Source organism: Ambystoma mexicanum, chromosome 8 (assembly GCF_040938575.1).
Source record: "Ambystoma mexicanum isolate Mex_15411 chromosome 8, UKY_AmexF1_1, whole genome shotgun sequence".
Classification (NCBI taxonomy): domain Eukaryota; kingdom Metazoa; phylum Chordata; class Amphibia; order Caudata; family Ambystomatidae; genus Ambystoma; species Ambystoma mexicanum.
In genome coordinates, this window is record NC_090929.1 from 264,686,664 (window position 1) to 264,758,752 (window position 72,089).

Below are 72,089 nucleotides of genomic sequence, written 5' to 3' on the forward strand. Positions count from 1 at the left end.
CATTGCACCACAACAATGAACACCCGTCAAGACCACTAGGGGTGGTTACACTTTCACTTCTGTCCATTTTCTAAGCAGCACAAGGTGCAGGTGTGCAAAGCCCTTCTAGCGAAGTTCAGTCAAGATCAATACAGCAGGAGGTGATTCAAAAACCCAGCTATCTATCTCCATCAGCCAATCCACTGTGTCACACTGTAATGAGATGAATTAACAAAGATGTTGTTCCATCAGATACCAGAAGAGAGAAAGCAGTGATACTGAGGAGGCAGAGGATAATTACATCACAGATGAGGAGGTTGCAGTATTAATAGAATTGTAACCCCCAATGACATACAGGCCCTCATTACGACCCAGGCGGTAAGTTACCGCCTGGGTCGTACCCTTACTACCATGGCGTAAACTATGTTTACGCCATGGTGGTTGGCGGATTTACCGCCCCATTCCAAGGTGAGTGGGGCGGTAAATCCCCATTTCCCATTTTACCCTTCCCCATTCCCATTTTTGCCCCATAGGGCATAATGGGAATGGGGAAAGGCGCTAATTACGCCACCGTAAATTACGGTGGCGTAATTAGCACCAAGGTCCCTTTGCGGCATGGGTTTTAACGCCTGCAAAAAGCAGGCGTTAAAATCACCATCCCGCAAAGGGACCTTGGAATCAGGCGTTAAGGGTCGGCGCCGTTTACGGCGCCGTAAACCCCTTAACGCCTGGGTCCTAATGAGGGCCACAGTGTCTTTGTGAAACAGCATTAATGTCCGAAAACAAAAAGCACATAACATCCTTAGGTCGTAATGAAAACACCGCCACAAACACCATCAGTATCAGCATGTCCAAATGACACCAACCTGTGTCCTACACCGCACCGTAAGTCAAAAGAGTGTCAGGACTTTGCAGAAAATAAACAGCAAACAAATCTACTTGTACACTCCGCAAGAAAATTAAGTGCTGAGGAATGCAAGCGTCATCTTTGTTGCAACTATTATGCAGCGCCATATATGCAGTGGCACCATGCATAGACAAAGGAAGAAGAAAAGAGATCTGAGGTCCATCCCTCCCTGTTCCATTAGATAAGTAGCATACTTCCACTATTGCTAACAATTACCCCAAAAAATATTTCAACTTTATCAACATGTGTGAGCAGGACACCAAGCTCTGCGCTGTGTGCACTAGTGGCACATAACAGTGGTCGCGCCGTGCATGAGGGTGATGTCATGGAAGCGTTTGCACATTCTAAAAAATATCACAAGTCCCATGGCAGGCAGTGCCTGCCCAATGCTAACCTGGCTATATGTGTTTTCTCTTGCTAGGCAATACCAGAATTGTATGATAAGGTTATGGCTAGAGTAATCTGCGAACTAAAGCAGTCAGTGGGGCAAATGTTCCACCTCACAATGGACATATGGAGCAGTGGTCAGAGCATTGACTACATGGCCATCACATCACAATGGGTGGCACTTACTTCCTCCAACAACCAAGAGGGGTCACAAAGCTCCTGATAAGATTTTGAAGTGGGAGTATTTTACTCCCTATTTTTTTAAAGTTGAGAGTAACATTTTGTTTAGGGAGTACACAAGTTTGTCCCATTCCCAATTGGAGTATTTTATAAGCAAGTAAAAATATGTTTTTAAGTGTAAAACACAAATGGTTTTGTAATAAATATTTCTTTGCACTAGCTATTCATGTGCGTTTGTACCTCTTTGGATAAGGATGTAATAATAGTAGTTTCTACCGGTGGCACAATGTGCACTACTTTTCCAAACGTATTCATCGAGGTGTGTGGGTCACAGCACGGGGGCTCTAAAATGCCTGTTTCCTATTTATTCTTGGGAGTATGTGTACTACCTATTTATATGCTTTCATTGATTTGCTTATTTTAAGGGTGCAAAAGGGGCTGATATACCCTTTATCTGTAGGCCTGTGCCACATAGTATTTCCATGAGACAGCAGGTTTGGACAAATTGGCACAATGCAACCTGGAGCATGCAAGGATTTCAGGGTAGAAGTCATAGGGGAGTTACATCTGGAAAAGGTGAAGGTGGTGGAACCACAGAGGTAAACGCCTTATATTGATATTGTTTTTGTATAGCGCTTGTACACAAGTGTTTCAGAGCGCGACGAGGCAAGGGAGGGGAACAAGGGAGAACAAAAACAACTATTTTACTAGGCTCAGTGACATCGAGAACGTGCAAGTGCATGAGTAAGGGAAAGGGGGAAATTGCGAGGGAGGAGGGGAGAAGTGGAAAGTGCTGAGCAAAAGGAATAAAATGAATAAAACATGAATATATAAATAATAAAACACAACAAACAGTGGTATTGAAGCCAGCAAGTGGCAAGTGCTAGGTTTAAGGCAAAAGACAGGTGTGTCTGATAAGTGCAGAAAAAAGACGGGGGACTGTAGGGTTACAGATGCAGACCCCAGTGCAAGGTATTGCCAGGAGGCAGTGAGGGTGGGTGGCAAGGTGAGCAGGTACCTGAGCCCGAAACTCAGAGGGTGACCAGGTGCACAAGGCCATAGACAGAACAGATCAGCAGGGGAGAGGGGGAGAGGAGGAGAGAAGGCAGAAGCAAAGAGGAAGGTCTTGAGGTGCTACCGGAATCGGAGATGGGCTCGGAAGGGAAGTTATTTACGTAGGGACAGCTGAAGGTATTTTGGACCCAGGCCCCAGAAAGCCTTGTAGACAATGCAAGGGGTCTTGAATTGAATCCTTGCAGCCACTTAGACCCAGTGGAGAGATTTCAGGGCCAGAGAGACATGATCCCGGGCTTGAGGCCAAGGACAAGTCTCGGAGTCCGGTTCTGGATAAGTTGCAAAGGGCAGAGAGTAGATGCAGGTAGCTTCAATGTATTCATTGCTGCAGCAGACAACGATCAAATATCCCTGCTGCCTTACAACTTGGCAGGAAATTGCACAACACCTGCTTTGTGCATGTCAATCATCCCATGGTCACATGCGTTATCAGCATTTGTGAGCCTGTGATAAAATAATGGTTATTGTGTCTGAGATGATCAGCTCCCATTTCAGGTTGGCTTTCCATGCAAAAAAATGCACTGCACCAACTTAAAATTGTATGACAAGTTGCCCATACACAACCCGAAGGCCCCAATGGCCACCCTTTGGTATTCTGATTTGCACATGCTTGATAGGTTATGTCAGCAGTGCTATGCTGAGATCACTGTAATAGACATATCGGAGCTTTAGATAGGACATTTTCCAGACTGTTTCAAAGGTACCTGCTGTCTAATGTCTGTTCTACAACCTTTCAAGGAGAGCACTAATAGGTTAGAGGTCACAAACAGGCCTAAGTGTATTTCTTACTCTGTTCTACCCGAGTTCAACCTGAACAACATTTTGAGGGCCCATGCCTTGGTAGGGTTGGCAGATGTGGCACTGCTGGCAAGGGACAGGCTTTCAACTGTGGTAATCCAGGGGTAGTTGGTTGCCTATTGGATTCCTTTGCGGAAGCACCATTCAAAGAAAAAGTGGCTGCTTTTCATTCACATGTCATAGCAGAGAACTGGACACAGTGCTTGCAACATCAATTGAAGACAGAACACAGGAAACAGGAAGAACACCAACCAATCTCAAAAAGACAGCCTCATCTATGGGCAATACATCTTTCCACCTGTGAAACATTTTGTGAGCATTGTGGTCCACGCCAACAAGAAGGAGAGTATGTGGACACCCCTCTTGATGACTTAGCTATCTTGAATACAGGTGAGTCATCAATAGGAACAGAGAGTGAGCCACCAGCCACACAAATGCGTAATGCCTATTTAGTGGATTTTTCACCCGTGGGTAGGAATGATAACCGGTTGTAGCATCAGTACAGAAAGTTGTCCATCTGGCCAGCAGGACTTGTGCAAGTTGCTGAAGAATCTCTAAGTTGCTATCACCACCAGTTTACACTCAGACAAGGGAAGGTTTGCAAAGCCACATTTTGAAGAGTTGACATTTATCAAAATGAATGAACACTACATTGCATAAGACTATGCAACATCTAACTATCCCCATCACACCAGCTCTGATGATGATAATGACAATGGGCCTCATTCCGAGTATGGAGGTAGTCATGGAGCTATTTGCGCCATGACTACCTCCCATACCGGTTCTGTGTCCGGCTTGGTGAGATGGGGACTTACCGGTCCAGTCCGACCTTGGCGGGACCGGTAAGTCCCCGTTCACCAAACCATTCCCCATTCCCATTTTAGCCCCCATATTGCTCAATGGGAAGTCGGAAGTAGCTAATAACGGTACCACAATTTGCGTACCCTTATTGGCTCTGATTTCCCTTAGCGGGTCCCGTCCTTAGGGAAGGGATCCGCTAAGGGAACTCGTAGTAGGGCGCAAAGGGATTACCGGCACCGATGTCCTTAACGGTGCCCGGTATCCCTTTGCGCCCTACTCGGTATGAGGCCCAATGATTTGTTACCCATTACCTGTCAGGCACATAGGAGTGCAACGGGATAGTTTCATAGAGTGTGTAGTTGGAAAAAAGAACTGTAGCAGTGACTGTGACTGAAAGGCCCCGACCAGCTCCTGTCGTGCATGTGCCATTGCGTAAAATGTAGTGTAAGTAATGTTTTCAAATCCTGAATACATGCATGTGAAACGTTTCAAGTTCTCCCACAAGAGAAGCCCTCCGCTGAATGTTCTCATAGGGCACAACCACCCACTAAGGTTTTCATTTTTTTTATTTATTGTTTTACAAAGCTTAGACAACCCTTATTTTTCTCAGATTCTCCCACGAGGTACAGGCACCACTTACGTGTCTGAGGTTTTCACATGGAACAGCATCCACTACGTTTTTCAAATTACGCATTGGGCACAGCCTACCTCTAACATGTATCGAGCTCTTTTATGGGTCAAATCTCTTTCACAGCCCACAGCCACCCAGTAAAAACTCTCAGGAAATCCCACAGCACACTTTGCGAAGTTTCCAGCTCACCCACAAACCAATGTGTCATGGTGAGTCTCCTTGGGAGGAAAATCCATACAAGATTACTGCCTCATTCCTTATCTCCCTGCGCAACAACCTACATGAAAGAATAGTGAGGTCCCATATGTCTCAACATATTGTCCACCACCACAACATGGTCCAGTGCACCCTAAAAACATAGCACCCACAATAGAGACAGTGAGTCCACCCATGCCACATGATGTAGTCATGGGGATCCTATTCAAAGATGTGTCTGCCTGTGGTGCACCACTCCCAATGGCTTGGTGGGGTGCCACGGGGAACAGGGGTCTGCATAATCCCCATTGTTCGCTGATGCCGATTGGTCAGGCAGGGTGGTTGTGGGGATTTGGGCATAGAATGTGCAATGTTGGCACCATGCTGCATCCAAGCCCTGTGATGTGCAATTACTTCCTCCTTCCATTCCACCACTCTAAGGATGAGTGGTGGCAGCTAGGCTCTGTGAACATGTGCATCTAGTCCAACTTCCTGTGCGACTGGTGCATGCAGTTCGTTTTGCCAATCATCCCTGTGACAAATCAAATTCCGGGCACCAGCGGTGCAGGGATGAATATCAGTTTCTAAACAATGAATCAGCCCCACAACTCTGGAACACCAAAAGGGATCCGAACAGATTGGAAACACAAGTGAATTATAAACTTCCATGTCCAATTTTGGTAATGTGGACGGAACAGCAGGCTTATCTCAGCAAGGCCGTAGACTGCTGGTTAGTTGCAACACAGAAGAAAAATACAATTATTACCCAATGATAAAAGGGACTGCCCAGTCAAGGTTGTATACAAATCTCAACTTTATTAATATCACAACAGACAGTTCTAGCAAACTACAAAATACAACCCACCCTGTAAAGGAATGCAGAGGACAGACAGATTCAAGAAGGAAAGGTGATGCACTCTGGATACCGACAGGAGGCTAGTCAGTAAAGTAAGTAATCACAATAGTTCAATGATACTTGGTTTCAGCACAAAGGGAGCAATGGGTAGTAAAATGTCCTTCGAAGAAGGTCCAGGGGGACAGAACCACAAAGTAACTTGTGCTTGTAGAAGTTCTTGGTGCTTGACAGCGTCAAGTCTGTTTCAGGGTGCTTTGCAGCTTCTGTGACAGCGTTCAAGACTGGGGACAGATGCGGGCATCAGGCAGCAGGCAATTTGGTCAAGCGAGTCTGGACGGATGGCTGCAGGCTGGAAGACACAGCGGCTCAGGGTTAGGAATTGTTGTCTCAGTGCTGGTTGGGGAGTCTGAAGCACTGGTCCAGACGTCTTGAATTTTGTGAGCGATTGCAGCATTACAGCAGTCATATTATGAATATGGGCCTCATTCCGAGTTGGGTGCAAAGGGATTACCGGCACCGGTAAGGACACCGGTGCCGGTAAACCCTTTGCGCCCTATTCCGAGGTCCCTTAGCGGGTCCCTCCCTTAACGCCTGGTCTGACCAGGTGTTAAGGACTGGACCCATTAAGGGACTTTAGAGCTAATAACGGTACCGCAAGTTGCGGTACCGTTATTAGCTACTTCCCCATTCCCATTGAGCCCCATGGGGGCTTAAATGGGAATGGGGAATGTTTTTTTCAATGGGGACTTACCGGTCCCTCCAAGGTCGGAATGGACCGGTAAGTCCCCATTGACCAGGTTGGACTCGGTACTCGTATGGGAGTTAGTCATGGCGCGAATAGAGCCATGATTACCTCCATACTCGGAATGAGGCCCTATGTGTTTGTTGTGCTGCGAGCATAGGAAAATGTGTGTGGATAACCCCACACATTTTTCGGAGGTTGATCTCCCAACATTCCATTTCATTACAAAATTTCATAAAATCCCAGCAAGTGCACACTCCACATGCAGATGTATGAATTCCTCACAATCCTTGAGGCTCAACCCTTGCCCTTCCCACTCTGTCCCCTCTTGACCCTCTTTCCAAAGCCCCCACCTCACATAAGACCATATGATCATCCCCCTGATGCTGGTGGCAGGGCAATATAGTCCCATACTCCCAGGCATGATATGATATGATGTGACATTTATAACGTGCCTGTATACAAGTGTTTCTAGGCGCGACAAGACAAGAAGTGGGAAACAAAGGGAGGACAAAATAACGATCTTAATAGGCCTTGTGTCATTCAGATTGTGCAAGTGCAGGTAGAAAGAAAGGGGAGAAGTGCCAGGGGGGAGGGGAATGGGGGAAGTTCAGTTAACTCACAAGTGCAGCCAGCGAGTGGCTCATAAGTGCAGAGAGAAGGGACTGTAGGGTTGCAGAAACAAACCCTTACGTGCTGGGAGCCCAGAGGCAGTACGAGGGCAACTAGACATGGAGGAGCCTGGGCCCGAGTTCAGAGGGTGACCAGTGCACTGACATGGCATGCACATCCATTGCATTGGGAGGAAGAGTCTCCTACTCCACCACGTTCTTTACCTGTTCCTCCACCTAGTTCCATCACCTGCAGTGACACAATTGTAGCCTGGTTCTCTCCTTGGACTCCCCTCATTTGAAGCTGCACCCCCTGCATGGTATGTGGAGACCGCACCAAAACTAGAGCTAACACAAATTACTCCAGTTGGGTGCTTGCTACAGCCACTCCTCCTACCACATGAAGAATATGTCCCCATGCACCTACAATGCCTATTTGGCGTCATCCACATGAGCCCCAGCCCCCCATCCCTGCAGACGAATCCACATATACTTTGCCTTCCCTGACAATGTGCATGTTATCATCACTAGGGACTCCTCCAATTGACCTGTCTCCTCTCCCACTTCTGGGGCTTCCCAAATACTTCAGACTCCCCCGCAGACTGGATTGGAAATACTCTGTGGCCAAGGCCCTCTGCCCAGCACCCTTAAAGAGCAACATTAATGTACATGTCCACCAGCCTTGATCAGCTTAAGTGCACAGCTTCCAGCATCAGCCCTTTTATGGCAGTCTGCTTCCATGAATGATTCACACATCCACATGACCACCATCTCTGACCGTTCACAGGCAAGCGGCTGCCCTGCATATATCAACCAGTCTCTGCTCTACTGGGTCCTAGCCATAATAGCAACTACAGATGATCCCTCTGAGCTCTAGAACAAGACCAGTTTCTCACTCTGCAACATTTGTCAATGATGGCAGTAGCATTTGAGCCTTGTCCGCATTCGAACTAAGCAACCACAGCACAAAGGTAGCACTGACCACTAGTCAAATAATGGTGGCCACCCTGAATGGCCAAAAGACAACGGGCCTCATTTCACGGTAGGAGGTAACCATGGCACTATTAGCGGCATGGCTACTCCCTTACCGCATACCGGGTCTGGGTAGGCGGTATGGGGACTTAACAGGTCATTCCGACCCTGGAGGACCCGGTAAATCCCCATTCCAAATACCATTCCCCAATGGGAATGGGGAAGGAGCTAATAACGGTACTGCAATTTGCGGTACCGTTATTAGCTCTGAAGTCCCTTAGCGGGTCCCGTCCTTAACACCTGGTCAGACCAGGCGTTAAGGACGGGACCCGCTGAGAGACCTCGTAGTAGGGCGCTAAGGGATTACCGGCACCGGTGCGCCTACCGTGTAATGAGGCCCAAGCACTCTATGCCCCTGTGCCCACCCTGAAAATGCAGTTCCATACAATGACTAGATGACTACGAGGACTAGAACCCTGATCCTTCATCCATCATACATAACACCTCAGTGCCCTACCACAACAACCAAAAAGCAGTTGGTCCCCCTGAATGGCATGCAAAGCTGTTCCACCCACCAGTAACAGGCATGCCCAGACACACCGACAGGTCCACAAGAGATATAGGGCCTCATTACGAGTTTGGAGGCATCCATGGAGCTGTTAAAACCAGTGGTCTTTTCCGGGTCCCGCGAGGGGAAGAGGGAGGTAATAACGGGCCATTCGTAATGTGCACGTTATTACCTCCCTCCCCATTCCCATTGAGCCCTATGGGGGCTCAAATGGGAATGGGGAATGGTTCCTTCAAGGAAGAATTACCGGGTCCTCCAATGTTGGAATGACCCGGTTATTCCTCATTGAAGGAACCCAGTAATAGAGCCCGGTTTGGAGGCAGCACCATGGCTACCATCCAACCTCGTAATGAGGCTAGTATCTCTTCATAGTACTCAAGCCTGGCTATTTGCATGCAAGCAAAGAGCATTTTGGGAACATAAGCATGCCTACAATTTTAAACATGCTTGATAGTGATTCAGCAAGAAACCCTTTTGAGGGAGTAAAGGAAGTTGTACAACACTCAATCTAACAAACGAATGGGCCTCATTACGAGGTGGGCTGTAAGGGTTAACGGGCACGGTAAGGAGACCGGTGCCGGTAAACCCTTACCGCCCTATTCCGAGGTCCCTTAGCGGGTCCCGCTATGGGCGCCTGGTTTCACCAGGCGCCCTTAGCAGAAGCCGCTAAGGGACCAGGGAGCTAATAACGGGCCCGCTATTAGCGGGCCCGTTATTAGCTCCATCCCCATTCCCATTGAGCCCTATGGGGGCTCAAATGGGGAATGGTTCTCGGAATGGGGACTTACCGGGTTGTCCAAGGTTGGAATGATCCGGTAAGCCCCTATTTCGAGAACCCGGACCCGGAATGCGGTAAGCGGGTAGCCATGTGTCTGCAAATTGCAAGTTATATACCGATTTGGACAGCTGCTAAACAGTATATGGCCCTCATTCCGAGGTTGGTTCTAGTTATAGCGCTATTAGCACCATGGCCCTCATTAGGACCCTGGCGTTAAGGGGTTAACGGCGCCGTAAAAGGCTGCGGCGCCGTTAACCCCTTAACGCCTTACTACGAGGTCCCTTTGCGGCTCCTGACCTGAACGGCTGGTCTGGACCAGCCGTTAAAGTAGGGACCCGCAAAGGGACCTTGATGGCAATTACGGTACCGCAATTTGCGGTACAGTAATTGCCGCCTTCCCCATTCCCATTGAGCCCTATTGGGCAAAAATGGGAATGGGGAAGGGCCATGGAGAAAGGGGGAATTTCCGCCCCACCAACCTTGGAATGGGGTGGTAATTCCCCCTTTCTCCATGGCGGACTCCGGCATGGACCATGGTGCTAATAGCACCATGGTTTAGCGCCGGAGTCCTAATGAGGGCCATCATGACTAGCACCAATACCGGTACCGCCACCGACTTGGTGGTATGGGGATTTACCAGTCTATTCTGACCTTTGCGGGACTGGTAAATCCCCATTTGAAAAGCCATCTCATTCCCATTTGAGCCCCCATAGGGCTCAATGGGAAGGCGTCAATAACGGTACCGCAAATTGCATTACCGTTATTGACAGGCGGTAAGGGAGGGACCCGCAAAGGGACCTCGGAATAGGGCGCAAAGGGATTAACGGCACCAGTGTCATTACCGGTGCCCGGTATCCCTTTGCGCCCAGGTCATAATGACCCCCTTTGAGAGGCTTTGGATGTGTATGCATTTAGTCTGCCACAGTTTTAGAATATATCATTGAGTTTCCAGGGTCTCGGGACAGCAGCAGAGCTCAGACAAACATTTGAGGAGTTGCAATCGTTCGTGGTTCTGCCCATTTCCTACCCTTCACTCTATGGTGGTCGAAAAGCACAGATAGATTCCTGCTAAGTATATCAGGTATTAGTGGTACATACTGGCCCTCATTACGACCCTGGCGGTAAGTATCGGCCATTACCGGCATGGCCCAAATAATGTGTCCGTGCTGGCCAGAGACCGCTAAAAGCGGCACATTACGAGTTCTCGGGCATGAGCATTTCGCCATGCCGGTAATGGAATCACTGCCATGCCGCTAAAGGGTGTAAAATCCCACTTACCGGCATTGTATGCCGTGTAAATAGCACCTCCGCCACCCTAGCCATTGACATTAGCGGTTACCTCTAATAGCGGTAACCGAAATTAGCGGGAACCGCTATTAGCGGTGACCGTAAATAAGCGGATCCGGAAGTAGCGTCACCGCACAGGAACGGGAAACAGCACGGCAGCCATCTTTAAAAACACAATCCATTGCCATCCTCTGTTACCAGCAGACACCTGATCCCCACAACTTCCACAAACCTCCTACACCACCCCTTCGACATCACAATGCCTAAAGTTTTGAAAAAGAGCAGAGATCGGCTGCGCCAGGAGCGCTTTTCAAGGGAGGAGCTAACAATGTTGGCCGAAACACTCCAAGAGCATGCTGATGTTGTTTTCGCCACGGAGATGACCAGACCGGCGCTGCAGAGGAAAAACACAATATGGGCCATGGTCGCCCAGAGGGTCAGTGCTGTCGGAACAACACCCCGCACTGCCAAACAATGCTGCAAGCGGTGGGATGATCTACGTCTCCGCGTCAGGAGCATACTGGAGGCAAATCAGAATCTCGGCATGGCGACTGGTGGAGGTGCTGAATAGCCCCTAAAACGACAGCCGTGGGAGGAGATATGTGCCGCCACCATAGGCACGGAGAGCATTGAGGGAGTTGGGGACCTGGAGAGAGGAGCCCCGACATCAGGCGATGCAGGTAGGTGCCTCAGGTCCAACTATGCCAATCTCACCACGATGATGTCCAGATGATTGGGAAGTGCAATGATGCATACCAGGGTCCACCGGACACATTAGCATAAGACTGCCTACAGGTAGTGCTGACCTCCACCTTGTATTAACACAAGGTACTAGTACATATGTAGGTTGGCCTATAGGAAGGTGTGAATGAATTAAGGTCCTACCCCTGGTCCAAACCTAAGTACCCCTTTGGGGTAATAGCATCTACATATAATTAGTATCCATCATAGTACAACACATCAAGGATAGTCATGCAAATTATTGTAAGTTAAAGACAAAACTTTATGTGCAAACATCCGTACAAATACAATCAATAAAACATTTACAAGGTTACATACATATGAAAAACAATCCTTCTTAGTATGAATCAGAATGCAAAATTGCTAAACAGAAATCATGAATGTTAGATAAAAAAGAAAGAAGGAAAAATGGAAAAATCAATGAGACATAAACCAAAATAAGGAAATATTTCTCCCAATGTAGAAACATCAACACTGGAAAAAGGTAACAAATACTTTTTTCAACATTATATGATCATAGTAAGTATCAGTAACACCCCAGTGGGAATATTTGTTCATACACCAATGGGGTGGGGACCTCCACCTTGTACACATGCATAATGCTCCCCGTTTCTGTAGTTACCCACATGCCTCCATGCATCAACCACCTAAGAGTGAGACTACCTGTACGTCACTGCCTCCAATGTGAACCATCCAGCAATCAAAATGAATGCAGCCATCACAATGCCTGCTCAATGCCCGCAGACCCATCACTAACCCTCTCCCTCCTTTGGTCCACCACAGGCTCACATTCGGACAGCGCCGATGATGACACAGGTGCAACCCCTGCTAAGAAGGCCAGGGCTGAAGAGGCACAACACCGTCCCTCCACCTCAGGGGGAACAAGGAAACCCCAACAACAGGAAATGTCCCACAGCACAGGCCACGGCACCGATGTCTACCAAGTCCACCACTTCGGCGCCACCGACATCCACCATCTGCCCAGTGTTGTCCGCCGAAGGCACTGGATCCGCAGAAAGCAGCACCATCGGTGAAACTGCTGCCACCGCAGCAATCTCGGACAACGAGGAAGGGGATGTTGATATTGTTGTGAGTCCCCCCACTGGCCCCCTGAATTGCCCCTACCTGTCCCCGTGCAGCCAGCATGACAACATCATACACGGGCTATCTCCTGGAAACTCTTTGCCGGTCACTCCCAGCCCAACCGCACATGTGCAGGAGGGCAGCAGTATAATGGCCACGCCACAACCATCAGCCACAGGCCACAACACCCAAGAGGCAATGCAGGAAATCATTACGCGCCAACAGCAACTTACAGCCCTGTTGACACAGCATGTCACAGAATGTGGCAGCACTAAGGGGGAAATGCGTGATTGTGCTGCTACTCTTAGGTCTGCTATCGAATCCAGTTCTAAGGACATATGTGCTGAACTGGCCGCAGTGCGGCACGTACTTTCCGAGTTAGTACAAACAATGCGGGACATGCGTCCAAGTGAGCAACCCAGTTCTTCCTCGGCTGCCAGTTCAACCAGAACCAGCCCCGTGCGCAGATCGGGCAGGAACCTGCGGCGTTCCGACAGGGGTACACCGGGTGCTGGGAGCGGGGGATGCCAATAGGCGCAGTCTTGTGTACTGGTGCCACATGATGCACTTGTGCACAGTCATCCACACCATGTTTTGGGGAGTAGAGGGGGGAGGGGGGAGTGGATGTGTTGGGGAGTAGAGGGGGGGAGTGGGTGTGTGGGGTGGTGGGTGTGTTCACTTAGATTTACCTTTTCAATACACTTTTGTTTATGCAGAAATCACATGTGTGGACATTGCTTATTGCGTACGTGTGTTTTATTGGTTAACAGTCTACAGTGTCCATGTCCCTGACACATCCAGTGCCCCAAGTGCCATCTCCATGTGACACCCCCCATCCATGTGTGCTAGAAGATTTGGTTGATCAAAGTCCGACACATGCCAGGTCCCTCCTGTGCATCGCTTCCTCCCTGAGGTGCTGCCCCATCCCCACCCTCCTCCTCCTCTTCGTCAGGTAGTTGCTGTTCTGCGTCAGGGTGCAGGGGCACATTCCGTCTGATGCACATATTGTGTAGCATGACACATGCCATGACGATCTTTGCCACCTTCTCATGGCGGTACAGGAGTGCCCCACCAGACCTGCTGAGGCAGCGAAACTGTGCCTTCAAGAGGCCAAATGTCTGCTCAATCACCACACGGGTTCGTGTATGGGCACGATTATAGTCCTCCCCGTGCCTGTTCTGTGAGTTCCGGACTGGGGTAAGGAGCCACCGCTTCAAGGGATAGCTTGCATCACCTGCATGTGGGCAACAATGTATGTGTAAGTTAACTCATCATGTTTGACCTCCTTAAGTGACACCATGGCATGCATTTATTTCTTCATCTCAACCCCATTTCCATGCATGAATGGAGTCACACGATGTGACTGCTATTTGTGTATTTCTCTTATGGACTGTTTTGCATGTCATCGATTAGTGTGCGCTGGGGGGTCCAGTGCCTTGTGAGTGCACATGCACTGTGTCAGTCCACGACCGTTGTTTCTGTAATCTTGCAGATGTCCATTTATTTGTTTGCTTTCATCCTGGCAACATTGATGTCAGCCTCATGATGCTCTCACTACGCACAACAAATGGTGTCATGCAATTTTGTTGGGCCTCTGTGTCAGTGTGGTGGTGTATTGATGTATTTGACCCTCATGTGACTCCTTTGTACGGAGTAATGGGGGACTGGCCTTTCAGTTCATGGTGTTTTGTGCTGTGTATTGGCTATAGTCGTTGCTTGTAACTGCATTTTGTTGAGGGGGATGTGGTGTGATTTGGTACAGAGCACATGCAGATGTCTGTGGGATGGTTGGGACACCGCTTCATTCGCATGGTAGGGCTGCTTACATCTCGCATTATGTGGTCAGGTGTCAGGTCCAGTCTGGGCTGCTTTTAGGGTATGAGCTTGCTCCATTCCCTCTGGCACTCGCTGCTAGGTTATGTATGCATCTCCTCCCCCATCTCAGCCAGGTGAAGTATGCATCTCCCCCCCCATCTTAGCCAGGTGAAGTATGCATCCCCCCGCCATCTCAGCCAGGTGAAATATGCATCCCCCCCCCATCTCAGCCAGGTGAAGTATGCATCTCTCCCCCCCAACTCAGCCAGGTGAAGTATGCATCCCCCCCCCATCTCAGCCAGGAGAAGTATGCATCTCCCCCCCCCATCTCAGCCAGGTGAAGTATGCATCTCTCCCCCCCATCTCAGTCAGGTGAAGTATGCATCTCTCCCCCCCCATCTCAGCCAGGTGAAGTATGCATCCCCCCCCATCTCAGCCAGGTGAAGTATGCATCTATGCCTCAATCACCTACCCACATCACATTTCCATGAGCCTAACATGCGACTCACCGAGAAGCCAGGATCTCTGCCCTGCATGTCGCTCCATGTAGCGTGGAATCGTGGAGTTCCACAGGACCATTGAATCATGGGTTGACCCGGGGTATCAAGCACAACAATGTGTGATGATCTTGTTGGAGTCACATACCATTTGCACGTTGATTGAGTGGTATAGCTTACGGTTGCGGTACGCTACCTCCATGGCATGTGGGACCACCAATTCCACATGGGTGCAGTCGATGGCGCCAATGCAACCAGGTATGCCGGCCAGTGAATGGAAACCCACTTTGGTGTTTGAAATCTCCTGGGCAGACCGTGGTAAGAAAATGTGTTCGTCTGTGTGATTGAGGAGAGAATCAAGCACTTGGTTCAACGTACGTGAGAATAATGGTTGTGAAATGCCATGCAGTTGCCCCACTGTGTGTTGGTAGGTGCCTGTGGCCAGGAAGTGGAGCACAGACACTACCTTCAGTAGGGGTGGGATGGCAGTGCGTGTTTCAATGAGGCTGACAATGTCATGTATCATGTCCACAATGGTGGTGATGGTGTCCCGGTCCAGGCGGTACAGGGTGTGGATCTGCTCAGCGGTTAGGTTGAATGGACTGGCTCTGATGCGTGGGATTGGGGGCTGCCTGCGTGGTGGCACTGGCTGTGCTGGTGGGGCATGCTGGCCCTGCCTTGCCCTCCTTCTCCTCCTGCGTCTCCTCTGTGCTGCCTGTTGTTGTTCTTCTTGTAGTTTTTGTTGTAGCACTTCAACTGCAATCAGGTCCTCCAGCCCCAGCATTGCTAGTAGTATTGGATTCATTGTGCAGTGTGACTGGGTGTGGGAAGGGGTGGGGTGTGCTCCTTTTGTGCTTGCCCAGTCTGTATTGCCTCCACCTGTGCTGATTGAGAGCACTGTGGTAGCTGGGAACACTGCACATGGCCATTTGCGGTTGCTCCGCGATTGCGGTATTAGCACCATGGCGGTAAGGTACGTTACGGCCTTCACAAAGGCGTTATTTGCATGTCCGCGTGACTCGTAATGTTCCCCACTTAGCGCCATGGCGGTATTTACGGCATGGGGGTCGCGTGCTCGCGCCCTTGGCGCTTTTACCGGCACAGTTAATTATGGTGCCGCTAATTGCGCTATCTCAGGTCATGATCGGCTGTAGCAGTAAGCGATGCCGGTAATCCTTTACCGGCATCGTTTTTCACTTACCGCCAGGGTCGTAATGAGGGCCACTGTCTTATCTTTTTTCTTTCTATTATTGGAATCCTACCTTGTACTTATCCCATTATAAAAACATAAATATAGGTATCAGATGGCAAAGAAAAAGGATGATAATCTAATATGGCTTCTCAGTTGCGACAGCTGCCATCTTGAGTAGTAGTACAATCATGGTGCAGAGCACGATTGAAATGAGGATGCGCACAGCAATTTGCTAGCCCAAAAGACCTTTTTGGCAGCATAGGTGCAACCACTAGGGGGATTTAGGGTGTCCTGACACACTAAAAATATGGACTACTGTTAGGGAGAATTCTCCTTCTAGGGCTAATTTCCCTCACCTAGTGAGTCCCCCTGCAGCTTTGCTGGATTTCTGGAGTTTGTTTTTCCACCTGGTAAGAGTGTACATCCTTCTTTCACTCTTACGTATGTTTTGGCCTATGTGTATTTACTCATTGTGTGATCTTGGGCAATGGAGAACACCACTCCAGGTGCCCCTGTTCTTGTATGGGTTACACAGCACCTTCAGTGTAGTGACCCAGGGTTGTCTTTAAGACTACCCTCTGACTCCATTTCGCTGGGGCTGACTACTGTCCCCAAGAGAAAGGAAAAGTTGCCATTTATTTTACATAGTCACTTTTTCCACAGACCCAGTACACACCATCTTACATGGAGTACTGGAAAGGGCTAATCTGAACCCCTTTTCTGTCTGTACCTCCCTGAGCATTGTTTCGCTCTTTTAACATTTAGGGCCTCATTACGACCCAGGCGGTATGGGATTACTGGTACCGTTAAGGGCACCGGTACCGGTAATCCCTTACCGCCCTATTCCGAGGTCCCTTTGCGGCTCCTCCCTCAACGGCTGGTTTTACCAGCCGTTAAGGACGGGACCCGCAAAGGGACTTTGGAGGTAATAACGGTACCGCAATTTGCGGTACCATTATTACCGCCTTCCCCATTCCCATTGAGCCCTATGGGGGCAAAAATGGGAATGGGGAAGGGCCATGGTGAATGGGGAATTACTGCCCCCGCCAACCTTGGAATGGGGTGGTAATTACTCCATTCACAATGGCGGAATCGGTAAGGTTCCGGTGGCAACCATGGAGCTAATAGCGCCATGGTTACCACCTGTGTCGTAATAAGGCCCTTAGACTTGGCTGGTGGCAGTGGTATCTACCCTAACCTTTCTACCGCGGTTAAAATAGATAACCGTGGTAATACTTTTGGCTATGTTTGCAGCCTTAAGCATAAACCCACTTCACCAAATTGTCTTTCTTTTGGTCTCAGTTGGGTTTATTCGCCATTTCTTTTTGTAAAAGTCCTTCTTGTGTTTTACTTTGCGCAGCATACTCGGTTCGCCTTCTTTGTTCACCGTCTTGGCGCCTGGGTGTCTAGGTAGACTGAATATGGGGAAGAGGTGTAGTCCCCCCCTGCACAGGGTATCCTAGGAAACCCAAGTCGCACTTTGCCATGATTGGCTGAGGTGGTTGTCCCGGCTGGACAAACCCCTCCTGTGTGATTGACAGCCAGGCTGTGTGAATGGGGGTTTTGCGCATAAAAGGCAGGTCTCTTGGGCTAGAAGTCATATTCGCCACTGGAACTACAAGGAACCGAAGAGAAGCGGAGAGAACGATGGCTGCTGCAACTACCCCGTCCCGGTGAAGCCCTGCTGCAGTCCTGAGCTATCTAACCTTCAATGACTAAGAGGAGATCCAGTCCGGAGTCTTATTCCCTTGAGCCTGGTGGGGATAACCACCTCATCTTCTTCAGCCAGAGGTCACCCTTGTGGTCGAAATCGCTGCACACTGCTGTAGTGGTCCAGATAGCCACTTGACGAGCCTAACCTGTTTTTAAGGAGCACACCTTTTATTCGTTGTCACTGCTGCCGGCTTCATCCCTGGGTGGTGCAGACCCCCTTCAGATGTCCTCCTTCACAACGAAGCTCCAGGAATTGTGGGTCTGCGGGAAACCAACAGGAAGACCTGCCAGGGCACCACCTGCACCATTGGAATAAGGTACTGTGTTCTGCTTGAGAAAACTGGGTGAATCCCTTTTCTTCATCTCCAAGGCTTGCCCTTGTCTTCCCTCCTTCTAATAACTTTTGCTTCCGAATATTGACAATATCAAAGTACTCTTTGCTACACTGAATAGTGAACTATCTAACGGTGTGATCTTCGGCAACAGGTCTCCGGTGTCACTTAATCCTGGCTCCGACCCTTTGACATTTGAACTCCTGCTTCCGAGTGTTTCTCAATACTGTTTTCCTATCCTAAATATTGCCTGTGATTTTTGCCTCCAGCTCTCTCTGGGTATCTCAGGTGCTAAGTGTGTTTTTGCCCCGGTAGCATTTCATGCCACGGATACGCGTTTATTTAGTAGACCGAACTGTCAAAAAGTGATCGCAACTGTACCCGCGGTATTCTGTTTTGTTCATAACTCCGGTTCATTCAAACACAGGGTATTTACCCTGAGACATACTGTAGAAAGTGAATTGGTTAGTTGTAGTATATTTAACGTTTGGTTTTGTTTAAAGTTTAATAGAAGTGTTGTGTTTATAACTGACGGTTTAAAAATAAATGTACTTATATTGTTCTACCTAAAACTGTGAGTCTGAGTCAGTATTTGCTTGAGTCACAGTAATTGTGGTCCCTTTGTGTATTCTCTGCTACTGCTCATATACTCTTGAGATAAGCCTGGCTGCTCTGCTACTGCTACCACCATAACTTAGTAGTACGGGCTTGTACCAAAGGTAAACTTGTACTGCCACCTGTGGTCTTAATTGTGTTTAGTGGTCCCTAAGGGCACTGCACAGGATTCTGCCTAACACTGGTGTACAGTGGTGAGGATTTGGAAGTAGAGTGATTACACTTAGAGTGCTGCTATTGCTTTGGTCAACTAACCACAAGGCTAACACCACTAATTCTATTTAACTGAGAAATCATGTCAAATATGGAAAGCTACACTGAAGAGAGTGTTTTACTCTATACTGCTGAGGTTCTTAGAACCATGTGTAGAGATAAGAATCTCTCTGGTAAAGGAAAGAAATCTGAACTGATTGCAAAGTTAATGGGAAAAAAACTGGAGAGTGGGTCAGAAGGGCCTACTCCAGCCGATGTGGATTTTGATGTTTCTGATTCTGAGAGTGTTAATTTAGAAGAAGTAGATTAGTCCTTGTTAGGAAACCCTACCACTCCTTTGCCTGCTCAGAATGCACAACCTCTGTCCAAAGGGACCCCCACAGGCCCTACATTTACTCCTGAATTTTTTGCACTTGAGAAAATGAGACTTGAGTTTGAAGTGAAACATATTGATGCACAAACTGCCATGAAACATCAAGAGTTAAGGCTCAAAGAAATGGAGCTGAATCATGAACTAGAAATGAAGAAACTGTCTCTAGAAAATGCTTCTCTCCCAGAGTCTTCTAGGTCTTCCAGCCCTAAGAGAGTCTGTATGCCAAAGGAAATGATTGGTATGTATGAGACTAAACTTGATGTTTTGGATTGGTTAGCACTGTTTGAGTACAATCATGGGATTCAAGGTATCTCAGGGAATCAGTTGATTCCTTGGCTTTTCTATAGGCTTCCCCTGTTGCAAGTGATGCTGTAATGGAGTAGGGGGAGGAGGATAAGCAGGATTATGAGTGTGTGAAACTAGCATTAATAGCTAGGTTTGGGAAGACCCCTTCCCAGTATTTTAAGAGGTTTAGAACCCTCAAAAAGCATGATGGTACCCCTTGGGCTACCTGGGTGTGTGACTGTTTGGAAAACTTGGATGGTTGGGTTAACGGTTACAAAGTGAACACTTATGAATGTTTGAGGAATCTTGTAATGTTGGAGTCTATTGTTGATGCCTGCTCTCCTGAGCTTAGTCAACACTTGGCTGATTCAAAGGAGATAGATCCTAAGAAGTTAGCTAAGGCTGCTGACTTGTGGGTTGACAACAGGGCTACTCACAAGGATTCTGGGGCAACTCAGAAGAAGGAAGAGGGAAAGCAGTCCAAGAAAGACACCAAGCAGAATTCCAATAATTCCAATTCATAAGAGGGCCCCAAACATAACCAGGGTAAGCCACAAGGTAAACCGAATCAGGCTAGTGTATCACATGGTTCCACACCAGATGGAGGCCAGGGCAAACCCCCATTCCAGAGAGCATTTGGAAAATGCTTTGTTTGTGGGCTGCCTGGCCATGTGAAAGGCGATCCCAAGTGTAAGGGTAAACCTTCAGGGATCAACACTGTCTCCTTAGCCTTCTCCCAGGTGGATGAAGTACCTATGACAAGTGGGAACTTTCAGCTACTAGCTGATGGGCCCATGATAGTCTCAGCTAGTGTTTCTTTAGTATCCTTGGGTCTTTGGGAACAACAGAACTCAGATGTATATAACTCAATCCCAGATAATACTAAAGAGTATTACAAAGATAGTGTTCTTGTGAATGGTCAGGAGACCCCTGCCACCAGAGACACTGGAGCCAGCATAACTGTGGTTGATGAATGTTTTTTTCAAGGTGGAGGATGTGGCTAAGGCACCCACACACCTAACCAAGTTAGCTGGAGGCCCTGTGCTAATGGTTCCCCGGTTACCAGCTCTCATCCAGTATAATGACATGACTGTCAGGATACCTGTAAGTGTGCAAAATAACATACTTGGGAGGGTCCTGTTGGGCAATGACCTAAAAACTCTTGGAGTTGTGTCTAGTACCCCCAGGCCCCCCAGTAGGAGGAAGCAGGAGCTCACAAGGTCTTCAAGGGAGAGAACCTTAAGAGGTTCTCCTGGGGACATGATAGAGGAAGCTATCACCCCAAGTCAACAGGACTTACTTACTGCCATTGCAGGACAGGAAAAGACAAAGGGGAAACCTAAGTCTGTCAGCAAGAAAACAGCAAGCACTCCTGTGCCCAGAAGGAAGTCTCCAAAACCAAAATCACACCTGTGACTCCCACACCAGCTGAGGCTGAGTGTGAGGTTCAACCCTGTGTGGTCAAACTAGATACTGAGGAATCAGATCTAGAAGAGGATCTTAGCTTGGTAGGAGATCTTGACCCTTTTGACCATCCTGAACTGCAGTCTTTACTGGCAGAAGGTGGACCCAACAGGGAAGATTTCAGCAAGAGACAAAGAGAGTGTCCTACCTTGGAAGGTCTTCACCAACAGGCCACTTCTCAGCTCAATGGGACTGAGCCTGGGAAGTATAGGTTGCACTGGGAAGATGGCCTCTTCTACAGTGAACCTACTGAGTTAACCCCTGGAGACTACAAATGCTTGTTGTACCTCTAGTGAACCGACTCCAGTTTCTGCAGTTAGCCCATGAGGTACCTTTGGCTGGTCACTTAAGTTTTAAGAAGACCAAAGAAAGGCTATCTCTGCACTTCTACTGGCCTAAGATGGATACAGAAGTAGACAAATTCTGCAGAAGCTGCCACACTTGCCAAACCTCTGGCAAGAGTGGGTCCAAGAATGTGGCACCTTTGGTGCCTCTCCCAGTGGTAGGAGTTTGGGAGGGTGGGGATTGACATTGTTGGTCCTCTTGACCCTCCCACATCTTCAGGCAACAGGTTCATCCTGGTTGTAGAGGACCATGCCACTAGATTTCCTGAAGCCATACCTATGAGGACTGTTACGGCTCCGGCTGCGGCTAAGGCCCTACTTGGTATTTTTACCAGAGTAGGTTTTCCTAAGAAGGTGATATCTGACAGGGGATCAAACTTTATGTCCCACTACATGCAAACCATGTGGAAAACCTGTGGAATTACCTACAAGTTCTCAACTGCCTACCACCCCCAAACCAATGGACTGGTAGAGAATGATTAAATTAATAGTTTAACAGAACTATGAAGAGCATGATAGGTGCTTTAGAAGAACCCCTTAGAAAAAAGTGGGACCTTCTACTGCCATGCCTTCTCTTTGCTTATAGAGAAGTCCCTCAGGAGGGAGCAGGATTTAGTCCCTTTGAACTTCTCTATGGCCATCCCGTCAGAGGTCCATTGGCCCTGATTAGGGACGGGTTGGAGAGTGCTCCTTCCCCCAAACCAGTCAGAGTGACTGACTATGTGATAGGTCTCCGGAGGAGAATGTCACACATGATGGCAGAGGCAAGTGATAACTTGAGGGCTGGTCAAGCTCTGGTCAAGCATTGGCATGACCAGAAGACTAACATGGTTGAGGTTACTCAAGACCGGCTTGTTCTTGTTATGGTCCCCACAAGGCAGAGGGCCTTGCAGGACAAATGGATAGGACCCTTCAAGGTTGTGGGTAAACTTGGAGAGGTGAACTATCTGGTGGATTTAGGGAACCCTAAGGAGGCTCCCAGAGTCTTTCACACCAACCGTTTAAAGGCTTATGTCTCTAGACCTGACATAGGAGCTCTGCTCCTAGCTTCAGCTCAGGAGGAGGAGGAGAGTGAACCTCTATCTGTCCTCCTCAGAGGCTAACCTTTAGATGAGCAAGTGGAAGGAGTCAATCTCTCTTCCAGTCTCACATCTGACCAGCAGGATGAGTGCAAATTACTGTTAAATCAGTTTGCCTCCCTGATCTCACTGTCACCAGGCTTGACCCCTTTGGTTCCAGCATGACATACACACTGGTGACTGTTTGCCTGTCAAAAGCAGGGGGTACAGAATGTCAGACAATATCAGATCCCACATAAGGAATGAGGTCAACAAGATGCTTGAACTCAGGGTTATAGAGCCCTCTACTAGCCATGGTCTAGCCCAGTTGTGATTGTACCAAAGGCAGGATCCAAGGAGTTGAGATTCTGTGTGGACTATAGAGCTCTAAATGCACTCACCACGACTCATACCCATCCTTTGCCTAGGACAGATGAGCTGGTGGACAAACCTGGTGCAGCCAAGTACCTCAGCACATTTGGCCTAATGTCAGGCTATTGGCAAATAAACCTGATAGACCATGACAAGGAGAAAACTGCATTCTCCACTCCAGCTGGCCACTACCAATACAAGGTGATGCCTTTTGGGTTAAAGAATGCACCTGCTGCATTTCAGAGGATGGTCAATCAAGTTCTGAATGGGATGGAGGACTTCTGCATGGCATACTTGGATGACATTGCAGTGTTCAGCCCTACATGGAAAGAACATATTGAACACCTAGGTTATGTATTGCAGGCTCTGGAACAGGCCCATCTGACTATAAAGACAAGCAAATGTCAAATTGGACAGAGTTCAGGGGTCTACCTTGGACATGAGGTAGGAGGAGGTGAAATAAGGCCATTGCCTAGCAAAGTACAAGCTGTACAAAATTGGGTCACCCCTACTACCCAAACTCAAGTAAGAGCCTTCCTAGGTCTTACTGGGTACTATAAGAACTTCATAGAGAACTATGGAACCATAGCTACTCCATTGAATGTCATCTCCTCTCCCAAATTTCCTAAAAAGCTCAAGTGGAATGAGGAGTGCAATCAAGCCGTTGAAGGTCTACAGAAAGCTCTTTGTCAAGCTCCAGTACTAAGAGCTCCTGACAACCACCAACCCTTCATTGTACAAACTGATGCTTCTAATGTAGGTATAGGTGCATTCCTTAGTCAACTGGATGAGAAAGGTAGGGAACACTCCATTTGTTTCATCAGCAGGAAGTTAAAGGATCCTGAAACAAGGTGGTAAACAATAGAAAGAGAGTGTTTTGCTATTGTGTGGTCACTGAAGAGGTTTAGACCATACTTGTATGTAACTACCTTCATCATTCAGACTGACCACCAACCCTTGAGATGGCTGATGCTGTGGAATTAGAAAAAATACAATATTACGGCTGTTACACCGAGCAAAGGAAAATACACCGTCACGGGCTTATAAAGATTCCCAGAATCTTTATTACAAAACTGAACAGTATTCAACAAAGTACACAAATAGCTATTTGGCCGTCAATACATCACAGAGACCACCAGCAGGGTTCAATGTAAGCAGCGACAGAATTTCCTAGCTGTACATTGACGCATTTATACAATTTGTAAAATGATGTCCAGCCCTTTTACAGGTTAATCATCCACTGGGCTAGGGTCGCGCCAGGTTCACTTTCCTAATTTACATATCTCGTGCATGCGGTTTACTTTTCAATACATTTACTAACACACTACATTATTCTTTAATTTAATCATTTACACTCTTTACATATTGTTTTAATACAGACCAAACAATGTTTCGCATATTATATCCGGATAGCATTACTGTTCTTGTATATTGCTAATTCAAGTAATCCCCTGCTCCCGAGGTCAACAAAGGACAAGGTTTACATGACCCTAACATGTAGCCTGAGGGCAGGTTGGACATTAACTCCCCTACAGAGGTTGGAGAGGTTAAGGCAAGAACAAGGACACACGAGACGGCCATTTTAGATTACAGGGTGACTTTGTATAAAACCCCAAAATGGCGGTTTCTAACCTAAAATGGAGGCTTGATTCAAGATGGCGGCTCACATCAATTTCTAAGGTCAAGACCTTGCCGCAGAGAGTTATTCGCCTACAATTTTAAGCAACTTGGCGTAGGCCAATATACGTACAAATCGTTTGTAATAAGAGGCAAAATTTAATATCCGGTTTGACAAACCCTCCTTTTGGCCTATGCCAAGTGCTAATACTACTTCTGATTTGCTTGCAAGTAACTCCATGCATCATCTTCCATACACCCCGAATCATTGTCGGACATATCTATTGCCGTTAGGTCTGATACCAGAGTTTCTTTCAACACATACTCTTTGGAGAGCTCCTTTGGGGTGTATATTTTATTCCCTAATACACTTGTTGCTTGCGCGCAACATCCCCCTAATACTGAGCATATACCAGGGAGACACTGTATACAACAACAAAGAAACAAAAAACTTCCCAAGATAATCAGTAGGGCCGAGAACAACTTCCATCCCCATGTCCGTAGGAGGTCCCAAAACCATGTACCAAGTTCCCAATTTCCCTCAGGAACATGTACTTCTGAACTAAGATCATGTAGATTTTGGATCGCCCTAAAGATCGTTGGAGAGGAGTCTGGAACGTAAACGCAGCAAGCGGACCCCACTAATTTACATACTCCTCCTCGCTCTGCCAGGATGACATCTAATGCCATCCGGTTCTGAAGAGCCACTAATCTTATCGCTCTCTGCTCTAACGTCATATTATAGAGTATGTCAGTGGTCCGATTGATGGTTCTCTCCAATACTCTCGCTAGTCCCCTAATATCTTCTGAATTCGTAATTTGCCCAAAAAATGGCACAAAAGATTTCATAATATCTCCTAAAGTTTGCGCTGGAGTATCCCCTTTTACACCTCGTCGTGGACGAGTCTTTGAAATTTCTGTAGTACTGGCAATAAATACCCCAGGTAATAGAATCCCTAAATAACAGGTTCCTTGCCAATCCCTGGGCAACCACAGAAATGCCACATTACCGCAAACAAAATAGACAGGTTCGCCTACGTACAGAGGTCTGTTTTCACTAGTAAAATTCGCAACGTTGGCGCACTTTCTAAAATTACCCATTGACCATGTTCCATTCCTCTGTATGCAGAAGGATACTGAATCGGGGCAATCATTAACAGAATAAGATGGAGGTGTGGCATCCTTTTTGCCTATAGGAGCCATTTTGAAAGAGACTAAAAATTGAGAAGGACGAGAGAATCTATCAGAGGGCCTAACAGAAGCAACATTTGGCTTACTTCTATTTGAAAAAATTGAGCATCCCAGGGGCATCAAAACAATCTTTTCAAAAATATTTAAATTTGTACCATCAAAGTTCCCTGAGATGCTGTCATTCCATCGACCAAAAAATAGTGCTCTAAGAGAAGCGTAACAGGCAGTTGTCAGAGGCAAAGGGTAAATATACCAACCTAGCCCTTTATCCCCATGTTGCGGTAGATGTGTACAGATCCAGCAATTGGTCTTATTAAAAATTGCATGAGTGGCATTCATTATTAACAAAAGGGTATTATTCTGATAATTCCGTCTATGTAAAGAATCTCTAGGCGACAAAGTATGCAATTGCACAGAGGGAGTGGGAATCACAGATACATTTTCAATAGGTAAAAAGTCTTCTAACGGATATGCTTCTTCCAGATACCATAACCCAAACCCAAAAGTCATTACAAATCCAGTATTTAGTACGAGAAGGCAACAATACACTTTGGGGGTCCCCTTACATACTTGATCATTGTCTCTGCTAGTCACATTTTTATCTAAAAGTTCAGTACGAGCGGTAGCGGGTGCAGGCATCGTAGTCTTCAATCGAAAAACATCAATTGTTCGTTTGCTGGCGACTCCAGTCACAAGTCTTCTTAATGTCTTTCCCACAACCCTTAGCCAACAGAATCTTTCCGTACAATCGGGCCAAAAAGACAAGCCCTCAAATGATTTTCTCAGTCACACAGTCAGACCATGCTGTACATTTACTTCCTTGGGCGCAAATTATATTTTGAAGTTTCTGGTGGGAACAAAGTGGTGTCACTTCCTCCTGGGAGGGGCGAACGGACGGAAATGGGATCAAGAAAGGATTGATCCGGAAGTTCCACTGTTGGGGAGTGCGGAGACAAGATGGCCGTTTTGTCCGGCCTTGCGGATTCTGAAATGGTCTCCGATTCTCCCTTGTTGGTGTTTGCCGTTTCAGGCACGCTAGTTACAGCAGTGGGAAGGGATTCTGTGTCTTCTGTATCGTAAGGCACGGGCTGTGGGATCCGTTTGGTGTGCGTCGCATGGATCCAGTGTTTACGACCCGCACGGCAGTCTGAGTGACCAGCAGGACTTGGTAGGGACCCCTCCACCGAGGTGCAAGGCAAGACAACCTCTCAAAAACCTTCGTGAGGATCCTGTGCCCCCGTCGTAGGCTGTGACCGGGGCCCTCTTAGTGCACAGGTAACACCTCTCGCACCTGGTGATAAATTGAAAACAGATTTTTAGTCAACTGGTTACAGTAGTCTGAAAGAAGCACATTTTCTATATCCCGTAATGAGCGACTTTTTGGCATACCCCAAATATTAGCAGCCTCCCCATTACCACCTCAAAGGGAGAGAGCCCAGTCTTAGTTTGAGGGGTCGTTCTCATCGATAGTAACATGATCGTTAAGGCGTCCGGCCATTTTAGCTTAGTGCCAGCACACGTTTTAGCGAGTTTTTTCTTTATAATGCCGTTGTGCCTTTCCACTAATCCGGCACTCTGGGCATACCTAGCTGAATGGAACCGCTTGTCAATCTGTAATCCTTTGCAAATTTGCAGGATTACAGTGGCAATAAAGTGTGGCCCATTATCAGACCAGATGACTCCCGGCAGCCCGAACCTAGGAAAAAACTCTTTCAACAGAGTTTCTGCCGTAGTTATGGCCGTTGCATCTCTAACCCAGGAAGGCCTCAACCCACTTACTAAAGGCGCAAATAACAACCAATACATATTTAAGATTGTTACACCGTTCCATTTCAATAGAATCAAAGTGAATAACCTCAAACGGGACGGAAGGTGGAGCGAAACTTCCTCTAGGAGTTGAGGTACCTTTTCCTACATTGTGCTTCAAGCAAACCATGCAGTTCTGGACAAAACGCTCTGCAGTTTTGAAAATCTTATCATTGGCCCATACACTGTGTAGCATTTTTGTTAACTTCCGCGCACACACATGTGTCGGACCATGAGCCATAATAACCATCATTGTAATGTAGGCGTCAGGGAGTAACCATTTCCCTTCAACATTGTCTACCGAACACCCATCATCATCCAATCTCCCTGCACCCTCGATCCATCTCCTGATTTCCTCTATGGTAGCATCTGCTTGAATGTCTTTTACGGCATCAATACTTTCTCCCAAAGTGCAAACATTTACAATTTCTTTTACAGGGTACATTTCTGAACTGAAATCAGTGGCAGTCTGTTTAGCTATCTGTTCGGCGAAGGCATTCCCTTTTCCTACATCATCTGTAACTTTTTGATGTGCTGAACATTTTATGATAGCTAGCTGAACAGGAAGTGCAAGTGCTGAAAGTAATCGCACTAATAAACTGCCGTGCTGGATTTTCGTTCCGTGCGAGGTCAAGAAACTTTGTTCTTTCCAAAGTCTACCGAAATTGTGGGCCACCCCAAAGGCATACTGACTGTCAGTATATATATTCACTGTACGCCCTTCAGAAAGCTCACAAGCTCGAGTTAACGCTATAATTTCTGTGGCCTGCGCAGAGTTATGCATAATTCTTTTAGTTTCCACAACCGTGCTTAAAGTAGTGACAGCATAAGCAGCCGTGGATGTACCGTCTGGAAGTTTAAAACAAGAGCCATCACAAAATAGCTCTCCTTGAGGGCTATTCAAAGGCGTGTCTTTCAAATCGATTCTGCCTTTAGTCTCTTGTTCTGTCATATAAAGGCAATCGTGTGACGTATCATCATCATCAACAGTATTTTGTGAGACAGGTAAAAGTTCAGCCGGATTTAATACGCAACACCTCTGAATTTGAATGTGGGGGGCAAACAAGATCAGTTCATATCTTGTCAATCGTGCAGAAGTGAGGTGTTGTGTTTGAGTTCTATTCAATAGAATATCTACAGAGTGAGGTACCATTAGGGTTAACGCATGACCCAGGACCATTCCCTCACTCTGTTTTACAGACGCAGCAGCAGCAGCAACAGCGCGCAAACATCTTGGCAAAGCGCATGCTACAGGATCAAGGGCGGAGGAATAGTAGCCGCACAGCCTATTCTTCCCTCCATGTTCCTGCATTAACACAGCCAAAGCACATCCATCACGTTCATGCACAAACAATACAAAGGCCTTATCATAATTCGGAGTTCCTAAAACCGGCGCCAAACACAGCGCGGATTTGAGCAAATCGAATGCTGTCTGGTGTTCCAAGGTCCATGGCAATGGCAAAGAAATGCCCTTCTTTGTCAAAGCCAACATTGGTTTAATCGTTAACGAAAAATTCGGGATCCACAATCTACAATAAGAAGCCATACCTATCAAGGCTCTAACTTCCTTTTGCGTATTTGGGACAGGCATACCAGAAATGGTCTTTATTCGTTCAGGTGTCAACCGTCTTCCCTCCTTTGACAGGAGATAGCCTAAACAGGCGACCTCCTGACAACAATATTGGAATTTCTTAAGTGAAGCTTTGTGGCCATGTTTTGCTAGATGACAAAGCAACAACACGGTGCCTTCTTTACAGGCACTCTCAGAATCAGCAGCCAAGAGGAGGTCATCTACGTACTGCAGTAACGTGCAAGTAGTAGGCAACTCGAGGGTATGAAGCTGCTCTTTCAATGCCCTACTAGAAATACTTGGACTCTCAGTGTACCCTTGTGGTGCACGAGTGAATGTAAATGAGCGTCCACCGAGGGTAAACGCAAACAAATACCTGCTATCCTTGTGTTTGGGAATACTGAAAAACGCGTTTTTAAGATCAACAACGCTAAAGTGAGTGGCAGAAGGCGGAATCATGGTTAATATTGTTGTAACATCAGGTACAATAGGAAATTGAGGAGCCACAATTTTGTTAATAGCGCGTAAATCAATTATAAAACAAAAGGGAATCGCATTATCACCTTTTTTGTATACTGGCAAAATGGGGCTGTTACATATGCTACCCGTAATCTCCTCAATTACTCCACGATGTACAAAATCAGAAACTATACATTTCAAAGCCTGTTCGCCTTCAACTGAGATCTTATATTGCGGGATGCAAGGCAATTTTACTCCATGTTTCAAAATAATTTTAACAGGTTCAATTTGGAGAATGCCCACATCTTTATCATCAATTGCCCATAAGCATTCTGGAACATTACTAAATTCTGGCGGTAAAGGTTGAGTCAAAAACTAAGAGGCGAGTGATTGCTGAGGTGAAATTGTTAGCCGAATTCCATCCGGAGAACAATGAATTACTGCGTGTAATGCCTTCAACACATTTAGCCCCAGCAAGTTCTCCCCACAGTTTGTGGTAAGTAGAAATGGACACTGTTCCGTGAAGGGACCCAGTGTTATCGGTACCGGCAAAGAGACCGGACAAACTACAGGTGTGCCTGAAAACCCTACGGAAACGTTGGATTGCCCTGACAGGGGAATATTTGGAACCCGTGAATGATCAATAGAACATTTCTGTGCTCCCGTATCTACTAAAAATAGATGCTTCCTATTTCCCACCGCCATCTCAACATAGGGGCCTTTCTGATGAACGAGAATAGGCGTAGGTTCCAAATCCTGCTTCGGGCAATCCTAGCGGAACAAAATATTATCAAAAGGAAGCTCTTCGGAGAGGTACGCGGCAGAAGGGTGATCAAAAATGTTTCTATTATCCACATTCGAAACTTGCTTATCTTGTGAAGGAGGTTGCTGTGATTCTGGTGTAAACTGACCTCTGCCAGGGCCCCCTGCACCTGGGCGACCTCTGGATCATCTACCCATGTTCTCAAATGACCTTTGCTGTAAGGTCGGACATTGTGCACGCCAGTGGCCTTCCTGCCGGCAATAGGCACACTGGTTAATGGTTAGCGGAGCCAAGGGCGCACTTTCCTGTGGAATGTACTGACCTCTAAATTGATTACCCCCTCTAGGGTTTCTAACAATCTGCTGCAATAATACTTTAGTTTTCAAGTCACCCTTTCTTTTCTCAAGTTTCTCTTTTTCAGTATTTATACGATTTTCATAATACTGAGCCATATGCAATACTTCTGATTGGGACTTCGCCTGCCAAGCGCTTTCAGAGGACATAATCTGTAACTGGATGTCAGTCAGCAATCCACGTACAAATTTGTCGACAAACAACCTTTTCCCTGACTCTGTGCCCAAGTCTTGTCCACTGAAATCCGAGAATACCTGCTCGAACCGATTGAAAAAATCGGTAGCACCCTCAGACTTTCCTTGGACACAGGCCGTAAGCTTGTCCCAGATGATTCTTTTTTCTGGAACCATAGGTTTCAATTTTACAATAATTCTATCAGGCAAGGTTAATATCACTTGAGGTGGTCGTTCGCCAGCTGATCTTTCTCTGTCCAGCCTAGTCATATTATCCCATGTATCTCCCAACCCAGGTATGTCATCTATAGTCCTAATCTGCTTCCACAAATCAACTGGCCGGAGTACGGGAAATAATAGGTCACTATCACTTAAAGTGAATACCGACGACTGTAAGACCGACTCTATTTGTTTATAAAATCCGGTCTGATTTTTTCTTATATCAGGAATAGATTGATTTATGGTGTTCACTTCCTGTCTTGAAAACGGGACGTGAACAAACTGTGAAACGTAATGTGCAGGAATTTCTCTGGCTAATATACCTTGTGCAGCATCAGCCGCAATCTCAACTTTCGGGACAAATGTCGGAGGAACCTCTCTCATAGGCAACTGAGAAGTAGGCAACTCCAAACGCTTACTAAGCAACAGAGCCAAGTCAAGCGCTAAGGCAGTCAAAGAAGTATCAATCGAAAAAGCTCTCTTATAAACACTCAACAATTCTGCGGGGCAACAAATATTTCTTCTTACACACTCATTCTGCAGGTGCTCTACCATCACCTGTATCACTTTCTTTTGCATTTCTAACGTATACTGACTATATGTGTCATATACTTCATCTGGAGTTATCGACATATCCGAAATCCATCTTATCGCATCCTTTGTACAAATTTGTGCTTCCTCACCTTTTAATTCTCAACGAGGAGAAAACCGTTTCTGTAAGTACATAATACCTAAACTATCACCATCTACTTCCTCGTTCTGTAACTCTTCCAACTCCTTCCTATACTCAAAAATCCTCTCAACATGCTCATATACCTTCTCCACAGTATCTCTGGACACCGCTGAGGCGTTCAAATCCCGTAACCCTTGTGGGAAATCTACATCATTTAGTCTATTCCACATTATACTTAAATGAGTCCCTAATCTTTTGATAAAAACATTTTTCTCAGGAATATCTTTTAAATTTTCGAGTGTGGAAAAAACATGAGCTTGTTCACCCTTCTCCATACAATGTTTAGCCCAAGCAGTCAATTCACTCCTCTTGTCTGGGGACACAGTATTACGAGTCACAACCTTGGTCTTGCTCCCTGGTCTACTACAAGCGATGCAGGATCACTTGGAAGAGGACGAGTAGGCACATTCTGAATAACAACAGGTGAAGGCAAGGGGGCAGGCAAAGGGGCGACGGCTGGAAAAACAACAGGAAGAAAAACAGGGAGGACCGGAGGAACTATAGGAGGGGGAACTACAACAGGAAGGGGCAAAGCGCCAGGAGGAGGGACATATGGAGGTGGCGCGGAGGCACCGGGCCTTCGTTCATGCAACAGTTTATTAATCAATTCGTCGGACGTATGAAAATCTTTTGAAGGGTAGATTTTCTGAATGCCTAATTGAAATGCCCTGTCGGTGTTCCTAACTGACTCCAACTGTTTATTTTGATCATATAACCGTGCTTTTTCGACACTCGTCATATGTCGACGCATGTGTTTCTCTCTTTTGTTGCTGCAAAGCTTCTGTTTTCCAACTGTGCAAAGCGTCAAATGCTGCAGGTCTAGCTTTTTTCTTTACTAATACAGACTCTAAATATTCTATGCGAGGGATTTCAAAACTACCACTGGTTGGCCACCGGAGATTAGAATTATGATTGGTTTGTCTGTGCCAAATGTCATTAAATGCTATACTACCAAAGCCTTTCTTACAGTACATAGTACATGCCGGCGACCCCTCCTGTGGTGCGGGACAGCTAGCTTCCAAAGATTGTCGCTGCGGAAAAATGCCCTAAAGCAAGCAGACAATTTCCCAGGCATATCAAAGTTCTGGTGTTACCTGGTAAAATAATTGTGCTCGCGAGTACAATGCTCCAAATTCAAATTTGTCAGGGTTAAATTAAGAATCGGGACACGATTCACCTGACCAAAGGACTGGGCGGCCCGATCGGGTAACTAAGGACAATGCAAAGGACCCACGTGTCTGGTGATTTTCGGCAAATTTACCCACTCAAATATATGGACCCTCGTCAAGACGTCGTCTCGGGCTACAGCTCACTGTCCAGGGATCGAATCGTGCAGTTTTGTCGAGGAATTCATTTCTCGTCTTAGAGTGGCCGGTTGTGTTGGCACCGTCCGATCCCGGTCCGATAGCCGAGCCAACCTTCAACGAGATGAAGTCAATCTTGAGGGTCCCTATTCGGGCGCCATCTGTGGAATTAGAAAAAATACAATATTACGGCTGTTACACCGAGCAAAGGAAAATACACCGACACGGGCTTATAAAGATTCCCAGAATCTTTATTACAAAACTGAACAGTATTCAACAAAGTATACAAATAGCTATTTGGCCGTCAATACATCACAGAGACCACCAGCAGGGTTCAATGTAAGCAGTGACAGAATTTCCTAGCTGGACATCGATGCATTTATACAATTTGTAAAATGATGTCCAGCCCTTTTACAGGTTAATCATCCACTGGGCTAGGGTCGCGCCAGGTTCACTTTTCTAATTTACATATCCCGTGCATGCGGTTTACTTTTCAATACATTTACTAACACACTCCATTATTCTTTAATTTAATCATTTACACTCTTTACATATTGTTTTAATACAGACCAACCAATGTTTCGCATATTATATTCGGATAGCATTACTCTTCTTGTATACTTGTAGTTTAACATTGCTAATTCAAGTAATCCCCTGCTCCCGAGGTCAACAAAGGACAAGGTCTACATGACCCTAACATGTAGCCTGAGGGCAGGTTGGACATTAACTCCCCTACAGAGGTTGGAGAGGTTAAGGCAAGCACAAGGACACACGAGACGGCCATTTTAGATTACAGGGTGACTTTATATAAAACCCCAAAATGGCGGTTTCTAACCTAAAATGGGGCCTTGATTCAAGATGGCGGCTTACATCAATTTCTAAGGTCAAGACCTTGCCGCAGAGAGTTATTCGTGTACAATTTTAAGCAACTTGGCGTAGGCCAATATACGTACAAATCGTTTGTAATAAGAGGCATAATTTAATATCCGGTTTGACAATGCAAATGAAAGGGGAAAACCCAAAATTACTCAGATGCTCAATCTGCCTGCAAGGATTTGATTTTTCCATCGAGCACAGAGCAGGAAGTCACCACCAAAATGCTGATGGTCTCTCTAGGATGTTAGTAACCGACTAGAGGTATGAGGTCCATCCAGGAGTGGATTAAATCCTCCTGTCCCTTAGTCTGGGGGGGTGGTGAGTGTTAGGGAGAATTCCCTCACCTAGTGAGTCCCCCAGCAGCTTTTCTGCATTTCTGGAGTTTGTTCTTCCACCTGGTAAGAGTGTACATCCTTTTTTCACTCTTACATGTGTTTTGGTCTATGTGTTTTTACTCATTGTGTGATCTTGGGCACTGGAGCACACCACTCCAGGTGCCCCTGTTCTTGTATGGGTAACACAGCACCTTCAGTGTAGTGGCCCAGGGTTGTCTTTAAGACTACCCTCTGACTCCATTTTGCTGGGGCTGACTACTGTCCCCCAGAGAAAGGTAAAGTTGCCATTTATTTTACATAGTCACTTTTTTCACAGACCCAGTACACCCCATCTTACATGGAGTACTGGAAAGGGCTAATCTGAACCCCTTTTCTGTCTGTACCTCCCTGAGCATTGTTTCGCTCTTTTAACATTTAGACTTGGCTGGTGGTAGTGGTATCTTCCCTAACTTTTCTGACTGACAATCAAGGACTCATTGCCCGTGTGTCTATCTTACTGCTAACTGCGGTTTCTACAGCGGTTTCTACCCGCTTACTTACTTTGTTAGCGTTTTTTTAAAAATTACTAATCCCGCCTTTTTCTTTTTTTTTTCTTCTTGTTCACAGTGGTTGCTTGTTCCGTCCCCTGCTTGCCTGCCCCCCGGCCCGCCCCTAAGCCACTTCCTACTTCAAACGACGTGCTCGCGCATCGCGTGCGCGCATTGGAAGTGGGAAGAAGTGGCTGTTGGGCTGTTTGGTGTGGTGGCGGGTATGCGGGTATTACGCGGATAACAATTGAATTATTTTTCTTTGATTTAAAGATTTCACATAACGGCTTGCTTTAATCATGCCAAATCAGTGACCTGTGATTTTGTATAGGGGTTGGTGCTGCACATTGAATAGCATTTGAATTGTGCCTACATGAGCTGCTGTTCTTAGCCCCAAGAAAATGGTCAATGGGCTTAGAAGTGGTAGGAAGCTTAAGGGGGTGCTGAGTCCAGTTATGGCAGCTATTGACTTGTCAAATGAAAGATCTGTGTATGAAGATCCTGCTAACCTAAATGTTAACCAGGAAGAGGTTATAGACTATGAATGTAGTGTACACAGTCTTAATAATCCGTCTCAACTTCCGGATATGATTGAGGAAGGTGTAATAATCTTGAATTCCTCTAAAAATAACGAGGCCTTATGTTCGAATGAGGCAGGAGTGGTTACTTTGAATGCCTCAAAAATTGAACAGTTGCAGAGCTTGAATGAAGAGGGTGGGGCATCTTTTGAAGTTTCTAAAATCGATCAGTTGCAATGTAATAATAAGGAGAGTGGCCTAACTAAGGATGCTCCTAAAATTGTACCTCGAGCCTCCACTAATCTTGCCTCCTCCCCTATTAAATATAATGTTAAAGAGGTGAATGAATTCAACTTACCTGCTTGTACTGGCCCTGATGGGACAGAGATTGATGAGTGGATGAGAAGTAAGTTGAATTCAAAAAATCCTTCTAGTAGAGGGATAGGTGGCTTGAATGATTGATCTATCCTCGGTCCTACCATTGAGATGGAAGTGGGTAAGAGAATGAGATTCTCTATGGGGCCATCCACTCCAGTCTCAAAAAAAATGGTGGGCAGAGAGGATGTTTACATGTTTAGTTTACCAACCCATTATGGTCAAAACTGTCACTCCTTTGCGGGAACTTCGTGTGAGAATGATGATTATGCTGGAAAATCTCTCAATGGAGATAGACTATATCCTTCTGTGATTGTCACAAAGCCATCAGTAACCATGTTTAATCCTCGTATGAATCATAGAGAACAAATTGAGCAATTTGATAAAAAGATTGGATTGAGGTATAATGCTGATATACGGAAGACGCAAGAGGGGATGAGGAATTGGATTTACAAGCCCGTGATGCCCCTGGTTTTGGTGTAGATTTCCCTGTTCTTACTAGGATATTGGACCTATTAGATAAGGGACATGAAAGAACTCACGGAGACCTAATAGATCTGAGAGCAATTATAACTGAGCTCCTGTGTAGGGTTAATAAAGTTGAGGGGATGTTGTTTCCAACTTAGTATATAATAAAAGCAGATTAGCTCCTAAAGATTGTTATACACAAACTCCTGGGGATGGAAGAATGGTGAATGCGGAGTTGAAGACATATGCTGAAATGGCTGTTCCTACTTTAGGTCGACTGTCTAACCCACAACCTGAATATCCTGATCCCTTAATAAATGCTATAGTAATGGCATCAAACTCTTGAAATTAGATATTGAGGTGCTAAAAAAATCAATTTTAGGGGAATCTAACATTGGGAACAAGTTTTTGCTGTCACCTAAAGTAGAGCCGCTGCCTGGTGGGGATGCAATAGACAGTCCGTCAGTGCTTTTGGATTTAATTGATTTATCAGATGATAGAAATGAAGGGATGAGTGGAAGTTTGAATGATCATGACTCCGATAGTGAGTGCGAAAAACAGATTGTGGTTTTGACTAGTAGAGAGAAGAAAACTTCAGCACGTGCACAGAAAAGGGAAGCAAAGAGAAACAAAACCCAAAATGCAAAAGAAAAGAAAAAAATGAATGTGAATCCAAATAAAGGGGCTGAGGTGAAATTATCTAGTGCCTGCAATAATAAAGCAAATCATTCGGTTGAGGAGAATGGAATTGACCTTCAACAACTGGATGATGAATCCAAGGCGCACTTGAATCTGATCCCAGATAGTATTAATGTAGACGCATTGAAGCCAAAAAAAGTATGTAAAAGATTAAACATCTGAACTTCGAAAATAGTCCTAGTGGTAGTAGGACTGGTAAAAATGGAATCCCCTCCCTACAAAAATGTGTCAGTGTTTATCCTCAGGTATGGGTAATATGGGTGTTCAATCTGCACTATCACAATTCTACCCAGTAAATAGGAAGAAAACTGAAAAGAAAAAGAAATTGACTACATTGGTTACCAATTCTGATGGTAACAAGGATAATTTGAATGAGGTAACTGGCGAAGGAGATAGAAATATAATGACTAATGGTGATAATCAATTCGATGAGGAAATGATTGCAGATGAGAATGGGGTTGGAGAACCTATTTTCAAGGGAAAGAACAAATCTATGGCAAAATTAAAGAAGCAGGCTTTGAGTGTGACATCTGGACTCAATATTAAAACTTGTGTGAATGAGACTCAATATTAAAACCTGTGTGAATGATGAACAAATGGAACCAGAGCTGATCAATGAGGAATGTGATTCTTCGTCAGGTGATAATAAATTGGCACAGGATGTGATACTGGTCCCGGGAATGCCAGTCATTATGGGGTGGGAAAGTGATGTGCAAATAAATGGTAGATCTAGTTTGAACAGAGCGTTTATGTTGAAAACTTTCCAATCCATTCCTCTTTTAAGAACTCTTCGCTCAGATGATCTGGACTGGATACGGCTTGGCAATCACTTTAATCATCGTATGATATGTGGTTTCCAGTCGATGTTAATTATGAAGATGGCCTGGGAGCAAAGAGTGAATTTTATGGAATTGGTTCTTACCCCTTCAGTCTTTATGAATGCTAAGGATGCAGAAGAATTTCTAGTAACCCCGCCTGTTGTTGATATTCCTAAAGTAGTAAATTCTCAAGTGGTTCAAGAGCTCAACTTCAGTGCAGACACATTGAAGCAATTACTTGCATTAGTGGTCGCACTGAACGGAGTTACATCTGAGCCTAGTGGAACTTCATGTCCATCTGTAAAGGCCATTGGGGATGCATTAGCGTAGCAAGGGAAAATTTAGGGTTACATTCTGGAATTGTTGAGGCTTTGCAAACTTCCAGAGGTGGTCTCTGAAAGAGAACATTTGTAAAAATCATGAAATAATTCTTTTGCAAGAAACGATGCATATGTTTCCTTTTAACATTGAGGGTTTCCGCTCTTATATTAGGGAAGCAACCAGGGGTCCAAAAGGTAGGCCGTCTGGTGGTATTGCTGTCCTTGTAAATAATCAATGTAATTTTGATGTTAAGTTAATGTTAAAAGATGAAAGTCTTTTGGTAATTCAACTCATACCAAAGGGACTACAAGACTTAACTCTTGTAATTATTAGCCTGTATTGGAACAGAGCCCGAATAACATGGATCAAAATATGCAAGTACTGGATGGAATTATGGAAGTCATATTTGCAACTATACAATATGTTGGGATTATCATAGGTGGGGATTTTAATTCCTCTTGCTATAGGGCTGATCCTCTTCTAATGTGTAAAGATAATGGGAGCCTACCACTAACCATGATAAATGGTCAAAAGTGGGTGCGACACTTGTTGGGTTGGGACATGCAATTAGTCAACCCCAAGCAGGGATCTTATCATTATACTTGGAAATGAGATGATCGTAGCTCATACATAGATCATTTTTTTTTATCATCACATTTGTATAACCTGTGTGAACCAACTCAAATTTTAAACCTTGGTTATGGAGACCATTTTGCTATTTCCATTAGCTTAAATATAACTAATTGGAGTTTAGATAAGGAAGAACCTCTGAGATTGATAGAGACTGACAGGCCAGGTCTGTCAATTAGATGGAATAGACATACTTGCAAAAAATTGATCTCTAATATCAAGGAGGATTTACATTTCTTATCCATTAATTGGAGTTCTGAGTTAATGCAACCAGAACTGGAAGTGGAATTTACTAACATTATTCAAGCTAAATTGCTAGATATTGCATATGAATGTGCTCCGCCCACTCCTTTGAGTGGACATTTACATGTATTTGATCAAAGAATTTATAATTTGAAACTCCTAAAAAATTATAAAATAAGAAAATTAGTGAGTCTAAATATGTGTTCTACTAAGTATTGTGAGGAAAAGAAGCGTATCATTTCTTCATTTAAGAACCAGATTAGGGTTTATAGGCAAGGCATGGCACTTAAGGACAATCAGCGCATGATGTACAACATATTGGCTCATGATACCAGGAACATCTGGTCGCTGATTAGATACTTACAGGTATCAAATATTACAAGTGAACCTTCTATTCTAGCTGCTACGTGGGTAACTTACATCTGTGATAAATTCATTCTTCTTAAAACATTTCGAAATATTTCTTTTATTGATTACTCAAAATTTATGCTGGAATGTTGTCCTTGGACGATAGAGGATGTGACAGAAGCTATTATAAAGCTAAATGACACTAAAGCATCTGGTCCGGATTATATTCCAGCATGTGTATTGAAACATGATCCACAATTCTGGGCTCCTATTTTAAAGTTTAAATTTAACACAATTTTTGCAACAAAAAGGTTTCCTACTACATGGTGCTCTGCAATCATAGTTCCAATATACAAGAAGGATCCTTCAAACGACCCTCAAAATATTAGACCGATTGCCATAACGGATGCGTCTGCCAAGGTATTTTCCCAATTTATCTTAAAGGAACTCCAGGAAATTCTTTTTAGGGATGATATTCTGTCTAAATTTCAAACAGGTTTCCGAAAAGATATGGGGTGCACTCTAAATGCTACTATTCTATCTATTATTCAGTGTCAAACAAAAAAAATGGGAGCTGGAGCGGTCTATATGGCAGCAATTGATCTGAGTTCCGCATTTGACACTTATAAGAAGTCTATTATGGAAGATAATGATCTACTTAGGGATTCCAGTACATTTGGTGGCATTGATTGCACTCTTGCATTCTAACACCAACTATATGGTGCATGTAAATAAATCAGGAACTCTAACAGAAGAAATTCCGAATGAAATCGGACTCAAACAGGGATGTTCTATGGCTGCAATATTATTGAATATTTACCTTTCACAGATCGAAATACTCTGGAAAGACATTATATGCTATCCTGTGAGACTTGTTTGTTTGTTTGTTTGTTTATTTGTTATGCGCACCGGACCCTGAGGTAGCAGGGCGCAAGAGACAAGGAAGTTTATAGCTTGGTTACAGAAGTTACAAGTTACAGAACAAGCAAGTTATAGAGTAGACAGTTTTTTGGCTCTACAGGTGAGACAAGTACAAGTGCAGATAGAGCGCCACCAAACAGTCAAATCAATGGCGAACAAAATAACAAGTCAGGTAGAGTACAAGTGGAGGTGCAAGAGGTAGAGTGTCATTTATGTTGCATTCTCGGTGAGCCATTTTATGGTATTCTTTCTGAAGTTGTTGAACGTTTGGTCGGATCTAAGTGCAAGAGGTAGGGCGTTCCATAACTGAGCAGCCTTGACTGGGAAGCTGGATCCTCCAATAGTGATAAGTTTAAATCTGGGCACTAGGAGGCAGTTTGGGCTGACTGTCCTTGTAGGTCTGGAGGGATTTTTCCTATTGAAGCGTTCTGAAAGGTAGCTGGGGGCTATGTTATTTAAACATTTGTGGATGATGGAGGCAGATTTAAGGTTAATTTTTTCTTGAGTAGAAAGCCATTTGTGTTTACGTCTTATTTCTGAGATATGTGCTCTTCTAGGGATGCTTAAGGCCGCTCTAAGTGCATTATTTTGGAGCACTTGAATTCTATTGATGATTTGTTTGGTTGCCCCTATGTAAAGGGCGTTACAATAATCTAATTTTGATAAGATGAGGGCTCTAGCTAGGATAAAACAGAGAAGAGAGTGGGCACCACCATGTATTCAAAAATGTTCAGAATGTTCAAGTAAAAATCAAATGTTTCAAAAAAGAATATACATCCAATTGAAAAGGAGCTGGCTGTGACAAGTCTGGAGACACCCGGACTTATAATTGCAACACACGCTGGAGACCAAGTAATAATACTGGGTCACACAACCGCTCTCATATGGGACCCAAGATGGGCACGTATTTATATCTGATTCACGACAATATGTTCAAGTATCCATAATATATCATACTTCTTAGAAAAAGGAAGATGAGTCTTTCTGATTCATATCAAAAATGATTTATCCATAGTAGTTCAAACAAAAAGCTATCACTAATAATCCTTAGTGAGGAAGCAGTTGCCACAATCCACATGTATTAGACTAAAAAAGCCAATGCATTTCGGAAATTATTTCCTTCATCAGGGCGCGTCTAATTATATAAGTCCAGCAAGCAAGTATATAACATAACAAATTCAAGTATGTAACATAAATTCATATAATGGTGACAATTCAAACGAAACATACATTGAAAAAAATGAAAGGAAACATACCGATCAGTAGATGTTTCATCATGGGTAAATATCAATGGCAAAAAAGAAAAAAGAAAAAGAAAAATGCCGTAAGTGGTTTATAAGGTAAATAAATGAAACCAAAGAATATCAGGTGTGGATTTACCTCATTGGTGTGGTCAGTGGTGAAAAACAGAACGTCCTGCGTTCATGCCCACTCAGCAGTGGGTTGTAAATGACATTATGCACAAAGGCATGGAGAAAATCCACTCGTGCTTACAAGGAAACCAATCTGTGGATCATAAAAGATCCAATTAGATACTGTGTTTTACACTCATACTTGGTCAAAAAGAAGGATTGTAATCAGATTCTTACCTTGTAATACACAGAGAGAAACGATCCTCCACTGTGCAGCTGCAGGGCAGTGACTCAGACTGCAGTGTGAAGCCGTTGTCTAGGCAACGGTTCTTTTGTTTAGCATGTGACCACCTTGTTTCTGTGAGATGCAGGTGGTCACAATTAATGATGTAAAATCGGCCAGGGCCCACAAAAATGACAAACCAAATATTTATGGGGCATCATCAATTGTTGCCCATAATTGTGATGATAAAATCAGAAAAAAAATTAAACATTAGAATAATGAAGATAGAAAACATACTGTCACAGGTCCTGTGGCTGTCTGGTCACAAATACTGCTGTAAAGTCGGCCAGGGCCCCCAAAAATAAAAAATGAGGTATTTATAGGGCATCACAAATGGGTGCCCATAATTGTAATAACAAAATCCCAAATTAAAAAAATGTATGAAAAAACAAAGTAGTAGTGATAGATTTGTGCAGGTGGTCACAAATAATGATGTAAAATAGGCCAGGGCCCACAAAGATGTCAAACCAAGTATTTATGGGGCATCATAAATAGGTACCCATAATTGTGATGATAAAATCCGAAAAAAAATTGAACATTAGAATAATGAAGATAGAAAAAATACTGTCACAGGTCCTATGGCTATCTGGTCACGAATACTGTTGTAAAGTCGGCCAGGGCCCACAAAAATTAAAAATGAAGTGTTTATGGGACATCACCAATGGGTGCCCATAATTGTAATGACAAAATTCCAAATAAATATATAAAATAACAAAGTAGTAAAGATAAAAAAAATTAAAAAAAAGAAAAAAATACTGTCACAGGTCTTTAAGCTGTCTGGACAGCAAGACATAACGAAATTAAGCTAAGGTAATAGTAAGACTATTCAAACGTAGATGAGCAGTTGAAGTACAGTCATAGTGCGTAAGGTGTCGCCCAGGGGCGGCACCTTGGGTCCCAGATGACCGTCCGGGACATGCACTAGGGCTGTTACTAGAATGCTCCAAACATGATTAGACAAAAGGCAACATATGCCAGACAATAATTAAGAAAATAAAACAAATAAGGCTACATGAGGTAGAGTGATTCGAACAAGTTAAGCTCAACGGCTGTCAACATGTGAAAATGTAAAAAGAACAGTATCCAAATGTTCAGAACATCTTTCACAAGTTACACTGAGCATCATATAGAGTAGCCAATGCAATCAAAAAGTGATAATTAGAGCACAGGGCAAAGAGACCCCTATGTATGAAAACATGTTAAAGTATACAACTCAAGCACAGAAAGAACAGTAGAAAGAGTAAAGTCACAAGAGGAACAGTATGATATGATATGATATGATATGGTATTTGTAACGCGCCTATACACAGGTGTTTCAAGGCGCGACGAGGCAGGGAGGGGAGGAACAAGGGGAGACAAAACAAGCGATCCTACTAGGCCAGGTGTCATTCAGATCGCGCAAGTGCAGGGGTGGGGGAGGGGGGAAAAGTGCAAGGGGAAGGGGAGGGGGGGAAGTGCAGTAAAGGTAAGTGGCGTAAGTAATAAATAAAAAAGGGCCAGCTAGTGGCAAGTGCAAGGTAAGTGCAGAACAAGTGCTGGGGAAGGGGGGGAGTAGAGACCCTTATGTGTGAAAACATGGCAAAGCATACACCTTTAACACAGGCAAACGGCTGTAGCTCGCCACTGGGCCTTGAACAATCACAATCTTTCACAGATTAAGTTTCTGATTCTGGAGGTACTCACAAGAAATAATCCTCATGAAGATTTAGGTCTGCGCCTCAATCGCAGAGAGACATTTTGGATTGATAAACTCTGTAGTTTGGTCCCGAGCGGTCTGAATGAGGAGATCAATTACCACTGTTATATTTGATTATGATACTACTGTTATGCCTGTGTTAAAGGTGTATGCTTTGCCATGTTTTCACACATAAGGGTCTCTACTGTTCCTCTTGTGACTTTACTGTTTCTACTGTTCTTTCTGTGCTTGAGTTGTATACTTTAACATGTTTTCATACATAGGGGTCTCTTTGCCCTGTGCTCTAATTATTACTTTTTGATTGCATTGGCTACTCTATATGATGCTCAGAGTAATTTGTGAAAGATGTTCTGAACATTTGGATACTGTTCTTTTTACATTTCCACATGTTGACAGCCGTTGAGCTTAACTTGTTCGAATCACTCTACCTCATGTAGCCTTTTTTGTTTTATTTTCTTAATTATTGTCTGGCATATGTTGCCTTTTGTCTAATCATGTTTGGAGCATTCTAGTAACAGCCCTAGTGCATGTCCCGGACGGTCGTCTGGGACCCAAGGTGCCGCCCCTGGGCGACACCTTACGCACTATGACTATACTTCAACTGCTCATCTACGTTTGAATAGTCTTACTATTACCTTAGCTTAATTTCGTTATGTCTTGCTGTCCAGACAGCTTAAAGACCTGTGACAGTATTTTTTTTTTTTTTTTTTTTTTTATCTTTACTACTTTGTTATTTTATATATGTATTTGGAATTTTGTCATTACAATTATGGGCACCCATTGGTGATGTCCCATAAACACTTCATTTTTAATTTTTGTGGGCCCTGGCCGACTTTACAACAGTATTCGTGACCAGATAGCCATAGGACCTGTGGCAGTATTTTTTCTATCTTCATTATTCTAATGTTTAATTTTTTTTCGGATTTTATCATCACAATTATGGGTACCTATTTATGATGCCCCATAAATACTTGATTTGACATCTTGTGGGCCCTGGCCTATTTTACATCATTATTTGTGACCACCTGCACAAATCTATCACTACTACTTTGTTTTTTCATACATTTTTTTTAATTTGGGATTTTGTTATTACAATTATGGGCACCCAATTGTGATGCCCTATAAATACCTCATTTTTTATTTTTGGGGGCCATGGCCGACTTTACAGCAGTATTTGTGACCAGACAGCCACAGGACCTGTGACAGTATTTTTTCTATCTTCATTATTCTAATGTTTAATTTTCTTTCGGATTTTATCATTACAATTATGGGCACCTATTGATGATGCCCCATAAATATTTGGTTTGTCATTTTTGTGGGCCCTGGCCGATTTTACATCATTAATTGTGACCACCTGCACCTCACAGAAACGAGGTGGTCACATGCTAAACAAAAGAACCGTTGCCTAGACAACAGCTTCACACTGCAGTCTGAGTTACTGCCCTGCAGCTGCACAGTGGAGGATTGTTTCTCTCTGTGTATTACAAGGTAAGAATCTGATTACAATCCTTCTTTTTGACCAAGTATGAGTGTAAAACACAGTATCTAATTGGATCTTTTATGATCCACAGATTGGTTTCCTTGTAAGCACGAGTGGATTTTCTCCATGCCTTTGTGCATAATGTCATTTACAACCCACTGCTGAGTGGGCATGAACGCAGGACGTTCTGTTTTTCACCACTGACCACACCAATGAGGTAAATCCACACCTAATATTCTTTGGTTTCATTTATTTACCTTATAAACCACTTACGGCATTTTTCTTTTTCTTTGTTCTTTTTTGCCATTGATATTTACCCATGATGAAACATCTACTGATTGGTATGTTTCCTTTCATTTTTTTCAATGTATGTTTCGTTTGAATTGTCACCATTATATGAATTTATGTTACATACTTGCATTTGTTATGTTATATACTTGCTTGCTGGACTTATATAATTAGACTCGCCCTGATGAAGGAAATAATTTCCGAAATGCATTGGCTTTTTTAGTCTAATACATGTGGATTGTGGCAACTGCTTCCTCACTAAGGATTATTAGTGATAGCTTTTTGTTTGAACTACTATGGATAAATCATTTTTGATATGAATCAGAAAGACTCATCTTCCTTTTTCTAAGAAGTATGGTATATTATGGATACTTGAACATATTGTCGTGAATCAGATATAAATACGTGCCCATCTTGGGCCCCATATGAGAGCGGTTGTGTGACCCAGTATTATTACTTGGTCTCCAGCGTGTGTCTCTGGCTAGGATAAGACAACTGTCATCTGATAAGAAATGTTTCCCAGCTCGTATTAATTTACAAGTATAGGCCGTGGATGAGGCCAGTGAGTTCACCTGTTTGGTTAAGGATAGTGTTGCATCAAGGTAGAAACCTAAGGTTTTTACTTCTCTGGCGACCTTGATAGTGTTGCCATCGATGATGAAGGCTGAGTAGTTTTGGTTGAGTTTGGAGATGCGGGCTGCAGTGCCCAGGATGATAAGCTCTGTTTTGTCATCGTTCAATCATAGGCCATGGTTGGCCATCGATGCTTGAACGATGCTATAGACTCTGTTCACCAGAGCCAGGTCTTCAACATAATCCGGAGTAAGTGGTAGGAGAATCTGGGTATCGTCTGCGTAGTTGGTATAGGTGATACCCAGATTATCGAGATCGTCGAAGAGTGGCTTGGTGAAGATGTTATAGAGTGTTGGCGAGACACAGGATCCCTGTGGCACTCCGCAGGTGATAGGAATCGGGTCTGCTGCCGCTGTGGGGAGAACATCCTCATGGTCCTGTCACTAAGGGATGACTGTATCCAGACTATAGCCTCCCCTGAGAAGTGGGCCGCCGAGTCCAAGTGATTGCATAGGACTCTGTGGTCCACCAAATCAAAGGCGGCTGAGAGGTCCAGAAGGAGAAGGAGAGCTAGTTTGCCCTTGTCTCTGAGTGAGTCTATTTGGGCCTTTTGGTCAATAAGGGCTGTTTCTGTGCCGTGTTGCGGACGGAAACCGGATTGGCGCGTTCCAAGGAGATGGTTTATCTCAAGGAAGTTCTGGATTTGGGTGTACGCTACCTTGTCTAAAATTTTTTGTAAGAAAGGCACCGTGGTGATGGGTCTATAATTTGTAGGAATGTTGGGGTCCAAAGTTTGTTTTTTCAGGAGGGGGAGTACCCAAGATTCTTTTAGGTTGCGAGGGATGGTGACCGTAGTGAAGGAGGCATTAATACGTTTTGTGATGAAGGGGGCTAGATCTCTAGCCGCGATCTTTATCAGCTGTGCGGGGCATTGGTCACCTTTGCAATTAGACGGTTTAAGAGTCAGAATGGTCTTTTCTACCTCAATTACTGAGACCCTGGAGAACGGAATTGGTTAGATTCTTTGGGTTTGGGTGTGGGGGTTTTGTCCACAGGAGGTTGGGTTGGTAATGAGGCTTTCTTTAGGGCAATTCTAGTTTGGAGGTTGGCCACTTTGTTGGTTAGTGCCAGTTGTATGTCAGTACACCAGGTTTTATCTTTGATGGAATCGTCCTGTGCTGCGATAGGAGTTTCCAGTTCTTTTAGGATGGAGAATAGCTCCTTCATACTGGAGTTGGCTTGGGTGATCCTATTATTATAGGTTTCTTGTTTGGTCAGGATGATATCTTTTTTGTATTGCGAGGAGATGTTTATTAGGTTAGTTTTATTTTCAGCGGTAGGATGCCGTTTCCATGCTGTTTCACATTTTCTCTTCTGTAGTCTTAAGTTTTTTAAATGGGGTGTAAACGAGGAGTTTAGATGCTTTTTTGGTTTACTGTTTCTAAGTTTAAGCGGAGCAACTCTGTCAAGGGCAGTGGACATAGCGTTATTGAATTCCTCCACTAGGATGCCTGGGTCGGTATGGTCGGGTAGAGAATTAAGTTTGGGTAGGATGTGAGGCAGAATATTATCCGCTGTGATATTTTTCTTATTTCTGGTTAAAGTGGGTATGGCGGGAGTGGGTGTTAGCACTGTGGTTCTTTTAGTGTTGAGGGTAAAGGAGATAAGGTGATGGTCTGACCATATTTGGGGGGCAATGGCTGTTATAGAGGGGTTACAGTTATGACTGGCAATCCAGTCTAGAGTTCTCCCTTCGGTATATGTGGGAATATTCACGATCTGCGTGAAGCCTAGTTCTGACAAGGTATTAGCTGTGGCAGTAGCCTGGAGGTCATTGATATCGTTTTACCCTAGGTTGAAGTCTCCTAACACTAAGGTTTGAGAGGAATTTTTTAGCTTCTCAGAGATAACAGAGGTGATTTCTTCATTGAAGGTATTGTAGGGGCCTGGGGGTCTATAGAGGAGGTAAATATTAAGTGTTTGGGAATTGGTGGTGGGTAGTTTGATAGAAAGAAGCTCACAGGATTTAAGGTAGGGTGTGGAGGTGATTCTCATAGAGAGATTGGATTTGTCGATAATTGCTATTCCTCCACCTTGTGCGTCTGGTCTGTCAGCTCTAAGGATGGTATACTTTTCCGGGACTGCTAGAGTGAGTGCAGGACCTGCTGCCTCATGGAGCCATGATTCAGTAATGGCGATGAAATCAAGGTTGTTTTCGCGTATGACATCTGCTATGTCAGTAGCATGAGCGACTAAAGATCTGGCATTGATCAATGCAGCTTTTAATTCTGGTTCTGGCTGCACTGTGAGAGGGAGGTTGGCTATATGTTTATTAATTTTATGGTGTTGTTTGCGCCTGAGAGGGGCGGTGGTTTCCAATGGTGGGAGTCATTTGGGTCGGAGGTGTTCCAGGTTGATGTTGTATTTGATGATGGGTTCGAATATTTTGGGTAGTCGAGCCCGGAGTCTAAGGTTCCTCTGTGCTAGGTTACAAGGTTTGGAGGTAGGTTGTATGTGGGCTCCAGAGCCCTCTATGGGCAGAAATGTAGGCATGGTCATATAGACGATAGTAAGTATAGCTATCAGATTGGTGAGTAATGCTTGGTGGACTAGGTTAGGCAGGTAAGAGTACATAGTGTTACTTCTAGTTAAGCAAAGGGGACTAGACTTGAATGCTGGGGTTGGATACTGGGCAGAGTAGGCTAAGTACGGTCTTCAAATACTAGACAGGATGAATGCAGTAATCAAACATTAGGCAGGATGAATGCAGTAATCAAACATTGGGTTAAAAGCAACAGTCAAGTGCTGGGCTAAATGCAGCAATCAAATAATGGGCTAAATGCAGCACTCAAATAATGGGCTAAATGCAACAGACAAATACTGGCCTGAATGCAGCAATCAAATACTGGGCTAAATGCAAGAGTCAAAAACTGGGCTAAATGCAGCAATCAAATACCGGGCTAAATGCAACAGTCAGATACTGGCCTGAATGCAGTAAACAAATACTAGGTGAAGATGAGGCTAAATACAGTTGTCTGAGTATTTAGGAATGAATGGAAAAATCTGCAGATAGGGGTGACTTGGTGCTTTGGGCACGTGTGGTCAATCATGTGGTCAATCAGCGTAGGCATTTGAAAGGAGGCAGAAATGCTAAGGCTAGCAGCCAGAGAAAATGCAATACATGTGGAACAAGGCAACATACGTGGTGCACAATACCGGGCGGAAGGACTAAGTTTTAAATTTAGTAGATGGGTGCAGTAGGTCACCCAAAATTGAAGTTAGCAACATGTACATGCATATAAATGTATGCGAAGTTGCTCATGCACAATTTGAAGCAGTAAGTGTTACAGTGCAGCTGTACTGTAGGCTTAGCTAGACAGTGGTGGCATTTGCCAACTATGGAGTGCGTTGATGACGCTTACCTATGTTAATGTCAGGTTTGCAGTTCAATGCTCAAACAGTGGGAGATTCTAGGGGCAATGGTCCCAGTCTAGCCTCTAGCCATTCTCTGGACAAGCTCGGGACAGGACCTGCTCCTTCGTGGGCTGGTCCGGCGATCGCCTTCCGGCGAGCGATTGGCTGGGAAGGCAGAGGTGTGAGCCCATTGGTACCAGGCAGGCATCAGAGGGAGATTGGAGAGTCAGGCAGCAGCTTTGCAGAGCCCGGCGGCCATCTTGGGATGGGGGCAGCCTCGTGTGAGGCAATGGAGGCATGAAAAGCTGTGCACAATGCAGGCACTTAGGGCAGTTTCTAGGCGCAAAAAGTATTTCACAAGGATTACAGTCACATGCCCAATATTCTGAGGCAGCGATTCGATTTTTAAAGATTATTGCCGGAACGAGCGCAGGTGTGGCATGGATGTCAGCAATCCTACGTTGCGCTAGTGCTGATGTCCCAGTCCGAACTTGGTCATCTTAAACTGAATAGTATTAGCTTTGCAGACGATCTTTTATTTCTTGATAGAACCCCGTTTGGGTTGCAGAATAAGCTTGATGCCTTCTACCTTTTTGCAGAGGATCACAATCTGAAAATAAATCGAGCGAAGTCTAAAATCCTGATTTTCTCAGATGGTAAGAAAATAAATAAAAAATACAACTGGGTAATTGGGACGGAAGGGCTGGAAGTGGTTAGAGAGTTGCGTTATTTAGGTTATACTCTTGTAGACCAGAATTCCAAGACTTGGTGGTCTAAATTTTTGAGGGATCGACTTAAACCTTTGATATCCCAAATGTGTATTTTGTCAAGAAAATATTGTAACTTCACCTTAATACCAATTATTCAATTCTATCTGTTGAAAATCGAACCTTGCATATTATACATTCTTGATCTATGCATGGTAGGGATGGAAGATTTCTTGGATATGATTCAAGGGCAACTGTGGAAAAAATGATTAGGTCTTGCTAGACCGGTTCCAAATGCAATTATTCTACATGAATTAGGACTGTTACCACTTTCTGCTAAGTGGAATTGGAGACAACTGAATAATTATAGAAAGATGTTAAGTTCTCCTAGGAATTCGTTATATGTAGATCTCTGCCTAATAATTAAACAGGGATCTTTATCGATACTAACTAACTATGCTAAGAAAATGGATGACATTTTAGAAGATACTAACATTTCTAAAGATGATTTTATATTGTGTCTGCCTGCAAACAAACGTAAATATCAACTGTTGACTTGGTGTCGCCAATCTGATCATATTGGCAACTTTAAGATGTATAAAGAATATGCACCATTTAGAATGAAAATGGGTGTTCTACCAAGATACATATTCCAATTTCCAAATTTTGTAGAAAGGAACTTATACATGCGGTTTCGATTAAATCAATTCTCTACCTATGAACGTATTCTTATTTGGGCTGAAAAAGGTGTACAGATTAATACCCAAAATGTAAACTGTAGATTTTGTCAAATACATGGTAATATCGAATCGCTGAAACATTTGGGGATTTATTGCAAACATTGTGATGTATTGAGAACTAGACACTTGGGAAGTTTCTTATATTCCGATACTGAATTTTCGAGGTTAAGTTTATGGAATAGATGTATGTGGGGGAACAGATATAAGTTGCTAATTAGTTTGACCAATCTTCTAAAAGTAATTGTGAAAGATATTTCTGCTTTAAATAAATTAATTTGAACTGAAGTTCCTAGCCGAATCTTAAAATTGATTGTTTACATGTTTGTGAAGTTTGAAATTGATGTATAAAATTGATGTTAAAAAATGTTTTATTCTTCAAGTTTGCTGTAAATATGGAAATAATTGTGAAGTTTTAAAAGTATTTTTTTATAAATTGTAAAGTTTCTATTTTGAATCAAACACAATAGAAACATTTTTTTTTTAAAAATCCTTCTTGTGTTTTACTTTGCGTGGCAAACTAGGTTCGCCTTCTTTGTTCACCGCCTTTTGGCGGGCTTCTGCAGAGAAGCCCACCTCTTGGCGCCTGGGTGTCTAGGTAGACTGAATGTGGGGAAGAGGTGTAGTCACCCCCTGCACAGGGTATCCTAGGAAACCCAAGTCGCACTTTGCCATGATTGGCTGAGGTGGTTGTCCCGGCTGGACAACCTCCCTGCTGCGTGATTGACAGCCAGGCTGTGTGAATGGGGGTTTTTGCATAAAAGGCAGGTCTCTTGGGCTAGAAGTCAGAGTCGCCACTGGAACTATAAGGAACCGAAGAGAAGCGGAGAAGAAGACGGCTGCTGCAACTACCCCGTCCCGGTGAAGCCCTGCTGAAGTCCTGAGCTATCTAACCTTCAACGACTATGAGGAGATCCAGTCCGGAGTCTTCTTCCCTTGAGCCTGGTGGGGATAACCAACTCATCTTCTTCAGCCAGAGGTCACCCTTGTGGTTGAAATCACTGCACACTGCTGTAGTGGTCCGGATAGCCACCTGACGAGCCTCTCCTGTTTTTAAGGAGCACACCTTTTATTAGTTGTCGCTGCTGCCGGCTTCATCCCTGGGTGGTGCAGACCCCCTTCAGATGTCCTCCTTCACAACAAAGCTCCAGGAATCGTGGTTCTGCTGGAAACCAACAGGAACAACTGCCAGGGCACTAGCTGCACCATTGGAATAAGGTACTGTGTTCTGCTTGAGGAAACTGGGTGAATCCCTTTTCTTCATCTCCAAGGCTTGCCCTTGTCTTCCCTCCTTCTTATAACTTTTTCTTCCGAACATTGACAATATCAAAGTACTCTTGGCTACACTGAATCGTGAACCATCTAACGGTGTGATCTTCCGCAACAGGTCTCCAGTGTCACGTAATCCTGGCTCCGACCCTTTGACTTTTGAACTCCTGTTTCTGAGTGTTTCTCGATACTGTTTGCCTAACCTAAATATTGCCTGTGATTTTTACCTCCAACTCTCTCTGGGTATCTCAGGTGCTAAGTGTACTTTTGCCCCGGTAGCATTTCATGTCACGGATATGCGTTTATTTAGTAGACCGAACAGTCAAAAAGTGATCGCAACTGTACCCGCGGTATCGTGTTTTGTCCATAACTCCGGTTCATTCAAACACAGGGTACTTACCCTGAGACATACTGTACAAAGTGAATTGGTTAGTTGTAGTATATTTAACATGTGGTTTTGTTTAAAGTTTAATAGAAGTGTTGTGTTTATAACTGACGGTTTAAAAATAAATGTACTTATCTTTTTCTACCTAAAACCTTGAGTCAGTGTTTGCTTGAGTCACTGTAATTGTGGTCCCTTTGTGTAATCTCTGCTACTGCTCATATACTCTTGAGATAAGCCTGGCTGCTCTGCTACTGCTATCACTATAACTTAGTAGTTCGGGCTTGTACCAAAGGTAAACTTGTACTGCCACATGTGGTGTTAATTGTGTGTAGTGGTCTCTAAGGGCACTGCACAGGATTCTGCCTAACAACTATGACCTTAGGTCCACCTAAATATTCCACCCCACCTTTGCTATGGGACTCCCTCTTTTCCACACTTATTTTCCTGTGCTTGCACAAGCAATCCAAATACAGGCTATAGATTAAATGCTTTTGGGGTCTTTAGGGGTTTAAACAGGAGGATATGTAAGACAGGGAAACCCTGAACACTAGGTGCTAGGGTATTCGTAATATATACCAAAGGCTTGTCCCAATAGATTTGTTTTAAAGTTCAATCATGTGCATTTATTATTTTCTATTTTCTATTTCACATTTAATGTCTCCAACTTGCCTGGGGAGGGACTTCATTATCCATATCTGCATGAGATTCCCTATGCACTGACTTGCAAATGGACACTTCAGGATGGGTGAGTCATGGACGTCTGCAGGCTATCGTGCATCTGCTTGTGAGGGCTGCCGTGTGCTGTCAGCGGAGCTGGTGGAGTCCGTGGTACTCGTGAGAATACTAAATGTAGAAACTGATGTATGGTATCATATAGGAATGGGATAATATATGAGGAACTTTATGAGCAAAAGATGTTAAATGCTCCAAACTGTGTACATGCACTGAATATGCATGCTATATTCTTAAATTACTCCAAAACATTAAAGAAAGTAAAGGTTGGGAAATTGATAGACCAACACATTATACATATACATCTTTATTTTATGCAAATATTAAAACATTTAAAAATACATAAGTTGTGCATGGATTTGAACAATTGTGCTTTAAAACAAACCTATTAGGACAAACCTTTGTTAAACAGGATGACACTAGCCTCACAACCAAGAACACTGGATGTTCAAACATCTATGGGCCTCATTACACAGTAGGCGGTAACCATGGCGCTATTAGCGCCATGGTTGCCGCCGGTATTTTACCGTGTCCGCCTTGGTGGATGGCGGAATTACCGCCCTACTCCAAGGTGAGCAGGGGCGGTAATTCCCCATTCACCAAGGCATTTCCCCATTCACATTTTTGTACCCACAGGGCATAATGGGAATGTTGAAGGCACTAATTACAGTACCGCAAATTGCGGTACCGTAATTATCACCGAGGTCCCTTTGCGGGTTCGTTTTTTAACGCCTGCTACGACCTCATAATAAGGCGGTAGGGGTTAACGGTCACCAGTACCCTCACCGGTGACCGTTAACCCTTACTGCCTACCGTGTAATGAGGCCATGTGCCTCATTACGACCCTGGTGGTAAGTAATGGACATTACCGGCATGGTGCAAGTAACGTGTCCGTGCTGGCCTGAAACCGTTAAAAGCGGTACATTACGACCTCTAGGGCACGAGCATTGCGCCATGCCGGTAATGTAATCTGCGCCCGCCATTAACGTCCCAAAAAGGGCACCTACCGGCATCGTATGCCATGCAAGCTGCACCACCGCCACCCTACCCACCGATATTAGTGATCACCGCAATTAGCGGTGACCGCTATTAGCGGTGATCGTAAAGAAGTGGATCCGGAAGTTACGCCATCGCACCGGAACGGGAAAGAGCACGGCGGCCATCTTTAAAAACACAATCCATTGCAATCCTCCACAACCAGTGCACATCTGACCCTGAGACCCGCCACAAACCTTCACCCACATCCACCCATCGTCAGAATGCCGAAAGTTGTCAAAAAATCTTGCGATCGGCTGCGGCAGGAGCGCTTCAGTAGGGAAGAGCTCACCATGTTGGCGGAAACCCTACAGGAAAACGCGGACATTGTATTCTCCACTGAAATGACCAGACCGGCAATAGCACGGAAGAAGGCCATATGGGACCTAGTCGCACAGCGGGTCAGTGCAGTAGGAACAACACCCGCACCACAAAACAGTGCCGGAAAAGGTGGGACGACATCCGGCCTTGTGTAAGGAGCATACTGTCTGCCAACAGAAACCTGGGCATGGCAACTGGTGGAGGAGCTGACTCACTGATAAAAATGGAGCCATGGGAGGAGATATGTGCCACAACCATTGGCATCGAGAGCATTGAGGGGGTCGGTGAAATGAAGAGAGGAGCCCCGACCTCAGGTGACGCAGGTAGGTGCCTCAAATTAAGCCATGCTAAACTTCCTGAAGTCCAGTTTCATGGGAAGCACAATGTTGCCTAATAGGGTTAACGCAACACATCAGCAGAAGACTGCCAACAGGTATCATTGACCTACACCCTGTACACATGCAGTATGCACACTCTCACTGTAGGCACCCACATTCCTGCATGCTTCTCCCACCCAAAATGGAGACAACCTGTATGTCACTGCCTCCAAAGTGCACCATCTAGTCATCAAAATCATGGCAGTCATCACAATGCTTGCTCAATGTCCGCAGACCCATCCATAACACTTTCCCTCCTTTGCTCTACCACAGGCTCCCATTCGGACCTTGGCGAGGACAAGACTGGCACCACACCTGTCAAGAAGGCCAGGCCCGAGGCAACACCACACCAACCCTCCACCTCTGCTGGACCAAACAAACCCCCACAGCAGCCAAAATCGACTGCCACAACACAGGCCAGGGCAACGATAAGCACCAAGGCAAGCAGCATGGTACCACCAGCAACAGACATCCAACAACTGGTGGCCACTGAAGGGACTGTGTCTGCAGGAAGCAGTACGATTGGGGAGACTGCTGCTATTGCAGCTTGCTCGGATAGTGATGTGGGGAATGATGATGATGTCATAGAATGTCCCCCACTGCCCACCCTCATTCCCCCTACCTGTCCCCATGTAGCCTGCATGCTGATAGCACACAGGGGCAATCCCCTGATGACTTCTGGCCAGCCACTCCATGCCCAGTGGAAGGTGTGGAGGAGGGGAGTAGCCTAATGAATGTGCCAATGGCATCATCCAATGCTCAAAAATACCAACAGTCGCTGGACCAAATCTTAACAAGGCAACACCAACTGTCCTCACTCCTCACTCAGCATGTGGCCGAATGTGGAGGTGCAAGTGCTGACATGCAAAAATGTGCCGAGACTGTGAAGGCAGCCATACAATCCTCCAGCAAGGACATCTGTGCCGAACTTGCCGCGGTGCGGCACGTGCTCTCGCAGCTTGTACAGACAATGAGGGACATGCGTCCTAGTGAGCAGCCGAGTACCTCCTCCGCTGCCAGTTCTGCCCCAAGCAGCCCCATCCGCAGGTCGGCCAGGAACCTGCAGAGTACAGGCAGGGGTGCCCCGGGGGCCGGCAGAGGGGGCTGCCAATAGAGGCCACCCTTTGGAACAATTCCACATTAGGCACTTCAACACAGGCATCCACGCACTTTTGCGGGGATTTGAGGGGGAAGAGGGGAGTAGGTGTGTTGGGGAGTTGAGGGGGGAGGGAGGAGTGGGTGTGTTGGGGAGTTGAGGGGGGAGGAGGGAGTGGGTGTGTTGGGGGAGTTGAGGGGGTGGGGGGAGTGGGTGTGTTAATTAAATTCACATTTACAATACAATTTTTTCTTGATCACAAATCACATGTGTGGACATTGCTCATTGCGAATGTGTGCTTTATTAGTGAACAGTCCACAGTCACACACAGTGCCCCAATTGCCATCTCCATGTTACACCCCCCATCCGTGTGTGCTAGAAACATTGGTTGATCAGAGTCTGACGCATGTCACGTCCCTCCTGTGCATCGCTGCCTCCCTGCGGTGCTGCCCCATCCCCACCCTCCTCATCCTCATCGTCAGGTGGTTGCAGTTCAGCGTCAGGGGGCAAGGGCACATTCCGTCTGATGCACATATTGTGTAGCATGACACATGCCATGACGATCTTTGCCACCTTCTCATGGCGGTACAGGAGTGCCCCACCAGACCTGCTGAGGCAGCGAAACTGTGCCTTCAATAGGCCAAATGCCTGCTCAATCACCACACGGGTTTGTGTATGTGCACGATTGAAGTCCTCCTCGTGCTGGTTCTGTGGGTTCTGGACTGGTGTAAGGAGCCACCTCTTCAGGGGATAGCCTGAATCACCTGTATGTGGGCAACAATGTATGTGTCAGTCATGACATCAAATCTCAAATCATGACGTGCCACCATGGCATGCATTCAACTCTTACTTTGTACCACTTTTACATGCACAAATGGATTCACACTATGTGACCGGTATATGTGTATTCCTCTCATGGACTGTTTTGCATGCCATCAACCAATGTATGCAGGGGGGTCCAGTGCCTTGTGGGTGCCCATCCACTGTGTTCGTTCATGGCGTTTGTTTTGGTGACCTGGCAGGTGTCCTGTGATATCAACGCTCTCATCATGGCAACATTGCTGTCAGCCTCATGATGACCCCACTGAGCACTACACAGTGTCTGTGCATTGGTGTATTGATGTTTTTGTCCGTCATGTTCCTCCTTTGTGCGCAGTTATGGGGGACTGGCCTTTCAGTTGATGGTGTTTGGTGCCGTGTATTGGCTGAAGTCATTGCATGTAGGTGCATTTCGTTGAGGTCAATGTGGTCTGAATCGGTACAATCCACTTGTAGATGGTTGCGTCATGGTTGGGACACACCTTCATTCACATGGTAGGGCTGCTTACATCGGGCATTATGTGTACAGGTGTCAGTTGACGTTTGGGCTGCTTTAGGGTATGAGCTGACTCCATTGCCTCTGGTACTCGCAGTCAGGTAAAGTATGCATCATTCCCCCCCCCCCAGGTAAAGTATGCATCATCCCCCCCCCATTTCAGCCTAGTAAAGTATGCATCATTCCACCCCCGTTGCAGACAGGTAAAGTACGCATCATTCGCCCCCCCCTTTAAGCCAGGTAAAGTATGCATTGGTACGTCAATCACCTACCCATTTCACATTTCCATGGCCATGACATGAGACTCACCGAGTAGCCAGGATCTTGGCCCTTAATGTCGCTCCATGTAGCGTGGTATTGTGGAGTTACGCAGGACCATTGAATCATGGGTTGATCCGGGGAATCGGGCACAACAATGTGTGATGATCCTGTTGGAGTCACATACCATTTGCACGTTGATTGAGTGAAATAGTTTACGGTTGCGGTACGTTAACTCCATGGCATGTGGGACCACCAATTCCACATGGGTGCAGTTGATGGCACCAATGCAACCAGGTTTGCCGGCTAGTGCATGGAAACCCACTTTGGTGTTTGCAATCTCCTGGGCAGACCGTGGTAAGGAAATGTGGTCGTCTTTGTGCTTGAGGAGGGCATCGAGCACTTGGATCAGCGTACGTGAGAACTATGGTTGTGAAATGTCATGCAAGTGCCCCACTGTGTGCTGGTAGGTGCCTGTGGCCAGGAAGTGGAGCACGGACACTACATTCAGTAGGGGGGGTGTCAGTGGGTGTTTCTATCATGCTGACGATGTCGTTGTGTATCATGCCAACGATGGTGGTGATGGTATCCCGGTCCAAACGGTACAAGGTATGGATCTGCTCAGCGGTGAGGTTGAATGGACTGGCTCGGATGCGTGGGATTGGGGGCTGCCTGCGTGGTGGCACTGGCTGTGCTGGTGGGGCTTGCTGGCCCTGCCTTGCCCTCCTTCTCCTCCTGCGTCTCCTCTGTGCTGCCTGTTGTTGTTGTTGTTGTTGTAGTAGTTGTAGCACTTGCATTGCAACCAGGTCCTCCAGCCCCAACATTGCTAGTCGTATTGGAATCATTGTGGAGTGTGACTGAGTGTGGGAAGGGGTGGGGTGTGCTCTTTTTGTACTTGGTGAGTCTGTATTGCCTCCACCTGTGCTGATTCTGTGCACCTGTGGCAGCTGGGAACACTGCAAATGGCCATTTACGGTTGGTTCGCGATGGCGGAATTAGCACCATGGCGGTAAGGTACTTTACGGCCTTCGCGATGGCGTTAAGAGCATGTCCGCTTGGTTTGTGATTTGCCCACCTTTGCGCGATGCCGGTACTTACGGCGTGGAAGGTCGCGTGCGCGCAAGCTTGGTGCTGTTAGCGGCACCGTTAACTACGATGCCGCTAATTGCACTTTCACGGGTCATGATCGGACCTAGCGGTAAGCGATGCCGCTAATCATTTACCGGCATCGTTTTTCACTTACTGCCGGGGTCGTAATGAGGCTCTCTATGTTTGCATACAATTCACAATTACGGTGATTGTTGGGATCAATAAAACGAGCACCAAGCCCAGTGTGCATTACGTTCTAAGAATGGTTTCACCATACATCACTGTTGCAGTCATATGTGTTATACATTCAAATCTGTGCAGTCTTGTCCAAAAATGCTCTTTGGTTTTATGCAAAGCAGTCAGGTGATATGTGTCCCATTTCCGTTCTCATAGGGATATTTTAGAAAACGAAAGTGATTTACCCGCTGGAGCACATGTCAAAAGCCTCGTTGGAGTGAAATACATAATGCAGTAATCGTTTATGCCATTCTTTACACTTGTTTTACTGCTGCAGGGCATTTTAAAAGTCTTTTGCAGGCAAAGTGGGAGGCAGGAGGGGGAAGTACTGTCAGCCTTCTAATTCCAGCTTTGCCTGCAAAACTACCAAATTGTATGTCTGCATGATATATTCTTGCAGTCATAACTGATGCATTCATAGAAAACAATTGTGAATGCATCTACAGTGCTTGTTTGGCAGACAGGGTTTATATTCTTTGGAAATCAGAGCTTAAACGGAAATAGTAGGTGATTGCGTCTGTATTTACTCTTTTCTTTTGCATACCACTTTCTGAAAGTGGAAAATGTCATGCAGGGGAAAACCTAGCATATAAGTGCTAACAATGGTGGCCCCTACCTGCACTCGCAACTTTTAACAAATGTAACGTGACTGTTTGAATTGCTCATAAACTATGCATGCAAGGTTTTCAGTTACAGGCAGCAATGTATTTACAATATACAGAATGGATGCCAATAAGACCAACAGAGACCATGTTGAGTGACCAGAAATATACGTTTGCAGGTTCTCATGATTTAGTATTTGTGGCATGCAACTCCACTTTCAACATCACCCCAAATTGACATTTCCATGTGCTACCCTAGGGAGTCAATTATAAATTGTATAGCTTTTTACCCAATTTTCTGGCAAAATGTGGTGCAGAGTATACCATTTCAACACAATATTCTAACCTGTTCTCCTGGTGAGAATCTATTGAACCTCCTGATATTACTTAAGACTCTCTTTCTCACTTGGTCACTCAAGAAAATGTGTGGGAGATGGTAATGTCTCCCCACTAAAAATGTTCACCTGCCACCTCTGAATCATTTACAATGCCAGTGCCTCCAGTACCTGCCACCTACTGCGGGCACAACATGCTGCCTTTGTCACTGATTCCCTGCCTAATAATGTTACTGGTTGTGCACAATGCTGGCTGGGGTGTTTGGACGCCAGCTGCCACCCGCTCTTGTTTCTACACTAGATGAAAGATGTATGTTCTCATTAGAAAATGTGCATCTTTTATCTAGTGCAGTATGTGCTGTACCCCTGCAGCAGTTTGATCATCTCATCATATGGATTAGTCATGCGTTTTGACCCAGGTCAACCTGGGAGTCCGTGCTGCAGCAGGTGCTGCTTGACGGAGATCCGGGGTCTCCACAGCAAGGCATCACAGGGGGCCCCATCATGTTATGCTATGCCACTGACACACCGATGTTAATCATAATTCGATTGCTGTGCTGTACTGGCAATAACCCTGGTATGATGATGAGACTGTCCAAATCAAACATCTTCCTTTAAGCATGCTTCTGCCTATATTTGAGCATTGATAACTGATTATTTCTTAGACCTTGACTGCTGCAGCTGACCTTTACATTAAAACTCAACATGCAGCATGCTGTGCAGGGGCCTGTGGTTGCACCATCCTGGTCCAGGTAAAATGGATGCAAAGGTGTGTTCAAAGCTGGGCAGGCTCATGCACAATGTCTGCCGCCATGCATGTGTGAGTTTCTGGCCCACATGCTAAGAGTGGGCACACCACCACAAAGCAAGATCTCTGAGAACAGAGAGAGAGACAGAGGGATTGGGGGCGAGAAAGAGCGAGCGAGAGAGAGAGAGAGAGAGAGAGAAACAATGAGACAGAAAAGAGCAGAGACATCCATGGCTGCAGTCCAGCCTGCATCAAATCAACCATGAGCAGAAAGAAACAAGTCCCACATTGTGAGCTGTACAAAGCATTGCCTGGGCCAAGCGTCCCTCCCACTTGATATTAATACAGGGAAATTATGGGACATGTTCTTCTCTGCAGTATAATTTTCTTGGTTTTCAGTTCACATGGGGTTCTCCAGGGTCTCCCTGCTCCCAAGGATCAAAATCTACTCATGGTTTCAGTAGGATCTGAGCCATTAAAGTAACACTGGTAGTATAATAGTGCTAATTAGACCTTAACCATTCAGCTAGATTAGACCAGGGAAGTGTGAGGAGAGTGATGATAATGGATCATTCAGGGGGAGTAATGGGAAACGTTAGCCAGAGATCTAAGCAGGATGAATGTCAGAGACAGTGAAAAGGGTGGAGGGTGGCATTTCACTGATGAGGCATGGATTGATAAAATGGGATATATGTGGAGGCAGAGTGTGATCCACACCTCTGGAAGATATCTCTCCAGAGAAAAGACATGGACTGATTGTGTATGAATTCCGAAAAACTAATCTCTAGAGGAAATTGCTCAGCTAGTTCACACCTTTACCGAATGGCCAAAGAATGGATGATCAGCTAAACTCAACAATCTCAGTGGGGGTTCTCCAGAAAGAGAGCAAGAAGCATGTGACTGTGTCCTTGTCTTGAACCTTTCAAATGGTGAGCGATTGATTTAGGCATCTCCATACAAATCCCAAAAAAGCATCCAGTATTTATTGAAGGTTATTATTTGTATTTAGTATTATTTGTATTATTATTATTATTATTATTATTATTATTATTATTATTATCATTATTATTATTATTATTATTAGTATTATTAGTATTATTATTATTATTATTATTATTATTATTATTATTATTATTAGGGTATTTATTGAGCACAGACCTAGCATCAGGAAGCATTGAGAACTTTACAATGATAAGGGGAAAAATAAAGTTAAGGAGCCTAGAAACAAGGGAGGGAGAGCAATAGTCAGCAATGGATCTACACGTAACCAGGGTAGGAATCATTGGGGATCAGATCACCGGTCTCAGCTGGAGGGTGAATGGTGGATGGATTTAGGAGTTAGGGAGGAGCCATTCCGTGAAGAGGAGGGTCTTGAAATCCTTCTTGAACTGTAAAAGTGAGAGGGCTAGTTGTATGTTGAGGGGAAGGAGGTTCCTGAGTACTGTGGCATAGACATAGATGGTCCTTCTTCTGGATTTTTACCTCCTGCATTGGGGGAGTTCAAGTCGGCACATGGCTTTAATTCTGGTGGATTGTAGCCCTCAAGAGATGCTGAGATTCTCAGTGAGGTAACTTGGGGACTTCAGGGTGACATCCTTGTGTATGACGCCACATGATTTGAAAACGATATGGGCATGCAGAGGGAGCCAATGCAGTTTGATGAGGGTGGGGGTGAGGTGGTTGAATTTGCAGAGTCCTTTGATGGGGTGTGCTGCAGCATGCATGAAACATCTCAGGAGAGCCAGGGTAGCTGTACAGAAGATCTTAATTTGTTTTCTGAGATGAAGGGGTTGATTTTTCGTAGAAGAGAAAGTTGGTACTTGTGTCTTTCCTGCTATATGTTGTTTGAAGGAGAGGTGTCTGTCTATGTCAAATCCAAGAGATTTGGTGCAGGTGGCCAACTGGGATGTGAAGCCCTTGAGGTGCATCGCAGAGAGCCAAGTCTGGATGTCTAGGTGTTTGGTGTTGTTGGTCAGCAGAAGGAATTAATTCTTGGAGGGGTTGAGCTTCAGGTAAACACTGGACATCCTCAACTTGTTCAATGAGAGGCAGGTATTCAATGGAGGATATCTTGAGGTAGAGCTGCATGCCATCTGCTTATTGTTGGATGTGCATGTTGTATGGAGCAAGGAGGTTCCAAGTACTTCCTTATAAAGATTGAAGATCACAGAGGATTGGATGGATCCTTGCGGGACTCCACAGGAGATGGGTAGAGTTGGTGATCTGGAGGAATACATTCATACAAACTAGTGCTGATTAGTAAGGTACAATTTAGACTAGCTGAGGATGATCCTGCTGATCCCCCTGCAGCGATGTAAATTGCCGGTAAGTGTCTGCTGTGGTCAAATACTGCTGAGAGGTGAAGGAGATCCAGGATGCAACGATGACCATCATCAAGGATCTTAAGGGCATTGTCAATCATCTTGATGATAGTTGTTTCTGTGCTGAATCTGGGTATGAAGCCAGATTGGAAGGACGGAAGGAGGTCGTTGATGTAGATGTCTTGAAGGAGTTGTGTGGCTACTGCGTTCTCAAGGATCTTACCTAGGAAGGGAAGATGGGTGAAGGGGCATTAGTTGCTGAGGTCGTCAGAGTTCAGTGTTGGTTTCTTGTGAAGCAGGAGGATTTGCCCGATCTTGAGGGTCGAGGGGAAGGTGCTTTGGGTTATTGGGCTTTTGATGATTGTCAGGTAAGGGAGGAGTGCTACAGCCATGTGTATGCTAGAATGGCATTAAGGTCCTCCATAGTCCTTGGCTTGAAAGTTGTCCAGGTGGTTGTGATTTTGTGAGATTGGATGTGTAGTATGCTGTCAGTTGTAGTATTGGTGTCTATGTGTTGGCGAATCATAATGATTTTATTGATAAAGAAATAGTTGATGGCTGTGGTTTTCTCGATGGAGTGCAGTATGTGTGGGTTGGGCAGAGGGTTGATGTAGTGCTTGATGGCTTTGAAGAAGGCCCTTCTTTCATTGTCGGCCTTGGCTATGGTTTTTTTTGGTAATAGTTGGTCTTGGAAGTCGTGATCAGTCTCCATGTAGCACAGAGTTCCTTGAGCAGGGTGAGGTTTAATCGCTGCAGGATTTGCGCCTGTTTTTCTTCTATTTTCTGTTGGTTCATTTATTAAAGTTGAGTTCTTAAGTGTAGCAAGTGAGGAAGGTTTAGGCTTCAGGGTGCGTTGTTTCACTTGGGCATGGCGGTTGATGTTGGTTGTGACAGTGGTGTTGGGTTCTTGGAGGAGCGAGTTGCAGTACTGTTTAGTCAGAGATAAATCAGCCAATGTGAAGTGGATTTTGGTGAGGTCTTCCTTGAGAGCCTCTACTGGGAAGTTCTAGAATGATCAGATGGTTTGCTTGCAGGGTTATGGTGTGTTTGCTTGACTGTTGTGTTGTGACTAATTTCAAAGGAAATTGAGAAATGGTCTGACCATTCAAGCTGGATTGGAGAGCTGTGATAGAAGGTGGGCAGAGCAGTGAAGCTGATGTTGAGAATATTACATATCCTTTGAGTTGGGTATTTCATGTGATGCGTGACGTTCAGAGTGTTCAGTAGGCAGTGGAGATCGTCTTTCATTGACTTGGTTGCTGGGTTACCAGGGATGTTGAAATCACTGTGGGAAATATTTTTGGCATGTGTGAAAGACATGGTTGTGACCAAGTCTGTGAAGTCTTCGAAGAACTAGGTGTTGGGCTTGGGTGGTCTGTAGATGGAATGAAAATTGTCACTGTCCATTACGGGGGCGGGAAGTGGCAGGAAAGTCTTCAGAAAAAGCCAATGGTTTTGAAGTCCAGTTGGGTGCATGGCCATGATACGTTGTGAATGATGGCAAGGTCTCCACTGACCTTGATTGGATGGTCTCATTGTAGAATTCTGTAGCCGTTGGGGATGAGGACATCTAAGAAGTGGGTGGAGGTGGTGAGCAGCGTGTTGACGATGAGTGGTGATGATTGGATGGGCTGTCTAAGAGTTAATAAAGGAAAGGAGGGGGCAAGGCAAATCAGTTGATTGGGGCTTAGGTCATGTGACCAGCAGCCTCCTCAATGCTGTCTGCCTTGAGTTGGCCCATAGTCCTTAAGTAGCTGGCTGGAAGGTGCAAAAACAGTTTGTGGATGTAACAACTAAGTGGCAGGGACTGGGCAGGTGACAAGCAGCCTCTTCAATGGTGTCTGACTGCAGCAGGCCTGTGTTTGGAATCCTGAAGTTGCTGACTGGAATGCACAAAAACAGGTGATGAGCGGAGCAACTGATGGGCAGGGAAGTGTCACATGAACAGCATCCTCCACAATACTGTCTGCCTGGAGCTGGTATGAAGTTCTTAAGTAGCTGGCTAGAAGGGGGGAAAACAGATGGTGGGCAGAGTAATTGAGTGGCAGGGACTGGTCACATGACCAGCAGCCTCTTCAAAGGTGTTGTTGACATGGATCTTCACTCCTGTACCAATGTCTCAAACCCATTGAGTCTTAGCGATGATATTGATAGGCCCCATATTCATGGGTACAGATCTGAATCCATCAACTCTCTGAGAGGGAAAGTTCTGTTGCTTTCTAAAATTGTTTGTCCCTTTCTAGTCTTTTGGACCTAGCCATAATTTGAGAACACCTTTGTGTGCCTGCTCTGATCAACTGAGCTCAGCCTGCACTACAGGTGAAAGGCTCTGCATTCCTGGGCTAACCATTTCAGACAATCTTGTCTAGAATGGGGAGCTTATTTAGACCATTTTTCTTCTGTCAATGACAGTTTCTCCATCCCTGCATGAGCCCATCCTCCATAGGGTCAACAGTTTCCCCATCCATGTGAATCCATAGAAGTCACCTTGCAACAGCTGAATTGTTTAGAATTCCTGAGTGACTCCTCCTGGGACCTGCCCTTACTACAAGAGACCTGTTGTCTGTCTTTGGAGGAAGACAAAAAACAGGTAATTCCTCTGAGTGACATGGTTTATATCCTTCCTGCATCTGTTATAATGTATTCTCTGTGCTAATCAGATTACTCTGCTCTTGATTCAGAGGTTTTTCTTATTTCTTAATTACCTTGCAATTTCTGGTTATTAAGCACACCTGGCAAAGATAGGTCTTGAACTTGGCCTACCTTATACCATACATAAGATAGGGAACATTTGCCAAGATATTTGGCCTGTCTGACTGTGGTTGCTTGAATAGTGTCTGCAAGGAAATGTATGTTGGTAGGGGCCCATCTACAACCAGAATATGTGTCCAAAGTAAATGATAAGGCACACAAAGAAATCTTGAATGTTTTCTGCAATTTTTTATTAAAGTGAGAACAGACAATCTGCTATGTAAAATCACAGATTGTTGCAGGAAAGTAAAAATAAAACTGGACCTGTATTCTTTCTGTGTATTTCATTACCAGACTGAGAATTATTATTAAAACAATAAACCTGCAGAGTATTATAAGCAAATATTTGACAGGAGAATGATAATAGAGAACATTTTATGTTGAGCTGTTTAAAGCGACAATTAAATAGTCGAAATGGGAAGAATAAAATTACTTTTTAAAGGCTGCATTTGTCAATAGAGCTATTGACATGGTCTAGACAGACACATGACATTCTTCCCCCAACAACTACAAGGGGAGTGGGGGCATGGCCTGCTCCAAGGAAACAAACTCAGGCCAGGAGGATGGGCCATAGAATCTTATGACACTGGGCATCATTACGAGAGACCCAAAGCCTCATTCTGAGTGTGGCGTTCCGGAAACAAGGGTAACGGTAAGCTCCCTGTCATCCCTGTTTCCAGACCGCCACACTACCAGTCTGCCTGCAGAGGCCATTGTGCCCAGCAGGGTCAGACATGCAGGGCGCAACGGCCCCTGCAGGCAGACCTTTCATGAAAGCACTGGCATTGTTAGCTTCCAAATCCCCATGGACTCCACAGGAACGGGGACTTACCAAATCCCCCGCCTGACTTCTCGCTCTGGCGGGACTTGTAATGTCCTGGTGGCACCAGGAAGCCAGGTGGCAGATTTAGCGTTTTGAGGTCGACGGCAACCCGCCGGTAGCATTCGTGGGTTACCGCCGACCTCGTAATGAGGCCCCCAGTACAGAAATAAAGGTGCTGGCAAAAAAGTTACCAGCACCCTCTCCAGACAGGGCCACTCCGAGTCTGCCGATAGGGGCACTAAACAACTGGCAGGCCTGACCTGCTGGTTGTTCAGGCCCCTACCAGCAGAAAGTTCACTGAAGCACCGGCAATGTTAACAACGGTTCCGGTACTTCAGTGTACCCATTGCCATGGAGTCCTATGGGACTCCACGGAAATGGGAACTCACTGTACAGCCACCACCTCTGATATCCCGGTAACACCGGGATGTGAGGTGGCAGAAACGGTAATGCAAGGTGGTTGCTGGTAACCCTCCGGTAGCACTGGCAGGTTACCGGCAACCTTGTAATGAAGCCCACTGCCTGAACCAAAAGGACAAAATATTTAGCTTTTCTCAGAAACAGGCTCAATTGCCACTAATCTCATTCATGCCACGTCACCATTATTTCAGAGGGATATATAAAAATGTTGGGAGTGTAGCAACATACCATGGGACTAGGGCTGTCCGAAAGACAACCTCGATGCCTGCGGGCTGTGTGAGCGCTTTAAAAATGCAAAATATATATAAAATGTCTTAAAGCTGTGTTTCACTGAGTTCTCAAGTTAAACAAGAAAACGAATGCCAATGTCCACCCAACGCACGTTATTATAGTGGGGGGGGGGTGGGTATTGTTATTGATTTTGCTCCTATGACAATTTAGTTTTAAAATTCGCACTGCTGTAGAAAAATGTGTTGAATTTGGATCCCTGGGAGCTGTGTTTAAACCCTGGCCGCTCCTTACCACAATCGTGTGATCCTTGGAAAATTAACTTAACTCTGCGTGCCCCAGTCCACGTATTTGGCAAATTCGAGAAGGCACAAAATAGCAACCATTCTCGGAAATGTGATGTAAAAGTAATGATGACAAGTCCATTATCTAGTACCTGAACATTTTTTAGCGCAGTTTTTGATCCCATGAAGAAGAATATCCGATTCAGCTTCGACAGTATTTAAATATATAACATGTGGTTTCTACAGATTTTAAAAGAAGAAAGACAAATATTTAATTAAGACCTTGGGCTTGCAACAAAAAAAAACAGCTACACTGTTAACAATGGCTTTGAACCTATTTACGTACACTTCCCTCACAATTGATGAACAGTGGACCAGTACTGTAAATCGGTTGCCTGGCAACACATTGACATCACTCCATCCACTGGCTCCCAACGCACCGCCCTCGATGTTATCCCCTTAGCACCATCACAAAGAGTGATGGGTCCAGGCAGAAAATGCAGAAATAGGACCAGTGCAAACGAAACAGAAAACATAGAATATTAATAATAACATAGAGTTATATAGTGCCACATACCAGTTTGTCAATGAGTCTACATACTATAGTAACAAGCTGTAATATTAACAAATATAAATCCACACAGAAAATATTGGTAGGTGCTCAACATCTGACATTATTACTTTCATTAATGGAAGATAACATTGTTGAACATAATTATTGGAGAAAAAGAAAGTTGGGGTTGATAAGGAAAGTACAAATAAACAATAGTCCTTGCAGTTTTAATTGATATTAGATGTTTTAAAATGTTTTAAAAACTCATGGTTTACCTAATTGAAATTGTCAGTGCCGCACTAGCAAGAGTCATTGTAGGAGCTAAATAAGATTTATGTAAATCGCACAATCGTTGATTGGCTGCAAGGCATCCCGTGGGCGAGTGCCAGGAGTGTGAGAGGCTTCGCTAAACCTCAACATGTCCGCCAGTGCACCTCAAGTCACTCACCTCACATGAAGCAGCAGAAATAAATCCATAGCGAGGTACTCATCAGCACGCTTAAACATAAAGAAATGAAAACTGGGCATCCGACGTGGCAAAGGCACTGACATTTTCAGTTAATTCCTCTTGTGTGTTGGGTTTTGGAATGGTCAAATTTCAACGTCTAGAGCACTGTTGTAATGATGCCTGGCACTTTAGAAACAGGAAGAGGTTCTGAAATTACAAGAACACGTGAAACCCATTGAAGAGGTCAGGTGCAGAGGGAAGGTTTAACAAGGGTTCTTGGTGATGAAGATTAACAGAATAAATGCACCCAGAGGCAGGGGTGCACTGGGAACCAAAAGAGGCCCTGGTATTCATGTTCAAAGTGGCCCCATATTGCACATTTTCAGCAATCCCAACTCTTTATGAGAAAATGTGAAAATAAAATAGATTACTATACAAAAGAGGCCCGGGGTGCATAGGCCGCCTTGGAAAACTCCAGCACGCCCTATAGGCCAGTCCACCACTGCCCAGCAGAGCAACCACCAACCAAGAGACAAATCTGTCGAAAATGTGAACTGCTTCACAGCAGCCAGGGCAGGCTCGATGCATGCAGGGTGGGACACCAGCTGCAGGGACTGTAAAGGTGATCATGCAGTACTTCATACAGCAGGGTGCCACCCGTGAGTGCAAGTCCTCCAGCCATGAACAATGACCTCCCATCCGCCAGGGACCGGGGGTTAGGAAGGTGGCAACAGTCCCATTGACATGTGTCCGGTCATTCGTATTAATAGCACCTGGCCACTCTGGATCAAGTGCATGCCTTTAAGCATGTTCCAGCAAAGACGCAGTTGCATATTGGTGTGAACATGTATGTGCATTGGGTCAGTAAAGCAAGAGAGTGGGCAATAACTCCATATATGGTCATGCTCGGCATACACTGCAAGGCTGATTTCCTAAAATGAGGAAGTGCCAGTGGCCAGATGATGAGCACACGGCGGGTCAGGCAGGGGTATTTGGCTGTGCTAAAGGAAAGTTCTTCACTCATCCCTGTCCCACAGAATTGCACATCAAAGCCTGCTGGAAAGAAAAAAGGCATTCCAAGAAAGCGACAATTTCCTTTGGGCTGAACTGCACAAAATATCCCCGGCCTGACTCGCTGGTTTGGTGCAGCACCCAAAATCTCCCCGTGGAGCAACGCGTACCGCATGCTCCCGAGGGCCCTCCTTTGGGCTGAACTGCACAAAATACCCAGACTCGCCGTTAATGGAAAATGTTGCTTTAATGTGACAGGCCATGGCTTACAAACTACATTAACCTGGCCCCTTGGCCTTACATACTAAACAGACATTAAACGTGTAGGTAAACCCACTTCCGTCCCCCATTCCAACCCTTCAAATATTCCTTCCCCTTTCAACTCCCCTACACCTTTCTAACCTTTACCTCTGCCCAAGCCACCGCCCATCTTTCTTCCCTACTCTTACCCTCTCATGTAACCCCGGCTAGACTAACCATCCAAACAGCACTAACCAGCTGCCTTACCGCAATAATAATCCTTTGGCTTCAACCAACCTCTATTTAACCAACTGTGTCCCCGGCTACAACTCCACTATCCTCAATCTCCCCAATGTCAAAAGAACCCCTAAACTCACCACTGTTTTCTTCTTCAATGGAAGCCAGGCTGACCTACCACATCAGCAACAAAGAAATGCCACAGTACACATATTCCTTGTTTTCTGCTTCCCTGGTCTGTCACCAAAAAGAAACCACCTACTCTCCGTATTGCTCACCTCCCCTTAACCTGCACACCCCTTGAAGGAAAAACACTACCTTCAAACGAAAGTTAACAGGGTGCATGGGTGGGCAATACGGAACAGAATTAACCACCAAATGTTCCTGAACCTTTGCCAGTACCCATATAAATAACATAAGGGGGCAATCTATCCCCGGCCCGGCTCACTGGTCGGGCAAGCACCCAAATTCTCCCCGGAGAGCAACATGTATTGCATGCTCCCCAGGGCCCCCCTTTGGACTGAACTGCACAAAATACAGAGACTCGCTGTTAGTAGAAAAGGTTGTTTTAATGTGACAGGCCATGGATTACAACATATGTTCACCTGGTCCCTTGGCCTTACAGACTAAACAAAACATTAAACATGTAGGTAAACCCACTTCCGCCCCCATTCCCTCCCTTCAAAGATTCTCCCTTCAACTCCCCTACATCTTTCCAAACTTTATCCATGTCCTCTTCCCGAGAAACCACTGATCGTTCTTCCCTACCTCCTACCCTCTCTTGTAACCCCGGGCTAGCCGGTCTATCCAACCAGCACAACCCACACTCCTTACCGTGATAATTATCCTTCAGATTCAACCAAACATCATTTAACCAACTGTGTCCCCGGCACCAGAAAAATCTTTCCCAAAGGTGTTCTTTCTGCCCCACCCACCCTATTATCTTCCTATTTAAATCTTTGTTGAACTATTCCATCACTTTCCCTTTTTTTAACATTTCCCCACCCAGAAACTTTACTCCTAGACATAAAATCCCCAAAATCAGAGAACCATTCTTTATTTCCTCCTCTTCCATAATTGACCCTACTTTCTTTACCTACAACACTACCCATTTAAATAGCTCGCAATGCCCCCATAATGTTTCTCTTCCCTTTATTCTACCAATAGCGTCCCTACCCAAACCCATCACAGGGGGCTAAACCCTTTCCGTAACTTCATAACGAAAATGGACCTCCACTGCCATGGCCACCTTACTTCTCTACACAATCATAATAACCATATTCCCCTTCAATCCCCACCAAAAGAAATCCACCTGGTAAAAAAAACACCATACCTAAACAGCACTAGAACGTTTATAGGCCTACATTAATAGACACCCCTCATACATTAACCAGTCACTTTTTTCTTCAGTACACCACTTCCTGCCACATCTGTGAAAGAAAAGACGAATTAAGCACCACACGTTATTGAACTCAAGCCACCTTACTGCACTCTGCTACTCCTCCTCTACCATTCCTAATTCTTGTCACTATACACCTTGCATTACCTTTCACCCCCAATATTTCCCTGTGCTTCAGAACCCTGCTTCTCCTCCTTGCTCACTAAATCTCCCACCCCCCTGTAACATTTCCCATGTTGCTCATACTCTCACAACCCAATTCCTTACCACCTTTTTCTGGTATCCTATTCTCCCACCTTACTTTAATATCATTAACATGGAATCATAAACATGGTTTTACTGATTATGATACTTCCTGACCAACTTCTTTACTAGTGTGAGTCATTCGTTTATAAATTAGATTTTCAGCTGTATCGTGAGACATCACCCAGTGGGCCTCATTACACATTGTGCGGTAAATGAAGCCATTTACCGGCATGGCGTTATTTGCGTCTCCGCCCTCGCAAGAGGCCGCTAATTGCATACTATTACGAGTACGCGGACACGAGCATAGCGCCATGCCGGTAATGGCCCTACCGCCATGCCGTAAAAGTCCCCAAAAAGTCAATTACCGGCTTTGACTAAAGTGCTAATAGCACCTCCGCCTTCACGCTGCATGCAAATTACGGTCACCGCTATTAGCGGTCACCGACATTAGCGGTCACCGCTATTAGCGGTCACCGTTAAAATGCGGAACCGGAAATAGCGTCATCGCACAGGAACGGGAAAGAGCACGGCGGCCATCTTTAGAAACACAATCGATTGCCATCCTCTGCATCCAGGACCCCTTTCAACGAAACTCGGACACAAATCCATCCCGGATAGCCCAAAGATGCCCAAGGCCGTAAAGAAAGCTGCTGATTGCCAACGTAAGG